This window comes from Schistocerca gregaria, chromosome 11 (genome assembly GCF_023897955.1).
Source record: "Schistocerca gregaria isolate iqSchGreg1 chromosome 11, iqSchGreg1.2, whole genome shotgun sequence".
Lineage (NCBI taxonomy): Eukaryota > Metazoa > Arthropoda > Insecta > Orthoptera > Acrididae > Schistocerca > Schistocerca gregaria.
Window position 1 is genome coordinate 112,603,410 of NC_064930.1, and position 72,089 is coordinate 112,675,498.

A 72,089-nucleotide genomic window follows, 5' to 3' on the forward strand; every position below is an offset into this window, starting at 1 on the left:
CCCACCGATTCCATATTCTGCTAACAGTCATTGGATCTCGGCCAACGCGAGCAGCAATGTCGCGATACGATAAACTGGAATCGCCATGGGCTACAATCCGACCTTTATCAAAGTCGGAAATGTGATGGTACGCATTTCTCCTCCTTACACGAAGCATCACAACAATTTTTCACCTGGCAAGGCCGGTCAACTGCTCTTTGTGTATGAGAAATCTGTTGGAAACTTTCCTCGTGTCAGCACATTGTAGGTGTCGCCACCGGCGCCAACCTTGTGTGAATGCTCTGAAAAGCTAATCTTTTGCACATCACAGCATCTTCTTCCTGTCGGTTAAATTTCGCGTCTGTAGCACGTCATATTCGTGGTGTAGCAATTTTAATGGCCAGTAGTGTAATTTATTAGTGAAGTGCAGCAGCAATGCCTTGTGGCCGTTAACATCCCGCTTACCTACCTGGTCGTTTGCGTAGTTTTGCGGCGGTCTGTTTTCCTCGCCGTGTTGATTGCTGTCCGGCACGGCGTGCAGTTCGACAGCTTGTTGTTGTTCTCCTTTTCCCTTTTGAGTGTTAATTGTGCGTTGGATGTGTTTATACGACGATTATGAAGACATAATCCTGCTGCTATCCTTGTCTTCACTGCTACTTTTGGTTGTCATGCTGTTAGTCGGGTGGAACGGAGTTGAATAGGTGGTTGGTTGGTTTGTGGTTGAATTAAAAATCTTGTTGGTCTGTATTTAGGCCTTCAGCCGCGTTTGTTTCAGAATCTGTGGCTCTAAAATGTATATCCTTCTCCGTAAGCTTTCTGTTTAATTGTCTTGAATTCTTGAAACTGCCATCAGTCATGTTCTGTAAAGGTTTATCTTAAGGTTGTCTTTAATTATTCTTGAGTAATTGTTTGGGCCTTCAGGCGACAAGATACTTCAAGTTTTCTTAAGATGTTTTTCTGTTGTACTGTGTAAAAGCCTATCTTTAAAGTCTCTCTTTTATTATGTAAAGAAAAATTTCTTAAATTGGGCTTTCAGCCGAAGAATTAACTTGAATTTTTCCTTAATATGGCCTTTAACCAGAATTTGTAAATGTTTGCCTTTTCATGAATTTCCTTATCTGATCTGAAACATTATTTCGGCGTTTAGCTGAGAAGATTTTGCAATTTTACTTAAGTAAGGCCTTCAGCTGTAACTCTAAATCTTGGTGTTTTAAAAGCAATCATTTAAACTTATTCTGCAGAAGTTACTTGTGCCCTCAGCCGTGAATTGATCTTTCTTGTTTTAAAGAGAAAACTGTGCTTTGGTCTGAGGACTAAAGTTGTGTGTGTTCTTGTGTAACTAACAGTAACTGACCCTGGCCCCTTTCCACAACCTGATCCGCTCTGTCCTGCGAAACCAGATTTCACCAGCGAAAACATAAAGCTCATACCACCTTCCTGATTAAGCAAAATAAACTGGAAACCATACAACTTCTATTTTATGTTCGTCCCTGTTGAATTTATTCTCCAAACATCAATCTCTTCTGCTCACTTGTCGCCGCATTTTAGGAATATAAAGAGGGAAACCTCTCATACGTTATGAGCTTTACACGGTGTGCTTTTTTTTTGCACTTTAATTACAGAGAACTGACAAGGAATCATTCCCTAACGCCCATGAAAATTTATTTGCCAATATTTCTGAAACTATACTTAATTTTCTATCTAGGGAAATGTTTTTATCGCCTGAAAACAGAACAAACTAGTTATTTGGTAACGTTAATGCTAAAAGCTGATGATATACACAAAAAAGTAACGGCCCCATGAGAGAACCTTGTTGGACACCACACATAATTGGTTCAGGGTTGTATGTTGCTTGATAGCATAAGAAAAAATACTGATTCACTGTGTTTCATATCAGAAAGATACGACATGAACCATTTTGTAGTATTTCCTGTTACACTGTATTACCCTACTTTACTTGACAGGATACTTTGAGTATCTAATGTCTTTAACAGATCACAATATCATATATACCAGTAGCATGCAATATATTTTCTAATAAATAAACTGTGTTGTCGTTACAAGTGTAAATAGGCTTCTCAGTTTAGCAACACTTTATAAATCTGTACTATGTCATTAGCAGTATATCATTTCTATTACGAGAATCATTGCTAAACTTTGACTGCAGTATGAGCTGGTGGCGCTCCCTGGCCAACCCAGACTTCCACATGTCACCACGTTAGACTACACCCTACACTGATGCAGCTGCTATGGGTACCATATAGGAAGAGACATACGACTGAAGACAAAGCCCACTTGTGATGCATGAAATTCTAAACTACAGTGCTCATGTTGTTCTAATGTACTTCACACATCTACACATGTCTAGAGCAACGGGCACTGCAGCAAATAAGAGTCAGATGAGATATGAGAATCATAATTGCATGTCTGAGCCGGCCAGAGTGGCCGAGCGGTTCTGGGCGCTACTGTCTGGAACCGCGCGACCGCTATGGTCGCAGCTTCGAATCCTGCCCCGGGCATGGATGTGTGTGATGTCCTTGTGTCAGTTAGGTTTAAGTAGTTCTAAGTTCTAGGGGACTGATGGCCTCAGAAGTTGAGTCCCATAATGCTCAGAGCCATTTTTCGCATGTCTGAACAGCATTGCAAAGTACATAAGAACAGGACAGGCAATGCAATTTAGTGTATTGCTTGTAGTCGTGTAATTAAGAAGCTTCTGATATATTAACTTCTCCAAAATTTTTGTGGGCACTGCAAAAAGTGAAATTTACAGAAAATTAACAGTATTTTTTTATTTATCTTTTATGAAAATAACTAACTTCTGCATATTTAAACCATTCGGGAAATATTGCGCTGATAAATTGCAGACAACACAAACAATATGTTACCAAACACAAAATCTTGTTGAATTAACTTTTGTTGAATTTTCATTCGGTTTTATCTTAACCATAAATGAACAAAAACCATCTGATGCAATTTGGCAAGGAGAATACGAGTTTTTACTGCTTTTGGATTTCCAAAATACTGATTACCAACGGAGATAGGTAAAACATACTGTCTTTGTTATTCCGCTTCGCATATGGAATTGAGAAATTTGCTGTCGCAGGTACGAGAAATTCACCATTCGCCTGGGAGGCATCTATAGGAATAAGTCAGAGCACACGGCCTGGAGTATAGAAACCAGTTGGGCAGTGGCGCACCCGGACTACAACACTGACAGCTATCGCTCTAATAACGTGGCTATTGTATTTCTGCCACAGAAAGCTCCTATGAACCGTAAGTGGCACAAAACTAACGTTGTGTTGTTGCTTAATAGACGGAGTGAGAGATGCATGGACAGACAAGGACAAAGAAAGGAGAGAGAGAGAGAGAGAGAGAGAGAGAGAGAGAGAGAGATACAGAGAGAGAGAGAGAGAGAGAGAGAGAGAGAGAGACTTCATTTTCAATATACTACATAATTGCTTTTCTTTCAATTCTTTGCTTATTGAATACACACACACACAAACACACACACACACACACACACACACACACACACTGTACAGAGAAAAAAAAAACAGAACACCCTGAATGACCAGAGTTGGGTCGTACATATGCAAGGGATGTGTACACCAGCATGTTCTGCAGAAATGATTAGCACTTAAATCACCTCGGTTCACGATGTGTCCTGTTACCTAGCGGGCACAGGGTCCACCGTGAGCCGTGATAGCTTGTTCCATGTATGATGGCGCTGATACACATAAGACTTGAATGGCGTCCAGCAGTATAACCATCAATGCTGCATCCACCTGGTTCCAAACTTGGTTGGCATTGGGTCAGAGAGTATAGACAACATTCATGTAAATGTTTTATACCTCCAATTTCCTTCCCTGATGCTGACCTATGAAAAAGACAAGTAAGTTATTTAATTAACTCAAATTTAGCTGGTTTATTTGATTAGCTCAAATATCACCAACATCATCATCATGTTATAAATTTTACGGGAAATACACACATCAAAAAAAGTTTAGCATCACCTCGGTTCCGAGAGTTCCGGAAACTGTACAGGAAGTTAGAATAGAGATCAATGTAAACATTATTTCCGCCCTTTTTCTGCCTCACGAAAATCACACATTGTATGTTGTGCCATCATACAGCGAGACCTACAGGGGTGGTGATCCAGATTGCTGTACACACCAGTACCTCTATTACCCAGTAGCATGTCCACTTACACTTATGCATATCTATATTCGTCGTGACATACTATCCACAAGTTCATCAAGGCACTGATGGTCCAGATTGACCCACTCCTGTACGGCGATTTGACGTAGATCTCTCTAAGTGACGTCGTCCATAAACAGCCCTTTTCAGTCTATCCCAGGCATGTTCGATAGTGTTCATATCTGGAGAACCTGCTGGCCACTCTAGTCGAGTGACGTCGTTATCCTGAAGGAAGTCATTCCCAAGATGTGCACAATCGTGGCGCGAATCGTCGTCCTTGAAGATGAATGCCTCTGCAATATGCTGCCGATATGGTTGCACTGTCTGTTGGAGGATGGCACTCATGTATCACACAGCCACGCTGCCTTTCATGACCACCAGCAGCGTACGTGGACCCCACATAATGAAACCCCGAAACAGCAGGGAACCTCCACCTCGCTGCACTCGCTGGACAGTGTGCCTAAGTTGTTCACCCTGGCCGGGTTGCCTCCAAACACTTCTTCGACGACTGTCTCGTTGAAGGCATATGCGACACTCATTGATTAAGAGAACGTGATGCCAAACCTCAGCTGTCCATTCGGCATGTTATTGGGCCCATTTGCACCGCGCTCCATGGTGCTGTGGTTGCAAAGATCGCCATGAACGTCGGGAGTGAAGTTGAGCATCATGCAGCCTATTGCGTACAGATTAAGTCGTAACACGACGTCCTATGGCTGCACGAAAAGCATTATTCAACATGGTGACGTTGCTGCCAACGTTCCTCTGAGCCATAATCCGTAGGTAGCGGTCATCCACTGCAGTAGCAGCCCTTCGGCGGTCTGAGCGAGACATGTTACTGACTGTTACTGTCTCTCTTTATCCCCTCCATGTCCGAACAACATTGCTTAGACCTTCCTCACATAAAGTAACAATGCGGACGTGATGGAACCGCGGTATTGACCGTCTTGGCATGGTTGAACTACAGATAACATGAGCTGCATACCTCCTTCCTGGTGGAATGACTGGAACTGATCGGTTGTTGGATCCCCTCCATATAATAGGCGCTGCTTATACATGATTGTTTATATCTTTGGGCGGGTTTAGTGACATGTCTGAACAGTCAAAGGGACTGTCCTGTGATAAAATATCCACAGTCTATGTCTATCTCCAGGAGTTCAGGAAACTGGGGTGATAAAAAACTTTTTTTTATGTGTATAGTAGGCAACAGAGGCAGAGGAGGTCATTCTAAATATCTGTACCAATTTTTGTGAATTTAACTTCTGTCTTTTGGTAGAAAAGTGTACCTGAATCATGAAAATTCAAGTTTTTGGTAAATCGCAAAAAATGATTTACAGATTTATTGATTTACCACTATGCCCATTTCGAACATTCCAGATTCATACTCCAGCTGTCCTTCTGTTTCCTTATGCTCCACACTCTTCATTCTTGATTCTTTGGTAGTGCCTTCTGCAGCTGTCTCTGCTTCGGTTACCTGCCGCTTATCAATAGCAGTTAGAGCTGAAGCCATATTTCTCCCCTTCTGGATGTCCAATTTCTTCATAACATTGATCCTTGAAATTGCACAGTCATTGAACATTATTATTATATCCATTACACCAATCTTCAACATTGTCAGCCCAACAAATACAGTTTTGATTATTCTCTCCCATATATGCCTGTTGAAGCTTTCATTTGCATCCTGAGAGAGACCATGCATTCATTTCCTAAGTAGATTTTCATTTGCTAGAGCCCTATATATAGGCCTAATTGCCTCCATTACAGCAAGTGGTAAGGAATGCTTGTGAATATATTGTATGCCTGTAACATTGCTCAACCAGTACTTGCACCGCAAATCTTCTCCTTTTGCACACAAACAATGCTGTGGCGTTTCATCTGTTGACACTCTGTGAAACCATGTTCCCCATAAAGCTCATCTCATCTTCTCCAAATCTCCTACATTTCTCGTTATTGCTATTCCATAATATTGAGTCAAAGAATCAATTTCACTTTTTGTAAGATGACCTGGACCACCTGTGTGTTTTCAGTGTGATAGTTTTTTTCCATTGAAGTCTTTAAATAATTTTCTCAATCGAGCTCCCATTCTTTTTAGTTCATGCCCAACACATTCTAACTTTTTATTCCGAGTGTCCCCTTACGGTCTGTCATTAGCAACAGCAGTGTGTCCTTCACAATCTCGAGGTAGCCTACATACCTCACAGAACAACTGACCTCTGATCTTCTAAAAATATTTAGAACTCCTTTAGTTTTCATGTTTCCACTTGCGCCATCAAAGTTCTTTACACAAACATGGGCCCCGATAAATTTACTTTAACAATGCTGGCAGTGCTTTGTTAGACATTCATAATCTACACTCCTGGAAATGGAAAAAAGAACACATTGACACCGGTGTGTCAGACCCACCATACTTGCTCCAGACACTGCGAGAGGGCTGTACAAGCAATGATCACACGCACGGCACAGCGGACACACCAGGAACAGCGGTGTTGGCCGTCGAATGGCGCTAGCTGCGCAGCATTTGTGCACCGCCGCCGTCAGTGTCAGCCAGTTTGCCGTGGCATACGGAGCTCCATCGCAGTCTTTAACACTGGTAGCATGCCGCGACAGCGTGAACGTGAACCGTATGTGCAGTTGACGGACTTTGAGCGAGGGCGTATAGTGGGCATGCGGGAGGCCGGGTGGACGTACCGCCGAATTGCTCAACACGTGGGGCGTGAGGTCTCCACAGTACATCGATGTTGTCGCCAGTGGTCGGCGGAAGGTGCACGTGCCCGTCGACCTGGGACCGGACCGCAGCGACGCACGGATGCACGCCAAGACCGTAGGATCCTACGCAGTGCCGTAGGGGACCGCACCGCCACTTCCCAGCAAATTAGGGACACTGTTGCTCCTGGGGTATCGGCGAGGACCATTCGCAACCGTCTCCATGAAGCTGGGCTACGGTCCCGCACACCGTTAGGCCGGCTTCCACTCACGCCCCAACATCGTGCAGCCCGCCTCCAGTGGTGTCGCGACAGGCGTGAATGGAGGGACGAATGGAGACGTGTCGTCTTCAGCGATGAGAGTCGCTTCTGCCTTGGTGCCAATGATGGTCGTATGCGTGTTTGGCGCCGTGCAGGTGAGCGCCACAATCAGGACTGCATACGACCGAGGCACACAGGGCCAACACCCGGCGTCATGGTGTGGGGAGCGATCTCCTACACTGGCCGTACACCTCTGGTGATCGTCGAGGGGACACTGAATAGTGCACTGTACATCCAAACCGTCATCGAACCCATCGTTCTACCATTCCTAGACCGGCAAGGGAACTTGCTGTTCCAACAGGACAATGCACGTCCGCATGTATCCCGTGCCACCCAACGTGCTCTAGAAGGTGTAAGTCAACTACCCTGGCCAGCAAGATCTCCGGATCTGTCCCCCATTGAGCATGTTTGGGACTGGATGAAGCGTCGTCTCACGCGGTGTGCACGTCCAGCACGAACGCTGGTCCAACTGAGGCGCCAGGTGGAAATGGCATGGCAAGCCGTTCCACAGGACTACATCCAACATCTCTACGATCGTCTCCATGGGAGAATAGCAGCCTGCATTGCTGCGAAAGGTGGATATACACTGTACTAGTGCCGACATTGTGCATGCTCTGTTGCCTGTGTCTATGTGCCTGTGGTTCTGTCAGTGTGATCATGTGATGTATCTGACCCCAGGAATGTGTCAATAAAGTTTCCCCTTCCTGGGACAATGAATTCATGGTGTTCTTATTTCAATTTCCAGGAGTGTATAATCAATAAATGTGGCAGTTACAACTCCACTCAGAGAAGTATGACCTCTCTTCCGCCAAGATCCATCAAATGAAGCTACAGTGTCTGTATTCTCAGACAAGGCTACTGCTTCTTGTGCCGCTCTTTTCATTGAATGTTCACTTACACCAAATAAAGCATTATGTGTTAATTTATTGTATCTGTCAAACCTCACTGGAGTTGGAGGCAAATCCAAGAGTGCACAAAACGTTTGGCCAGTTCTCCTTGCTCTTCCAATACATTGCATTGCATAAGCAAGCTGAATATTTACACTGTATTGTCGACTGTTAGTTACTGGCGATGTCATAGTATCACTGTGCATCTTACACGAGTTACAGGCAATCACCAACGGACCTGAAAGACCCTTCCTTGCTGTAATGTCCTCAGAGACGTCAATACTACCTCCACAATTGCACTACTTATATTTCACAGCACTCTTCAAAAGTCTTGACAGCATATTTATGTTCACAATAACATCTCTGTCGTTACTGCTGCTCACAGCACTACTAGGCTTGTTCTTATTACAGTCAGAATGCGAAAGTTCTGCACCTAGAAGCACTGCCCGTAAACACAGTTTCCGCATGCGGCTTTCGAAGCAACTGATGTGTATCATTCGGCTGTGTTTGGAACTGGTTCTCACGAAACTTTCGTTTGGGGCTAAATTTCTTTACTTGTGGCATCTGTAGCACAGGAAGCACACACACAGAAACAAAACAATACACAGTTATTACAAATCGTATATCTCAGATATTTGTTTACATTCGAACCATATCCTTCTAGACATGCATGTACATGGGTTCTGAGCGTCACTGCCTTCTAGAATACATCTGTGTTAACGATCTGTACCTAACGATGGGAAAACGGAAGAACAAAATAATGCATCATCACGTATTCTGTCGCACTTCAAATTGACAGGTGAGCGAGCCGCTGTACAACATTACGTTCAACCCCAATGTTAGAACGAACGGAAAATGATAATGCCCATAAACTGTGCATTTTTGAAATCAGCATTAAATGCTCTTTTCTACAGACTGAGAATTTTTTTTTTCAAATTTTTGGTTATTTTAACGAGCATGTCCCCTTCAGACACAAAGGAATTACAGATATTGTCACTTTGGTTGTAAGCAACCATTGATTTGAATCAATGTAGAAAACTGAAAATTTGTGCTGGACCAGGAATTGACTCTGCATCTCCTGCTGACTAGGAAAAACACTGACCAATTTTGTTTTTTGTTCATCAACCCGATACCGATTTTATTCCTCTTTAATATAACAATAATTTATTGAGTGGTTGAGATTAGAGTTGATTTACATTGCAATAGAAATCACACATGTGAGTATGGGAAGTGTAGGAAACTGGTCGAATCCCAAAGCCTGGTCAGACTGCCTCCATCCTGTCACTTAGCTACTTCCTCACACAATTTAATTTTTTTTTGTTGATGCGTTTTAAATTGCAAGAAGGACCAGTAAGCTATACACAGAAATTGGCAAAGCCAAATGGTCATCACCTTCACCAGCAACGATAAAACGTAAAAGTGACCAACCATCAAAATTACTGTACTACTCTTTGTCCTCAGAAAAGAAGAAGTAGCTGCCCACAAAATTATATCAGGGGAATATGCAGCTTCAACAGATCTAGTGAGGAAAGCCAATTGCTTCCTGTTTGCTAGGTGACCAGTTTGATAGGTGACCACAACAAGTAAACTGGTGCTGCAGCATATTTAGGGATGCACATCTACACTATTTGTCCACGTCTCTAGTCCCAATACGATACAAACGCTCGTTGGAGGACATCAAATTGTTGACTGCCCTGTACCAGGAGGAGGCTATTGTCATTGACAGAACCAGGAGGCTGACACTGCCCCACACAATTTTCATGGACATTTACGGTGAATGTCCACGAAAATTGGACACTGCAACGCTGGGAAAAGGTTCTCAGCGTGGCAAGTTGGCCCAAATAGCTCACAGCTAAGGGAAACTCTCTAATGTGTCTCAGCTTAAAATTCAGATGACCAACATCAATGGGAGGATAAAGACTCGCTGGACACACTCGGGTGAGCGTCCGAGACGTAAAAGTATAGAACTCCTGAGTGATCGTCAAAATGGTGGGTCAAACATACAGTATAAGACAGACCACTTCCTATTAATGCCAGAAATGCCCAATCCACTGACAGAATGTGGCTTCATCATAATCTCGTATCACAACCTGGAGATATGATGCTTTCAAAAAAGTGACCAGAGAAAAAGACCGTCGTGTGAAACCCAGCTCGCGCTATTCGTCCACGAGACTCAGAGGGCCATAGACACAGGTTCGCAGGTAGATGCCGTGTTTCTTGACTTCCGCAAGGCGTTCCATACAGTTTCCCACGGTCGTTTAATGAACAAAGTAAGAGCATATGGACTATCAGACCAATTGTGTGATTGTATTGAAGAGTTCCTAGATAAAAGAACGCAGAATGTCATTCTCAATGGAGATAAGTCTTCTGAAGTAAGAGTGATTTCAGGTGTGCCGCAGGGGAGTGTCATAGGACCGTTGCTATTCACAATATACATAAATGACCTGGTGGATGACATCAGAAGTTCACTGAGACTTTTTGCAGATGATGCTGTGGTGTATCAAGAGGTTGTAACAATGGAAAATTGTACTGAAATGCAGGAAGATTTGCAGCGAATTGACGCATGGTGCAGGGAATGGCAATTGAATCTCAATGTAGACAAGTGTAATGTGCTGCGAATACATAGAAAGATAGATCCCTTATCATTTAGCTACAAAATAGCAGGTCAGCAACTGGAAGCAGTTAATTCCATAAATTATCTGGGAGTACGCATTAGGAGTGATTTAAAATGGAATGATCATATAAAGTTGATTGTCAGTAAAGCAGATGCCAGACTGAGACTCATTGGAAGAATCCTAAGGAAATGCAATCCGAAAACAAAGTAAGTAGGTTACAGTACGCTTGTTCGCCCACTGCTCGAATACTGCTCACCGGTGTGGGATCCGTAGCAGATAGGGTTGATAGAAGGGATAGAGAAGATCCAATGGAGAGCAGCGCGCTTCGTTGCAGGATCATTTAGTAATCGTGAAAGTGTTACGGAGACGATGGATAAACTCCAGTGGAAGACGGCAGGAGAGACGCTCAGTAGCTCGGTCCGGGCTTTTGTTGAAGTTTCGAGAAGATACCTTCACCGAAGAGTCAAGCAGTATATTGCTCCCTCCTACGTATATCTCGCGAAGAGACCATGAGGATAAAATCAGAGACATTAGAGCCCACACAGAAGCATACCGACAATTCTTCTTTCCACAAACAATACGAGACTGGAGTAGAAGGGAGAACTGATAGAGGTACTCAGGGTACCCTCCGCCACACACCGTCAGGTGGCTTGCGGAGTATGGATGTAGATGTAGATGTAGAAATGCTCACTCTCTCAGGCAAGCTGAGTAAAGAACGCCACGTCCGCTCTCTAGGCAAGTTGGAAATGGAAGACCACTATGGAGACTTCTCCCACTCCGCTCTTCTCCTCGATTTCCCCTCCAGCAAAATCACTTACGCCAATTGCAGCGCAAGTAGCGTTAATTATGCGTCGCTTCTAAGCGCCGACCAATGCCTGCTCTGGGAAGTTAACAAATTCCCACAAAATTTCCCTTCCGCTCAACTTCTGCTACTTAGCTCCTCCCAGGCCGTCCATCAAGGTTAGCGCCTGCACAGAACACCATTTTTTCCGGAATTCTGAGTCCCAGGAGAGTACCTCAAATTCCTCGGTCCTCCGTTCCCATCGGAGGCCGGCGTCTTTCATTCTGTCGCTCTTCTTCTGATTTACTTCAGATTCTGCGGTCCCTGAATTCAGCATGATGTTGCTATAGTCACGAACACGCATATTTTGGCCTCTGTTGTCCGCTCCACCATAGCTTTGCGCGGCTTTCTCGCATGTTTCACTGAAAACGGGACGCCAGACATTTATCAACAGGTGTACAAGTTCTCTGTCTGTTTCCCGGTACACCAGCATGGGGTCAACCACCCATTCACTGTCACTTATCTTAAGGCAGCTGGAGGCCGCGCCCCATTACCGCTTTCTCAGAGCTTGAGCTGCTTTAAGCTGCCTATTGTCACTTCCCTTCGCCGCTCCCGAGCTGGCTACGGTCAACTCTGAAATCTTACCTGGGATAAACTAGCCTCCAGTAAATCGATGCATTTCCTTAAAGTTTTCATCTCGCGTGAATTACTTTAAAACCATCACCCGACATGAACTATTCCAACACGTCCATACAAGATGCATTGTGCCTTGTCAGTCATTTTTGTTTAGCCCTACTGTTCACTCAACGTGAGTTCGGTGATCTTTAACGACTTCACGTAAGGGGCATAGTTCTTGCCATCACATACATATTTTTCGAAAAGTCGCACCTTCTGAAGAAGGGTAAGAGTACGTCGTTCGTGTTCCAGTAGTGCTCTCTGGATATTATCAGCAACCGATTTGTAACTGAGAGTCGCCATTTAGAGCGAACAATGATCAGTAACAACTCCTAGTCCCGTACGTGGCCCACATGATTCCAACGAAACTCCGTAAATTAAGATGTTTACTTTTGCCTTCGTTGATTTCACTCCAGAGACATGGCAATAATGTTTGATGATCGCCTCAGACAGAATAAAACCATCATTCAGTGGCTCGCGAGATAAGATGAACAAAGGGATCAAGAGTGATCTCCCCTGCGGTGCTCGCAAACGGATGGAAATTGGGGCCATCAGTTTCACACCAACTACCGATGTTGTAATGCCTGTAAACATGTTCGATAATAATCTATGAACCTCAACAGTAAAAAAGATCATATCCAAAATGCGAACCAGAAAGTCATGATTTACCCGATATAAGGGGTTATTAAAATCCAAAAATGCAAAGACACAACTGACATAAGTAACAGCTGCAGCTGAAACCACATCACGGTATTTGGTGACATGTGGAAGAATAGAGCAACCATGGAGGCAACTCTGATGCTCGCCAACAAAAGCCGCCAGCAAGACAGTCCTCCAGCGATTAACCCTCCTCGTCACTATCTTATAATCAAAATTCAGAAATGTGACGAGGATGTTTAGGTACCAACACAATTCTTCCCACCTTAGATGGAGCAGGTGCAGCTGACCCCCTGATCACCTCGTTCAATATGGATGTAAATGTGACGTACAAGAGGGGTCAAAAACTTGCATAAAGTTCCTTGGGGAGACCATGGCTACATGGCGATTTGTAGTAACAATACTAAACGTGGCCAAAAGTTTGGTATTCTGCTCAGGCGTGAGTATCCTACCTAGGGTCTCAATAACCAGGTCAAAGGGAAAGACAGTAAACGGGATCCACATCATGAAGATCCACAAGGTACTAACGTAAGGCGTCGAACTTGTCAGCTTGCGCTGTCAGCTGACGGCGCTCAGCGGTGGTAAGAGAAGTAATGCAAGAGCGGCGACGCTGAATTTGATGTCGAAGCAAATAGTATCACGCACCCACAACGCTTCCATCTGGCACCGTTTCAACTGCAACAACTTTGCGTTATTACATCGTACATCTGTAAGCCGCAGGGGGAGCAGTGATCCATACCGTCATACTTTTCATGCAAAACAGAATAATAAAATTCATGGGTTTTCCGAGAATTCCTCACGATAGCAGCACAGTAAATAACCGAAGTTTGACGGAGATACTGGTTTGGCCAGGGCAGTCACCATTCTGGAGCCATAGAGTACCTCACATCGGATCAAAGAGAGTGATCCAACACATTGTTTACCACAGCATCGAGAGAAGGATCCGGCAAGTGAGGGACACTTAACATCAACTGCGAAAGGGATAGTTTCACCGGTTGCTGGTAAAGTTGAAATTGTAAACGGGCGGCCAAGGCACAGCGATCAGGAAAACTAGCAGGGATAACCTCTACTGCCTGAGAGCGAACGCACATCCAATTCAATAAATGGGGTCGGCCAATCCTGCTACTAGACGTCGCAGTAAAGTGCGTACATTTAACAAGCGTCGGATATTTTTGCTCTGAAACATCTTCCAAGTGCATCGAGTGTATCATCTCGTTTAAATCTCGAAATTAATTAAAATGGGGAGACTGAGCAACAGGACGCAGAACAATGGACTCCGAGGACTCGTATATAAAATATGAATAACCTCCTCTTTATAAAAAAAGTGAATGTTTAGTTGTGTGACCAGAAACAGACAGAGCACGTAAGACAACCAAGATGAGCTCAAAAAGTCTGCAGCCTATTCTTCTGCCAGATTGAAGAACCTCTACCTCAGTGATAGGAATACCTTCTTGAAACAATAAGCCAGTTCATGTCGAAACTATGGGCGCCACATTACAAACAGTGCGAAATCCAGGGAGAGCGAAACTGGTAAAGAGAATAATAAAAGGAACACTTTATCTGCCCACGAGTCATATAAAAAACTGACGCGGCGAAGGTATGCGCTTCTCTAATACCACTCTGTTATCATTTAGTGTGACAAACGTATCTGCCTGAGCCATCCGTCAAAAGAGAAAACACAGGAATAACAACAGAGCAGCATAACTACTCTACCAGTCGCCCAGCACAGCCCATTGCGGAGTCTAATAACGAATCCGAGGACGGATCCGTCTGCGAGGCGTAACAGACTGCAGCAGGCGGCGTCGGCCGATCTGACACTTCACCCTCATCAGTCTGTGACTGCCCAGGATCCGAGAGCTGCCCAGCAGGAGACGGCTCTGTGGTGACAGTTTCCACAACGGGAGCCGCAATAAGTGGAAAAACACGATCCCCATCGCCAAGACCTGACATGGGAACAGGGAGGGCATTGCTGTATTACCTGTAGGACTAGTGATGGAGGATGGGAATGAGACGGCTCCAACACAAACTTTGTCTGGGGCAGTTCTATGAGAACCACCCCTGCAGCAGCAGGAACACCAGATAAAGCCTCCCTTATCTCCACCTCGCCAGGGCAATGTGTTAGCACACTACTGGCAGAAGTGACAGACAATCATGCTTCAGGGGACTGCGGGACAGGAGAAGGAACGACTAATTCATCACCATCCTGAGTGTGGCGCCACTTAGTGCGAATCGCGCGCGCCACCATCCCAGCAGTAGCAGGAACGGAATTAGGCTTTGCTTGCAGTAGTGGAAAATCAATGCAGTGAAAGTGAGACTGTCAGATGATCTCCAGAAATGAGGGAAGATGTAGCTGCAATTTGTCTCCATAGTGATAAAGTGAGCATCCATAAACTTACAGCCATGTTCGAAGAAAGGCCATAAAACAAAAACTCTCCACAGGCAAGTTCAGAGATTCTCAGACGCCCATTTCAATTGCATAGAAAGGGGTCCCACCTGTCCATTTTACGTAATATGAATATGACAGCTACAAAGTAGCAAAGGAGATGTAATGTTCTCTTCGATTTGCATTTCCACAGAATATATGCAGCTATAACAGTGTAGCTTTTATTAACTTGACCAACATTCACAGCGAATGCCTCTCATCTCGCCATACTGCGCCAAAACTACCTTAAGATAAATTTCCGCTACCTCCACAGAGAGACTGAATACTCCAATGTTCGTATATTCAATATCTGCATTCACAACAGACCGAGTCATCTCTATACTGGAAGGGAACCTGAGTACCATGCTTTAACAGGAACTTCTCTACTTGTAGGGAACACGAATTTCAGAAGAACACATTAATCTCAGTATCGACATAGGCAGTGGGCACCTGGTCCGAGGTAACATGAGAAATATCAACTAACCAGTCATCTAAAGAAACGAGCAACACGTTATGTGTCGACTTGTCACATGAAAACCCCACATCCCCTTTATGCAGAATACTCTTGGATGTCATGGGACAGAAAGAGTAGTGGACTAGGTCACTGTCAGACACACACAGAAAGGCACAAACACCACTGAAGCGCAGAACTTCAAAACGCGATGCTGCAGCGATCCACATTCAGTGCACAAGGTGGAAGTGATAACCTCTTAGCCATGCTGACACTGCGGTCATAGCATCTAACAAACTGCCTTAGCATGCCTTCTTCACAACTAAATTCTCAACTTATCCACGCATTACTAATGTGGTGGCTCTCACCCATTAACCTCATCTCATTGCGTTAAGCCGATACTCATAAGAATTCGGGCATGGTGTGCATCTGCACTGAAGGGATCATTGGCCGTCCTCGCCTCACTTATACACTGACGGGCCAGGACATTATGGTCACCAATCTACTAGTGATATAAATCCATCCATGTGAAAGCAGCGTCTCCTGGTGAAGAGTGACTGTTAGTCACACACATGCACAGTTCGTGCGGTATGAGTGAGCATGCTGTCTTTGTGTGGAATAGGGAAGGCACGCGATCTATCTGAGTTTTAACGAGGGCAGGTTGTGATGGCCCAGAGGCTTACTAATAGCATTTCACAAACTGCACAACTTGTCGGGTGTTCGGGGAGTGCTGTGTTGAGTGTCTACAACATATGGCGAAACCATGGTGAAACCATGTCCAGATATTGTAGGATTGGGTGGCCACCCCTCATTACAGATGTCAAATGTCGTGTAGAGTGGATGAACTTGTAGAGCAGGACCCACAGCGAACTGTGGCAGAACTAACATCAGACTTTAACGTGGAGCAGAATAAAAGTTTATTTGAACACAAATTGCACACAAAACTCTTAACAATGGGTATCTGTAGGCAATGACCTATGTAATGAAAACGTTAACACCATGTCATCGGGAACTACTTGGTCAGAGGCACTGGATATTCGCTCAGTAGCAGAGCTTTGCACAGCCTGATGAATCCCGAAATCTTCTCCATCATGCTGATTGGAAGGCACAAATCCGTCGTCTTCCAGGGGAACAGCTCCCTGACACTTGTACTGCAGGGCAGAGACAAGATGATGGTGGCGCCATTACGCTCAGGGTAACATTCATATGGACATCTGTGGGTCCAGTGGACCTCATGCAAGGAGTATCATACACAGCTTGCAGACCACGTACACCTCTTTATGTCGATCTTGTTTCTGGTGGCAGTGGCCTTTTCCTTCAACAAAATAATATGGCAAGTCATAAAGCCAGAACTGTGATGGAGTGGTTAGAGTAACAGAGCGGTAAAATCAAATTAATGTGCTGGCCCTGCCCTAACCCATCTGGGCTGTGATTGAATGTCATGTCAGAGCTCATCGCCTCTCTCCCAGGAATTTACAGGAGTTAAGTGACTTACGTGTGCACATGTGGTGCCAACACTCTCCAATGACGTACCAAGAGCTCATTGCTTCCCTATCATGACGAATCGCCAATGTTATCTGTACAAAATGTGGACCTACTGGCCTTTAGGTAATTGAACATAATGTTCTGGCTGATCATTGTGTATGTGGTGTACGTTCTTTTGGACATGTCCATAAGAGCACACTCCTCATATATGCAGTCCACAGTTTTGCTCTGCCACCCACTTAAATGCAGAAAGAAGTGTCAGGAATCAACCTGGGAAACATAACAACTACAGATGGGGCTCTCATCACTCATTTGCTTATTTCATTACACTCACAACTGCCCTCCTCCCCCCACCACCTACCTTAGGGAACTATGGACATCCCCCTCAATAAGCTTTTCCAAGTAAAATTTTAACATGTTGTTCGAAACTGCTCCAGACATTTGATGGCTGCCCTGGGAGACATGTGTACACACCACACGCAAGTACTTAAACTGTCAGGCACACAAATGCTTCCAATTTCATATATTTAGAAGGGGAGTCCAAATTCAGCAGAAAATTTTGGTGACTATTCAGAGTTTTTACATGTGTACTTTGTATAAGCTGGTGTCGCCACTGACACAACATGGAATAATTGACCATGTTTTCCAATACATGGCAAAAAAAATTTTTGTTATGCATTTCATAAACTTTTAGCAATGCACATATTTGATTTAAACATAAACTTTTACTGTCAAATTACCAGATAAATATGGTTCTTTTTTCATTATAAGTTAGACCCAGTGAATCACTGAGTTTAGATGTAATTTCACATTGTACTTTATCATTGCTATCCATATGTTTTCAAATTGCATCATCAGTAACTTTATGCTCTAATATCTCTGGAACACCCTTAGCTTCAAACCAAGGATTATTCTCTTTGTCAATTATCATCAACCCTTCCTTATCATTATAAACAATCCTGTTACTACTCTGAATAAATTAAAAATATTGCTCTGACTCTAAACTGAATTAGCACGAGCTAAAGCAGCCTTAGGACTGTGCCTTAATATGTTTGGGATTGTAACAATTTAATACAAAACTTTTTTGTTAGGGAAATTTTTTATTTATAATTTTAAATTTATTTCATTGAAACTTTCTTTAAATCAACATGTTATCAGCGCTAACATATAGATTTGTTTTATACATAAATATTCTATTATATTTTATATCTGGCCAGGGAATGATTCACTCCAGTAGACATTTTCATATATTTTTTGATATCTTCCACTAACATGATCTCCAATTGCTTTTTGTTGATTATCATAAATTTTTATATATAAATGGCTAAACTATGAATGAGAAAGTTAACACTTCCATTTTTTTCTCTCTGTGGATTATCCTGATCGTGAAGATATGTCAACATTCATAAATCAATTATCTGATGGGAGTATGAATTATTTATTCGATTTAAATGGGAATAAATGTGTATTGTTTATGAATACTTCCACAAACAAACTACTGTTACCTATATATTATGTTTGAGTTAAGTGCTGTTAAAATATTAGGTGACTCATTCCATAAATTCTTATAATTTCTAATAACTGTATAACCTTTAGATTCAAGAAGATCTTCTAACCACATTAATGTTATGTTGATATTCGTTGTAGATTTCATAAATAATGGGAGCTACTTCCTCTCTAGGCAAAGCACCTAAGAGGTTGAATATATTCTGCTAATATTACAATATTGTCATATAAGTTATTTTTAGTTTCATCGTTGTATGGATCATATTTGATTAGTATAAAAATATTTTCATCATCAATAAAGCTATCTAAGTAATATTTTATGTCATCAAATTTCATGTTGTACAGTTCTTTGCCTTCTTCATTTGTGAAACACTTAAAACTAGATATAAACTTTTCCTACATCACCCGGTAGTTGATTCACTCTTTGGTGTACAGGTAAAAAGTTTGTCACCTGGATGTTCTCCTGTGTGGTATGTAGATAATCTAGATTTGATTAACTTTGCTTGTTGTTTCACCAACTTTAAAGAAATGACCTTTCTGTAGTGTGTCTATTGTATATCAGTGGTGATGATGTAGGTAACATCATTCAGTACTATTTTATAGCTTACCTGTGTTTGTTTCTTATTCTTCAATTTTTCTCTTTCTAGCTGTATAGCATATTGTTGTTTTTGTTCTTCTATTTTAAATCCCAACTCTGTAGCTTGTTGTTCAATAATAATTTGAGCTTGAATGATTTTACATTCTGCTATATATTTAAAAAAAATCATTTAATATTTTTTCTATACCCAAATAAAAATTTTCCACTTTCCTGCATTGTTTATTATTCAGTGACATGACTGTTTGCTTGAAATCCTTTCTTTTGAACAAGATTATTTGATGTTAAAGTTTTACTTTAATTTGAATTTGTTTATATTTTGGCGCTAATGGGTTATTATATTCTATGTCTGTGAATGGAATTTCATTATCTTCTCGAAACATAACAGTTAATCTTGTTTTGTAAAAGTTTTGCAAGGATTAAACTTTACTCCCTCAAATTCCATATATAAGATACATAATATCTTTCCTTATCAAGACATTCTACTTTTCCAACACTGGTAACCAAATATTTTTGAACCTAGAACCTAGATTTAAGTGATAGTTGCTATGGTTAATAAATTCAAATAAATTCATTAAAGGTACTTTTGAAGAGCAAACAGCACTAGTGACACCTGAAATAGATGTACTCTAAAATGGTTCCATGTAATTATCAAAATTTTTTATTATATAGATTTTTATTTTTGTGAAATTTACTTTAATTTTTTTCCATTTTTTGTGGTGGATCCTCAGCCACTATGCAGTACCACAATGAAATAAAATATAATAACTCTGGGGGTGAAATATTTCCTATAGTGGCTACAACAACATCAACCATGTACTGATAAATTGTACTGTGCAAGAACTAGGATTACAGGTTTTCCAAACCAAGAAAACAACAACTTAGTTTCCTTATTAACAATAAAATCGACAGCAACACGAACGTCAACAACAAAAATTAGGTGGATGAACTAAAACCTAAAGAATAACTTTCCCAAATGATTCATCTTATGTTTGAAAACTTAAATTTTGGGCATTTAAATCAATTGTATTTAACAAATGAAGCTGAAGATGATATAGTTGTTAATTATATTAAAAGGAAAATCCGTTTGTTGAATTTTATGGAAACATCTAATATCAGGATGTTATCAAATATATGAAAACTAAGTGAGGTAAATAACACTGGGAATATAATTTGTGTGACATGAAATAATCAGAAAATATCATGAGAGAGTATGAAGATAAATTTGATTAGGTGCATGTACTGAGGTACAAAAACTATCTGAAGATTTTATCTGACAGTTTCAGGATAAAATAAATTGGCACTCTTTATCAACGTGTCAAAAATTGTCAACGGATTTTATAAGAGAATTTCAAAACAAAACAGATTGGGTTGTTATATTATATATTATATAATCAAAAATTACCTGAAGATTTTACAAGTGAATTTCAAGATAAAGTAAGTTGTGATTACATATCATTTGACCTGAATCAATCTGAGGATTTTGTGTGGTAGTGTCATGTTAAATTAAACTGGGAGTATATATTAGATGATCACCATTTTGTCTGAAGACTGTAAAGAGAATTTCAAGACAAATGAAGTGGGATATAACACATGAAGAAGAATTCTCTGTAGATTTCATGAGAGAATTTCGAGATAAATTAAATTGGGATGATTTATCATGGATAAAAATGTAGTCTAAAGAACTGAAAGATAAAGTTAATTTGGAAAACAATTTAAAATAATAATGTATTATGAAATAATGGCATATCCTCAAGTAGGTTGCTCTGGATGTTTAACTGATCAAAATCATGAGTTTATGTAAACAAAATGCGACCACTACTTTCATGCCTTGATACATGTTTAACAGATCATTTTTCTCGTTTGATGTGTAGAAATGTTATTAAAATTTTAGAGGTGCAAATAATTCTTATTTGGAATCAATTTTATACTAACTCAATTTCATGAAAACTAATTACAACTTCAAACAACTCTTCTTATGTGTAGTCATCGACAATATTGAAATTTTGTCTCACTTCTGGTACAAGTTTATAGAGTTGGGATCATAATTAGTCCTTAACAGTTCTTCAAAATCTGAATGTATAATTCTAATATTGTTCAGCTGTTCTGTAGGTTTCTTCTTTGTGTTCTGACAACATAATAATTATATATAATAATTATATATAATCATATTCATCTGTGAAGTGTCCAGCTTTTTCCATTTTTTGTTTCCAAATGGGAGAAAATAGACCCAAATCATTAAGGGAAACAGTACTGAGTGGCATATTTGAAGGTCTGGGTTTATCACCTGTCCGTATATTCTTATACTTGATTTTGTGTCTGTCTTGAAGTTTCTTTAATTGCTTTATGTGTATCTTTATATGCTAAAACACCGGCAACTTGATTTGCACAAAACTATGGAGCACTCTTTTCATCATTTATCATATTTGCATGCCCATCACTGTATGATTCACTCCATTTAATAGGAAATTAGTTTGATGGATTTTTTTTGTACATTCATCGATAAACATAATTTATTTCTCACTTTCTTTCAATACCTCCAAAATTGGAGGGATTCAAATTTTCAAATGGAATCCAGACTGATTTATTTTTCATTACTTTTTATCCCGATAATTTGGTGGGGCTGATAAGTTTTCTTTTTTTATAATGTAGTCTGTATCTATTCATTTAGATATTCCTTGCTTTTAATAGATTTGCTGATGTAATATAATTATTTTATAATATTTTATGTTTATGTAAAGGAAGATAATTTTTCTGTTGTTGTTTTTGAAAATAGTAGTTCCAGTGTCAGCTGAACCAGGATGCATTCTAGAGACTGCTACAGCAGTCACTGCCTTAGGCCTGTGGTGAGATGATAAAAATAAAGCAATTAATTATTTTAATAATATTCTGTTATTTGGATACACAACATAATCAAAAACTCAAGTGAGTGATGGTGCATTTAGATAAGCATTACTGTTATTCCAATTAATGCATAGTGTTGATATAAATAGCGAGTTAAGTAAACAGACTTTAAATTTTATGAATAGTCCTTGATGTTGAGTAACAGATGTGAATACTGGTTATAGAACTAGTATGTCTACATGGAATTTAAGCACTATATCATGTCCCTATGAAGGAGCAAATAAAAAAGTATTACAAGTAACAGAGATAGCACTTCGTTTTGTGGCAAATATAAATTGATAATAATTTTTTTCATACTAACAATTCTCTTGGTATTTTAATAACAAGTAAAAGATGAACACATAATTCTAAAATACACAATCATCAGTGTCCAGGAATTAGATGGAAAAGGTAATGGTTAGGTCTTGCATTTTTTCCAGTTATGAATAATGATACAGTAGAGATATTTACAGATAAAGATAGAATGTGGTACTCGGAGACTGATGTAATATGCCAAAATTCCAAGTGAATCTATTTGAAGGATAAAGCATGAGAATGCACATGCATTAGATGTTTATGAAGCAATATTATCTGTACTATAAAGGTTTAAATTTACACTTATTGCAAGGTGATTTTGATGCTATTCAGAGTCAGTATGGCAAAAAAATATAATTATCAGTGACACAGCCATCTATAACAAAATGCTTACTAATTGAACCAGGTGAATCATTATGTCAAATTAAAAAGTTCAGCTATTATTTGTAAATAGAATTTTATATATTTTTATCAGAAGTGGTTATGGATAGATGATACATACAGCTAACATCTAATTACTTAGCATTCTTACCACAAGATTTAAAAAAAGATATGGAGTATATCAATGACCTATTGGTGTAGTTGTATTGCTTGTTTACAAATATTCCAATTAATTCCAGAATACCCAAAGAAAATATCTAGTATAGGATTACCTGAGCATATACCATAGAGCCTTTTTATTCTTTACTGATTTTTTTCTATACATGATTGGATGAATGTAACTTTAAATTTAAGATATGTGTCGTTATTTGAAGAGAATTTTAGGGATTACCTGCTGGAACAATTTTGAGTAGAAGTACATTAAAGGATTGTTGTAAGAAGATAGAGCTGATATGGCTGATCTGTCTTTATTTTGTGTTGATTGCAATAAATCATCATCATTAGTTCCTGACATAATAACTGTGTTAAGAAATACATTGGAAAAGGTAGTAAATTTTACTAGTATATAAGTTTCACTACTCTTTATTAATTTTTTTGCCATATAGATGGATGCAATTGAGCAATTCAGAAGTGATCACCATAACCAATTAACTCGATACTGCGTAAAATATCTGAAGTAGACAAAGCAGTTGATAATTTTGTTTTGCAGAAATACAAAAAGATGGTTGTAGGAGAATGTGTAGATCATGTTTAAATGCATATCATACAACAGTATACAATAGTAAATGGATTCGTTGTGTGTATGAGAAAGCCCTTCTATGTATTATTACAAAAATAATTTATAACGAATTCGGAGAGAATAATATTCGAAGATATTGTTGTATACGAAAAAATGAACAACAAGGTGAGTGTGATGACATAACTTCAAAAAGGTATTGGTTGCCTAGAAATTGGAGATGCAGATTCTTTTTGTTCAAATCTATTTTCGAAAGGTAAACATAAAAGCAGATTAAGAAATGTTTTATACAGTATAATAAAATGAGGAAATTTCCTGCAAATAAGTAGGATACCCATAATATCTGTCCTATTAAAATAGAGCAATTCAAGATTTTTGAATTTCATCATTGAACTCAGGAAACTATTTAGAAACAATTACCTTATTCTATAATAACAACTCTGAAAATGTTCAAAATAATGAACCTAAACGATTAAAAGACATATTTCCCTTGCCCCTAATGTATTTGAGAGATCAAGCGACTGAAGAAGTCAGAAATTAGATACTTAGTAAACAATTTACTGACAGAGTAAGGACCATAAATTCCGAAAATAATTTAAACATGACTGAGTCCAATCGTTTCTTGAGTGAAAATTTTGAAAAAGTACATAAAAATTGGACTGAAATTTATGTTATTTTATTTTGAAAGTATTGAATGCAAAGAAGTATGAAATTTAGGGTTCATACAAAAAATTTATTTCATGAACAGAAACAATTTCCATTTTTGATAAAAGATTTACCTACATTTCTTTTCAATGAAAAAAATTATTTGTGATATACGTTTACTCCACTTCAAGAATAAGGGAAAGTTAGATAGTCACACACCAAATTTGTTAGTTAAAAAATAATGAGAAGTAGAATTACTAAAGAAAGGTTGGTATGCAAGTTTTAAAATTTATGTACAAAGTCCCATATCTCATTTATGCATATCTGAGAATTTGCTATAAGAAATGCCTAAGTATCAACCAAACCCAAAACTACAAACTTATTTAAATTAATTCAAAATATCAAGTGTTAAGAAAGAAAGGTAATCATAATGGTTTGTATTAAAAGATAGATATTACTGAATAACAAATAAAAGTAATAGAATTGAAATAAAATAGCCAATTCTTGTACTATTATGTATGAAAAACATGAACCAAGTGGTTTTTGTTACTGTATGAAGTAGATTAATGGGGATTATAAAAGTTCCAGTTATATATTGAGGACAAGTTGTCAGAAAAATTCTTTTAATATATGAAAAAAAGAGTTTGAATAAATTGGAAGAATTTATTCTAAAATTGAAGAAATTGTACCATTAACGGTGGAAGAACAGACAAGAAGTGCAAGATCTAAAATATGTTAATTATGTAGAAATCTTTATATTAAAAATAATGAAAAATATCGTCACTATTATTATTTCACTGGAAAATGTATAGCTCCATTTTGAAATCAATGTAATTTTCAAGTGAAGCATCCTCATTTTGTGCCATTTACTTACATAATCTCTCAGAATGTAATTCTCATTTGTTTGTAAATCAACATGGGTACGATAAAAATACAATAGATTTTATACCTAACAATGGAGCCTGAAATATTAATTTTGGTAAGAAGACAGAAAATTGAAGATGAGGTGTAAAGATGCATTTAGATTAATGGTTTCAAGCCTTGACAATATTTCATTTGAAAAAGGATAACATGATCAAAATTTAAAAAAAATTTACAGAAAATTTAGTCGATCTAGTAAATAAGAAAGATGTCTATACTTTTGATTATATGAATAGTTGGAGGAATTTTGAAGAAACATATATTCCACTGAGAAAAGAATTTTACAATAAACTGAATGACTGTGAAATAAGTGGTGAAAATGACAACAAAGCAGAATTGCAAAACATTCACTATCAAAACTCTTGGTTAATTTCATGATATGTCTAAAAACTGTAGAACAACTACCAAAAAACCATAAGATTCGGAACCATCTTATCTTAATATATCTAATTTATCTTTTCAATGGATACTAAGAATTATTATTATATGATAGTAATGATTGAAAAAGAAAAAATAGAAACATACAGCTCAATGTTTTAAAAGATATATGAAGCCAAATAATAAGTGTATAGAACCAGAATGAGATTTTCACTCTGCAGCAGAGTGTGCGCTGATATGAAACTTCCTGGCACTTGCCTGCGAAAGGCAAAGGTCCCGAGTTCGAGTCTTGGTCGGGCACACAGTTTTAATCTGCCAGGAAGCTCCAAGTGTATAGAAGATTATGATGCAAAAAGATATGAGTTTGTTTAACATATCTAGACACAATCAGTCTGTATGGTTATGCTTGGAGTCAATAATTACCATATCGGTGGTGGATGTGAATGAGATGATTCAGATTCTTTTGTATCTAAAAAAATAAATAAGTAGTTAGGAGGAACTTCTAGAGTTGGATATATATTTGAAGTACATCTAGAATACCCAAACGAACTGCATGATTTACATAAAGGTACACCACTTGCTCCTCAAAATAAGGAAATAACATTGTTGACTACTGTGGATGATGAAAATAATTATGTAGTTCACTATAGAAATATTAAACAAAACCTACCTATATGAATGAAGATATCAAAAATTCACAGAGTTTAAAAATTTTAAAAAAAACTAATTGGTTGAAGAAATATACAGGTTTGAACACATAAAGAAGTATCCAAGTCAAGAATTATTTTTAGAGAGATTTCTACAAGCTGATGAATTATTCAACAATTGAAAACATTGAAACAAGGTTGATATAAAATCATCTTCTGATGCAGGGAAGTGTCGAATACTTGTGAGAGAGCCATACTTTAAAGAAAGGACAATATTTAACGAAAGTCTTGCTGAAATTCACATGAATAAAACCAAAATTAATTTAAAAAAACAGTTTACATTGAGAAATTGTATTTTAGAAATTTAAAAAGAAAAATGTACGGTTTTCACTCAGAATTATGAAACCAAAATACAGTGAAAATATTGAGCCTTGCTACAGAGATATAGACACATACATATAGATTTAAAAACTGAAGATTTCGATCAAGACATGAAATCAAATATTAATATCTTTGATTAAGCGATTATCCAAAAGATAATACACACAGCATTTCAGAAATAAACAAGAAAGTTTTGGAAAAATGAAAGATGAATGTAATGGCAATATAATGGAAGAATCTTTTGGTGTGAGAGCAAAACTGTATGCTTATAAAGTTGGTACCAAGGAGGAGAAAAAATCAAAAGGTATCAAGAAATGTGTTAAACATGAAATTTATTCAGTTGAGGTAAACAAGAAAGCATTGAATCCTCATTGTGATTAAAACATATTTTGGAAAATAAAATAGACACATTACCAAATGGATATTATGCAGTCTGAGACTGGGCACAGACCAGAGGCTGCTTCAGTTGGCACTGCTTTAGCTGTCTGTCACATTATCAACTGCCTCTGTCATCTTCTTCATCAGAGAAATCAAAATCTAGAATCTTTTCTTCTTCTCCACCTTTAAAAAGTGAATAACGTAATTTCCCTCCGTTTCCCTCCATTTACCCCTGTTTACTCCTATTTCCCTAATTTTTTACTAATTAAAGAAAAATTTTTCGGCTATAACTGCTTATATCTGAATACATATGTAGGTTCTGTGTTATTTATCCAAAAAAAAACCAAGGAAAATCATGGGAGTCTGAGAAAATTTTATGACTGTTTGACAATTTGTGAAAAACGAGCTAGAACTTATACATTTATTGTACTGATGGCCCCTGCCAATATCCAGTGGTAGAATCTAGTGAGCTAAAATACACTGCCTCACAAAAAAGTGAATCATCCAAAAGAGGAAAAAAGGAGGGGAAAACGAAATGCAACTTCTTCAGTTTGAGAAGGTGTGTGGTGTTATATCATGGGTTATAAAGCCCACTTGCTGTGATGTTGCATCCCCTATGGGTTTGGTTTATGCACTGATACAGTTGGAAAGGATTTCTGGAAGATATCATATCCTCTCCTGAGGCAATCTGGCCCATAACTGTTGAAACTAGTCCTCAGTGTCCTGGATAGTGGCTCTGGGTTGGAGTTGACATTTGAGCTGGTCACAAACATGTCCTATCAGAGATAGAACTGGGGACCTCGCTGCTCACTCTCCAAAACATTTGAAGAATGGGACCGCTCACCAGGTGGCCAGCATTATCATCGACAGTGGTCGTCTAAGTTAGCGAAGAACTGTCATTCACTGCTCATCACAATGCAATGCTATTTAGTAGCAGACCATGCGTTGCACTCATGGCAGCACTCCAAACACAGACGCCTCTGTTGGGATGATAACAACAGGCTGTGCATGGGAAGGTAACTCCCCAGTCTGGCTGCTGCTGGTCTCTTACCAGTGGTGTGCTGTGACACAGAACATTGCAAGGAGTCCATTGCTTGTGGTCACATGACAGGTGTACATGTGAAGGGGATATTTTTCGCTTGGTGCACATTTCAGTTGAAATGATTTATGGTGGTCAGTCGTGGCGACTCAAACCTCAGGAAGTATGCTGGCCCCTGCGTTCTAATGTAGCCGAACTTTAGCTCACTATAACATTTGAATACCTCACAGGTCTGGATACTGCAGGAGTCAACCAACCAGCAGATGGAGACCAGCAATTAGGTCCCTTTCGTACTTTGTCATGTGGTGATAACGCTGTGTCACATGTGTATGTGGCATCACTATCATTCATAGTGAACACTCAACATCTACCGCTCCTCCCGCGTATTTTGCACTCTAGTGGCTCAGGTAACAACACTAAACCCGAAACACACAAACGCTAAATACTTTTGGTTATTCTATCCAACACATAGAATAGTACCACCAAACATTTACATGCCTGTTCATGGTGCGACTGCAAATAAACTTAAGTTGACTTCCGGATGTTCACTTTTTTTGTCAGTCAGTGTACTGGATTCCAGAAAATTTCGTTCACAATTTTTCCATGCTGATAAGTAGCTCTCTCTTAACGTCCATATACAGATTTATTATTCTCGCATCCAGAACAAACATAATTTTCCCAATTTTCTGTTTTACAGGCTCAATAGAATTGTTAATCGGACTCTGCAACCGTTCAATGTTACCCCACGATCTCTTTCGGTTCATTTCGGTCTGTATGTTTTCCTTAAGGCTGAAAGTTATCAACTGACACGTTTTATAAAACTGTGCTCCTGTTTTCATCTTTAGTTTACACTAATACCTATTCATGATGCCAGATGTCTTTAATAAAAAGTATGCCTAATCGACACAGTGTTATTCATGATAGGACTCTAACATTTTCTCTTTCGAACAGCTTTTGCATGCATGTGACAGGCGTTAGGACCAAGAAGCAATCTTAAGCAGCAGCCTGCTCAGGTTTTGCTACGTTTAATATGGTGGCGCCGGATTCGAAGCAACTGTAGCGTACCTTTGTAGCACCACCTGCCCTTGTGACGCACTGATGAGCCAAAGCATTATGACCACTGCTCATCGCAGCCACGTGACGCGGTAACAAAAGTGTGTGAGAGCGACAGACACGGATGGCGTTTTCCTCCTAGCGTAGATATAGGCTGCAAATGGACAGGTCCATTGACATACGCTGCTGTTTCCTGCACTCTGCTTCGCCTCACAACCATCATTCATAGAATTCGCCTCGGCTCGCGCTTTTTATGAAGTTATTTCGTGAGGTGACGTAGATTTGTTCTTATTTTCCTTCCTTTACTTCTACGACGGTAAACAATAAGATGGAAGGGAAGAGAAAAAAATTCGTAACCATCAAGAATGTCAGGCAGAAGCTAGACCAGACAAGAAGACGTACTAAGAGGAGGGTAGCGTATCTCAGGATTAGTTACCTAATAATAATCATTTTTCGTATGTAGGTATTCGCAGAAAATTCTTATTGCAGAGCTAACATGCAGATTACAAAGATGTACGATTTCATTCATTGTACCTTTATACCGCATTCCACTATTAGGGAAGCCAAAGACAAAATGTTGTGAATATTATTTCCTGTTTTGTTCTGAAGGTTACATCAAGTTGGTGACATTACCTTCCCCTGAAGACAAGAACATCACCTTGTTGGGAGAAACTACTCTGGTCAGCGGCTGGGGATGGACTTTCAACTGTAAGTGTTCTGACTCAGTTAACTTTGTGATACCTGTCGAAATACAGTAGAGAATTAATTTTGTTTCTGTCGTTCGGATCCTTTGCCCCCACAGCCATAGTGAAATCTGTCATTGTCTCATGCAGGAAGGTATCACACTGCAGGATATTTCTGATTCCCTTTCATGACGATATATAGCTGCCGAACAGAACATGTTCAGTAATGACTATTTGCAAACTAATAAAGAGAGCCGACCTTGTGGCCGAGCGGTTCTAGGCGCTTCACTCCAGAAGCGCGCAGCTGCTACGGTCATAGGTTCGAATCCTGCCTCGGGCATGGATATGTGTGATGTCCTTAGTTAGGTTTAAGTAGTTCTAAGTCTAGGGGACTGATGACTTGAGATGTTAAGCCCATAGTGCTTAGAGACATTTGAACCATTAGTAACTGTAAGTGGTGTGCTTACACTGTGTTATGGTAAGCAAAACTTTATACAAATCGATTGGGCAATGCGACTCACAATAGCAATAACGAAATACAGTCACTGCAAAATACATGCAGTCCCTTAAGCAATGAATCCTAAGGTCCTGTTCACATAACAAATGAATTAAATTCTCTTACCTCCACAGCAGCAATGGAGTAATGTGATATAGTTTGATCTCTCATAAAAAAAAATGAATAAGCTAACTACAGGCTCAGCAGTGTGCAACGCTCGCCATAATACTTGAAATTCTTTTCGCTGATAAAAAAGAACGTTTAAGAAAATTCAACTTCTTTAAAAACTTCTTCAACTGAACTGGGAGGCGGAACTGTTTATGGTGAATCACTAACACTGAGTTTTCTTAGCAAAATTATATTGCAACTAAGTTGGTCTTTTCAAAAGAATCTGACAATTGAAGCCACATTACTCACAATTGATTCACAAACAATGAGATATAGACAGCAAGTATTATCTAACTTCATTAACCAAACATAAATGTAAATCATCAAATTACATACAGCTCTGTTAACAAATCTAAAAGCATTACAAAAATTAAATGTCTAACTACTCTTTTGATCAAAACTGTTTATGTACATTCTGGGGTTATTCAACAACCAAAAATTATCAGCCAACTCATCTATATTGATGCACTGGCGAAAACAGAAATCATAACTATTTAAATCTTTACCTTCTTTGCCTGAAGACTTCTGCTTTCAAGTTTAACAGTATTGTCATACCTACATTAATCTAAGTCTTGGTGGCTTCACACAGCACAACACAGAAACTGCCTACTCCATTGTCATTCCCTCACAGACAGCTACCTGCAACTGTGCACCCACGGCTCTCCTATTCCAACAAGGCAGTACAGTATCTTGGGCTCTGCAGTCACGCACAGTCAGCGATCCACGTTGTCGAGCCTGTCAGAAATATTCATTGTTTATAGTACACTAGTTTCATATTAGTTTATTAGCACTCCTATGTTATTCTGGTGCCACATACAATTGTGCCCCAGTATACTCGTTTCATAACCCTACAGCGGGGTTTAACAAATTTGGCACATATGTGGAGGTACTTTCTACAATAAATGTGTGTTAAATTTATCTAATTGAATGCGCTCGGTTGCACTACTGTAAATCATTATCTGGTTCTAATGTGAGTCAATTGTTTCATAAACAAGGTTGCCGGCAAATAAATCATGTAAAGCAGAATCAGTACACAATCTTAATTGTCAAGATAATGGTATAGGATTGGGCAAGGGGAAGGAAGTCATGGCTGAAGCCTAGGATCATGTTGAAGTGACTGTATCATAAAGTCAATATCTTTTTTTGTGCACATTCACCACCTAATAGTGAGCCACGTGGATTGCATTCAGTGTAGTCCATACTATTTTCCTGACAACAATAAATAGCAACTACCATAATATCAGTAATGGGATGCCCATCATTATCACTGTTCTTCATAGTAGAGATTTTTCTGAGATCCAAACAACATACATAGTCACTTATGTGGGAGTATGAATACCAGTAGTAAATTGCTCCAATACTATGAGCAGAGGTAGGAGACTGAATAATGGAAGGTACAAAAAAGTAACAATGGTAAGGTAGTGGAAAATGACCACTTCAATCTATGTCAACATCAAGTAATTTATCTGATCATAATAAGTTTAGTATCCTAATGAAATTACAGACCCTATGAATCAACAAGGCTTTATATCAGAGGGAAGTGTCAAAAGGGAAAGTGACATTGGAAAAGACAACATCAGTAAGTGTGGCATCAGGCTGCCAATTAATATAAAAAAACCTAACTTTACTCAAAACATCACTGGTTCCTAACGTTGTACTGTGGTTCTCATTGGCCTTCCATATACAACATTGTGCTATAACTACATAAGAAACATGACAATACAATCAAGAATTGAATGGCTCTAGGTGGACTTGTACTTAGAATACATGCAAATCTCAATAACTAAAACAACTGAATATAAAATATCAATCAGAGGCTCCAAGTGGCCTTTCTACATACATCAATACTAATCTAAATAGCTATAAAATGTTGCAGATATCATATTTGTGGCTCAAAGTGGCCAAGTTTTATAAAGAAATAATTGTTGACCTTAATAACTAAAAAATGTGAAGACTCTTCTTTGAGGCTCACAGTGGCCTGGTTTTACATGAAATATTTGATGATGTTAATAGGAAATATATGACAGAAAATAAGTTTGTGGCTCAAGGTGGCCTAGTTTTAAATAGCACAAACATCAAAGCTGAAAAAGTATCATAAAATATCAGTTACCCATAACTTTACATGGCACTCAGAAGCCAATGCATAATTCATAATGAGTATACTTAACATGGCATAGCTGTATTATATAACAGTACAGCTCTGTATGGCCTGTATTAATACCTATTAGACAAATAGAATCATGGAATCAAAGTATGGTACCATATGAGTAAAGACACAATCTTTACCCTCAGGGCATCATAAAACTATCTAATAAATGAGCTATATCTCTAACAATGTGCATGTCTACAGGAAAGGGTTTGGGAATGATTGATAAAGGCAGCATACTTTATGTGTAAAGAAAATGATAACAGTCAATTGCCATGTGTCATGAGTCAAAAACAGCTATGGCCAAAGCAAAGAAAAAATGTGATTATAGTACATGCAAACATAAAGACAGGAGTACTAAGCGCACTGTAGCTTACTGACTGGATAAGTGTAACACACCAGAGTAAATAAGGAGATAAAAAATGCAAGTATAAGATTGAATTGCATCAATAGTGAAGGTGTAAATGTGATTAGTAACCTGGAAAAGAAAGAAGTCATGCATGCTAACATGAAAAGGCAGTATCATAACCAATCTCATTAGAAATGGTGAAAAAAATGTTTTTATGTGTAAAGCTTCAGTGAAAGTCTCCCACAGACAGCTCCAGTTATATGGCGTAAGGCAAGACAGATTTTCCTAGAAGGACACAACTTACACAAAGTATATATTAATCATAGAATATCATTGTAGAGAAATCATCAATATATCAATATGATCCTCATTATTGAAGTGCAGCTCATGGCATGTACACTTACTGAACATCAATATTCCAAAAATCGGTGCAGCTCAGGGCATGAACACTCATTAACTATCCCAATAATACTCTTATATCTAACACAAAATGTAGAGAAAAGAATATCCATAATCCTACATCTTTAAAGGCAATCTATTTAATTTTCCTAATACACTAAGGGGAAAATGTTTATAAAAGGCGCGCGAGGAAACAGTGTGAGAAGTGTCAACAGTGTTTAGGTTTCCGTGTAAGTTGCTTGTGTCATGCTTTCTATGTACTATATTTCCTGCAGGTTCATGTGCTTCTATTTATGAGCATAATGTCTTGTTTGAATACAATGAGACTTTGGTACACTGGTTCTGCAAAATACAGAAAATGGATGAGTGTATGTAATGGAAATGAGTGACAGGGTACATTGATTTCTTAATCTACATAGGTGAAAGCAAGTAAACTAGTGACATCATGAGGTACAAGATATAGCAAATTAGAGCATAAGGCTGGACATGAATGAAACATGGCAACATTATAAGGTACAAACAGTGAGTAACCTAAAAAAATGTAATGGTAATTCATCAGACAATAGCATCTTGCAGCAGTTAGACTAACCAAGGGATGTGATCCGCTGGACACATGTCAAAATAAATGGTGTCTCTTTCAGTTATTGTTGTCATGCAAAAGTATATGAAAACAGAAAAATGTGCAAGGCCAAAACTTACGGTAAGAGAGCCGGCCTGCAAGATTCTCCCTGCCAGGCCCACCACCACCTAATGAAATGCCGAATAATCAAGGAATTGTGTAAACAAGGTACGAGTAGCAATGGTATAAACATGGCAAACGCATCAGGTAAAAATATCTGTGTTGCGTCATATTATTGTGTACACTCATATGTAAATCAGAATAAGCATATATAATAGCAGGCAATATAAATAAGCACATCTGTAAAAAAAATTGGAAATTAGCACAGTTCCTGAAAAATAGGAAAAAAATGTATACGAAGCTTAAAGGTGAAACAATAAATAGTTGTGGTATGTAATCTTCAAAATTCTATCTATTTACATGAAAATTTATTCTATAAAATGCTTGATGTTGCTAATGTGATGATCGCCTCACGATTTTCTCGCTTGTGAAGTTTCGATGTGAACCGCATTGGGATGGGGAATATAACGTATCCTAAAAGGTCCAGAATATAAAAGCTCAAATTTACTGCAACGACGTTTTCATCTGTTGGATAGGTAGTGGGTGTGTACCAACACTTTCTGTTCTATGCGAAATTCCTGGAGACTACTCACCTGTTTTTGTTGCCATTTGCGGCGCTATTCTGCACGCTTTATATTATGATGTACCATGTCTATAATTTCATGGTGACATAATCTTCTTGTAGTAGGAAAAAAAACAATTTCACGAATTTTATTAGGTGGATCTATCTATAGTTTTCAACACAAGATGTGGTGAAAGCATATATATATATATATATATATATATATATATATATATATATATATATATATATATGCGTGTGTGTGTGTGTTGTAGATGCGACAAAGTTTTCCAGTCTCTTTCATGTTGCGCACTGATGGGTTGGAGGACCCATGATATTTTGAAATAAAAATGGGTGTAATATTTCTAGCTTGTCATGTGGGTTTCCATATTACTGGTGGAAATTGCGAGTCATTGTCTGAGATTACCTTCTGAACATGTCCAACATGAGGCAAAAAATGTTTAATAAAAGCGTTAGAAACAGTTCTAGCAGTGGCTTTTCGTAACGGAGTGAAAGATACAAATTTCGAAGGTTTTTCTACAGCAACGAAAATATAACAGGAACGTTTATTAGTTCGTGGAATGGGCCCAAATAGATCAACAGCTGCCGTATGTCTTAATTTCATGGGTACAATAAGGTACAGAGGGGCAATGTGATATATCGTAGAAGATTTAGCTGTTTGACAAATTTTGCATGTCGCCAAGACTCGTCGAGTACGCTTTTCCATGTTTGTGAAATAACAATTCTGCCGTAATATCAAAAAGCATCTGCGCGCACTGTAGTGGACCTATCTCTAGTGTTTATACCAGATTAACTTATTGACAAGTTCTTCAGGTATGCAGAGAGCCCAATTATCGGCGTCAGGGCGGGCACGGCGAAACAGAATATTACTGTGCACGGTGTAGTAATTTCTGATTGTTGTCTGGCTCGTTTCACGCCACAGAAATTCGATCTCTTTCCAGATGTCATCTTTGCTCTGTCCTCTGACGATCTTCTTTAACGATGCCGAACTAAAATTTTCAAAAGTTACCTGTTTAATACAGAGTAGGCTGAAATTTGTTTGACAAATATTGGCGGAGATTTCTTGCTGGTTACTGCACAGTGAGAGAGAAAGCGCATCTGCTGCAGTATTCCGGGTTGCTGCGATGTGGACAATCGGAAAATCAAATTCCTGTAAAAACAGTTTCCCAACGACTGAGTCTGTCATGTGTGAATTTAGCTGATAAAAGAATAGCTCTGTGATCCGTGTAAACTGTTGTGTGCCTGCCGAGAGACGGTCACGAAATTTCGTGCAAGCCCAAACAACACAAAATGTTTCGAGTTCGGTGATAGAATAATTTATTTCAGCCGATGTGAGGATGCAACTAGCAAACGCGACGTTCTTCTTAACAGTTGTACCATTTTCCTCTATTTCCTAAAATACATGGACACCAAGAGTAGTCTTGTAAATTGTCTGTAGCAATCTAAAAATTCTTTGTCGGATCAGGATGTGATAAAAGTGGAGCGTTTAGCAAAGCCCTTTTCAGATTGAGGAACTCGGCGTGTGCTTGGTCATCCCAAGACCAGACAGTATTTTTACCAGTAAGATGACACAATCTAGGGCTATCTAATGCACAGTTCTATGAAACGAATAAAAAATTTACCAAACCGAGGAAACTGCCAAGTTGTTTTTTGGTAGACGGAATTGTAATGTCACGGATGACTTATAGTTTGTCGGAGTCGGGCGTAATGCAGTCAGCCGTAATTACGTGACCTAGAAATTTAATGGAAATCTAGCCAAAATGAGATTTACTGAGGTTCACGGTAACACCTTCTGTAAGAAAAGTCTGCAATAGCATACGAAGGATAAATTTATGTTTCGACCAAGAATGTCGTCAATGTATGTGGTGATTGTGTCTTTTAACTCATTTGGAAGAATAGCACGAATGAAGGCAGCGGAGGTAATTGTTAAACATAAGGCAATTTACGAAATTGGTAGCAGTTTCCGAAACAAAGGAAAGCAATGTAATTTCTGCAGTTAGGATGCAGTTGAATTTGTCAGAATCCAGATTTTAGGTCCAGAGTAGAATAGACTAACGTTCACCTGAAATTTTTGTAAGAGCTCTTCCAGCGTTTGTGGACGATCGGTTTCAGTAATGATGGCCGGCCGCGATGGCCGTGCGGTTCTGGCGCCGCAGTCCGGAACCGCGGGACTGCTATGGTCCCAGGTTCGAATCCTGCCTCGGGCATGGGTGTGTGTGATGTCATTAGGTTAGTTAGGTTTAAGTAGTTCTATGTTCTAGGGGACTTTTGACGTAAGATGTTGAGTCCTATAGTGCTCAGAGGCATTTGAACCATTTTTCAGTAATGATGATTTCGTTGATCTGGCGTGAATCCTGCGCAAGACGAAGTGAGACATCTTTCTTGTTAACAACGTGAAGAGAGTTAATACATTGACTAATGGCTGGTTCAGTGATACCTTGGTCTAACATAGCCAGAAGTTCTTGCTTGATCTCGATAGATTAACGGAACAGAATAATGTTTTGCCTTGAACGTATCATGCGGTTTTACTTGAAATTCGTAAACAAAACTGGACATCGTTCCAGGTGCTGTAAAGGAAGGGTTCAGAGTGCTGTAAAGGAAAATCCTGCAACTGTTGTCGCTCTTCTTCGGTTGGAGCTTTACATTCATTCACCTTACTGTTGATCGTCTGTACAATGTCATAATCGGCTTCCACAGGGATATTGTTACTACGGAAATACGTGCCTGTAAAGAATGTCGTATGCCAATTAGTAGTCTTAGATGCTGAAATGACCTCTGCTAATGTCTTGCTGCTCAGCTGAAAAAGTACTCTGAAAAGTGACATAGTTGTTGCGTATCGGATTTCAGTATAAGCAACTACTTCTTAAAGTTGATAACAGCGTTATGTTCGACAAGGAAATCCATACCAAGGATGACGTCGGTTGTTAAGAGAGGAACGATCCAGAAATTAGCATGAAATGTGTGATCAGCAAGTATAAAACATAGGTGGGTTTGCAGTTTCACATCTACTCCCTTGTTGGAGACTGTGCCTCGAACTTTCGTCGTAGTAAGTGGAAAGGTGGGACAGGTGTTGTAAGCATTACATTTCTGATATGCTGTTTCATTTATCACCGTTACTGGTGCACCAGAGTCGATCACTACAGAAAATAAATACCAACCAATTTTAATTTCAACTACGGAATGGGAAATATTGAGTTTGGTGTCTCTCTCGTAACAATGTGTCCCCAATATTGTCGAAGGTTATGACGTTTTGCTGGACGGTATTATGAGTAGGAAAATTGGAGTGCACGTTTTGCGGTTGAACAGCGTCGGTAGTTTCTAGTCAGGCGTTAGTAATGGGCTGATTGGTGGCAGAAGATTACTGTGTTGGTTCTATTATATGTACTGTACGGTTGCTTTTGTCTGCAGAATATCGTGGCGGATGGAAACGAACATGAGATTCTTTAAGAATGAACTGAGACAGCTGGGGCTGATTGTGATGGAAGTTGCTGTCCCCAAAATTCGCTTAAATTCTCGATTATTCCCTTCATGCTTGTAGTGAAAATTTCTTTAATGTTGATCGTTTTGAGGTGACTATTGCGGTTGCGTAAAATTACTAGACTGTGCTGTACTGGCAAATCTTGGCGGTGGCACACTGACCCTATTGTTGTTGATTATTTCCGGGCTGCTGCGGCAAGAACTACGGCTGGAAACTGTGATTGTTGGTGTAGAAATTCTGATATAGTTGCTGCTGCTGAATATACTGGCTGTCAAAATGTCTCTTACTAAAATGTTCATGAAAATCGTTATCGAAACCAGACTTTTTATTTCTCTTGTTATGGAATGGGCTGGATTTCTCGTCGTAACCGAGACGCATCTTGGCTACTGTTATTAAAGTTTTGTCAAATGAGTGGTCCGATTGCTGAATTTCTAATAATTGTAGAATCCCTGAAAGCTGAGATGCTTTCCGTTTGCTGTCCGGTGAGAAGGGAAACTCGTAATGAGTGCGGAAGTTTTGAGATGCGTAATTGTATGAGCGCAGATTGGCTATACGGTTCGGTCAGGTACTGGTGTTGTTGGACCATATACTTAAAAAAACTGGGTGATAGTGGGTAAAATGAAGTGTTCAAAATTGGGTAAATTGATTAGTTGGTCTTTAATGCCTCGGTGAGTCGTTTCCGACCAATACGCAGATAGAAATGCATTTTGAAGCTCTTCGGCGGAGTGACATTGCCTTGCTATGGGTCTCATACCCACCAGAGGTTCTCTCTCTAAAACGCTGCAGATAAATTGGAGGTTGTGTGTCACTGGTCAGTTTGGTGGCAGTGAAAATGAAAATTGCTGTACTCAATCAAGTGGATGCAGATCTGTGCGGTTATTTCAAAATACCTTGAATTGCTTTACAGATAAGAAATGGTTCAAATGGCTCTGAGCACTATGAGACTTAACATCTGACGTCATCAGTCCCCTAGAACTCAGAACTACTAAAACCTAACAACCTAAGGACATCACACAAATCCATGCCCGAGGCAAGATTCGAACTTGCGACTGTAGCAGCAGCGCGGTTCCGGACTGAAGCATCTAGAGTCGTTCGGTCACAGCGGCCGGCAGATAGGAAATTTTTATAGTCGAATCCTTCGTGTTGTAGATTTTGAGGAGGGTTTGGCAGCTTGAAAAAACTGATTGCGAGATGACTGCTTTGTATCAAAGTCACGCACTCTTTGTAGCCTGCTCATATTATTGTGAGGCTGAAAAGTAGGTGATTGTTGCTGTTGCGCGTTAGTTTCAAACTGTTTACGTGGAGAGAATTTTCTGATATTGTCCACTTCCTGATGTAAACTGTTGACTTTCCTGTGTAGTGAACTGCGTGGTGGTGTCAACTTGTGTTTCTCATATGATGGAAAATTGGTCATAATTTTTATTAAACCGTTCACTGAACTGATTATTATGTTTAACCATCATTTCGTCAGTCTTATTAAATCGGTCGTTGAATATGTGGATGGGATTTTGAATCATTGCTTCCATATTACTTGGAATTGATGTGGTGGGTGTCACCTGTGTTGTGCTCTGTGATGTGGAGACATCATCTACATCCATGGACGTTTCGTTTGTTGCATTATCTGCACAGTTACCGCTAATAAAATCCGACGGATCTCCAAGAACAGACTGAGCACTTTGCATTATTTTTTCCTCTGAGACATTATTGGCGATCAGGCCAATTGTGTGAGAAGTAGGCAAATCACCGACCCCACTTGGTAAACAGTCACGTTTTGAATAGTGCACATCAGCCATGCACAGATCAGCAGTGTCTGCAATACCGGAATCTACTGTCTGATAACTAGGCAAATTAGTGGGTGAAATTACAGTGTCAGGAATTAGTTCATTATCTTTTGAAACGGAAGTCACGTTTTCTGTTGTGCTTTGTGACTGTTGCACCACAGATTGGTCACTATCATTCTCACCATTTTGTTAATAATCGGAAAGTCGTCCATTTCGGTATCTTTAACTGTAAGATTACGCGCCAGAACCTCAACAGTTGTGCGCGACATCTTAAATCACATACACGGTGCAAATCCAAGGACAAAATTTAAACGCTCAGCTCAATGAAAAAAACAAGGCGGAGCATAAGAATGTCGATGAACTGTGGAAGAATTTTTATACAAGTTAGTCAACTGCATTGGGGTACACTTGTATGTGGCACCAGAATAACATAAGAGTGCTAACAAATTAATATGAAACTAGTGTACTATAAACAATGAATGTCTCTGACAGGCTCGACAACGTGGATCGCTGACTGTGCGCGACTGCAGAGCCCAAGATACTGTACTGCCTTGTTGGAATAGGAGAGCCGTGGGTGCACAGTTGTAGGAAGCTGTCTGTGAGGGAAAGACAATGGAGTAGGCAGTTTCTGTGTTGTGCTGTGTGAAGCCACCAAGAGTTAGATTAATGTAGGTATGACAATATTGTTGAACCTGAAAGCAGAAGTCTTCAGGCAAAGAAGGTAAAGATTTAAATAGTTATGATTTCTGTTTTCGCCAGTGCATCAATATAGATGAGTTGGCTGATAATTTTTGGTTGTTGAATAACCCCAGAATGTACATAAACAGTTTTGATCAAAAGACTAGTTAGATATTTAATTTTTGTAATGCTTTTAGATTTGTTAACAGAACTGTATGTAATTTGATTATTTACATTTATGTGTGGTTAATGAAGTTAGATAATACTTGCTGTCTATATCTCATTGTTTGTGAATCAATTGTGAGTAATGTGGCTTCAATTGTCAGATTCTTTTGAAAAGACCAACTTAGTTGCAATATAATTTTGCTAAGAAAACTCAGTGTTAGTGATTCACCATAAACAGTTCCGCCTCCCAGTTCAGTTGAAGAAGTTTTTAAAGAAGTTGAATTTTCTTAAATGTCCTTGTTTATCAGCGAAAAGAATTTCAAGTATTATGGTGAGCGTTGCACACTGCTGAGCCTGTAGTTAGCTTATTTATTTTTTTTATGAGAGACCAAACTATATCGCATTACTCCATTGCTGCTGTAGAGGTAAGAGAATTTAATTCATTTGTTATGTGAACAGGGCCATAGGATTCATTGATTAAGGGGCTGCATGTATTTTGCAGTGACTGTATTTCGTTATTGCTATTTTGAGTTGCATTGCTCCATCGGTTCGTGTAAAGTTTTGCTAACAGTAACACAGAGTAAGAACACCACTTGCAGTTACAACACACAACACGACAATTCGAGTTCTGTATGTATTCCATAGTTCAGACATTCGTTCAGCGCAATCATAAAGTAATTATTTCAAGTAATTTTTAAAGAACGTTACAAGTGCATAGTGTTTATTTTCTTTCCACAAGACCTTATTAGATGCCTGCTTGCGATACTCAATAATTTTATGTGACTGTATTAATGAATTCATTGTTAATGAAACTGTTGATTTTAAAACAGAAAGAAGGTCAGCATCGATTGTACCATCATCTGTCTTTTCTAATGCAAACGTAGATTTCAGCTGACAGTGCAGTTGTCATCAGTGGGTTAAAAGTGCTCGTGTGGGCTTAACAAGATTATAACGACTCATCTTCCTATCTAACTTAGGTACATAGAAGCATTACTCCAATTTACTGTGTGCTAACACCTGTCTAAAGGAAGCACATTCTCGAATATTCATTGCTGCAGCATGTGTCTTGAATTTCACTGCAATTCTGCAGTTCAAGCTCACCTTACCTCTCTGAAAATTTTGCATAGAAAGTTATATGTCTGCTGAAGGTGGTTTCTCGAACAATTAATCCCGCTGAAAATAGTTCATTTAAATTACCTTCTACTTGTACATGGTGTTTGAATGAAATATGCTTAAAGCTACTATAATCGCTTCGTAGTAGAAAGGCATGAAGTCGAGATGAGATGACTATAAGACTCTACAAAGATTATGCGAAACAATTTTCTCCCTTTCTAGTAGGAGCTCGCCATAGTTCACGTGAGCAATGAAGGGCACTTAGAGACTGGAAAAAAGTGCAGATCATTTCCGTCTTCAAGATGGGTCATAGGGCAGATGCACATTATTACAGTGTTACAACGACCCTGGTTTCAAAACAACATCTCACAGTTCATGCATCTCTGATACAGAAGTCTTCAAATCACAGTGGTGTTGAGCAGATGACCACCTTCCCTTTCCACCCACTGTCCAGTTCTGAAGCTGAGTGCATACTCACGACAAGGAAATTACAAAAGCGATAGACAGTTGCGACAGATGACTTCAGGGGAATACTGTCGCAACCTACCACACAGTCCACACAAGTATGTGTAGTCCAGCAGAAATTTTAGTCGGCCACAGACCCCAGACCCTTTCGCATCTGCTGCGCCCAACATGTACTCCAACCATACTTAGGTTTGTACAAGCATTACTTTGAATAATGTTTGTACATGCCTAAGTTAGATTCGAATATGTGCGTTATAATTTCGTTCAGTCCACAGGACCACTTATAGCACACTGACGAAAGTTAGATCTGAATAAAAAAGACAGATAACAGTACAACAGATGCTGGCCTTCTTCTTTCTGTGGATTACACCATTGCCATGGTGTACATTTATTCTCATAGAATCGAACATGATGAATATAGCTTTCTATATGTATAAGATTATCTGTACCAATGTAGTAGGACACGTTTTAATATCTGCAATGGAACAGCCATTCTGTTATACCATGTATCCAAAACGACATATATCACAACATGTCATATCTGACAGATTAGTGAATCTAAGCAGTACCTTCAAATGTCTGTTTTGTCACTATGAAGTATGTGTGTTCCTGCCTTCCAGTTAATCATAGATAGATTTCATGTCTGCAAAACTGATACCTGATCATTATTATTGCACTTAATCACCAATGTACATATAAGTAAAAGCATTTAATATGTTTGGCACTAAATAATTCAGAAAATTGTGAGTAAAAGTAAGATGCTCCTAGTTTGTTGTAAGCAATGAGACATAACTAAAACAATCTAGAAAAGGAACCCAGTAAGCAGCTTTCTACCCTGAATTGATCTATGAAACATGGCAGACAACAGGTATTTGGTAACATGTCACATAAGAGTACTTAGTCTGAGCAGCAATAGATGCCCCATAAGGTACTGCTCTTCTATGCACAATGAAAAAATAACCAGGAAGTCGACCATAGAGGGATGTAATGACCTATACACCGAAATCATATTATTCAACAAGCAAACTCACACAATTGAGAAATCAGTAATCAGAGTAGGGCAGTACTATTTGTTGAATGTTTCTTGGTGTCTGAGTAGACCTGCTCATTCTTCATATGGAACTAGTGTAAAACATGTCAATTATGCCCCATATCACGGATGTACACAAACAGAACTCATAACAGAATTAACGAATGACCAAACATTCCAAAAAATGAGAAATAGGGTACAATGTGCGAGATAAATCTTGAATTCCTTTGTGTGTTATAAGGAACGTAATGGCAACACAACAGGATTTTGCTAGGTAATGGCTACTATGCTGTAGAACTTAGTTGTTAGAAATGTAAGGTGGAACGAAGTACTGATCGCAAGAAATCTTCCAAATTTTGCTGATTCAAAACTAGGAACGCCAATGGTCAGGAAATCTTTGACAGGTAGTAGAATTCCCATAATTTTTTTGTGACTCTTCTGCAGTGTATTGACATTGGTTTTTGTTTTCCCACCAATGTATAACATAGTGACATTATCTGTTTTTTTTCTATATGGTTTAATATCTCAATAAATGTTTTTTTCCACTGCTGATTACGAAACAAAATGTTTGGAGCACAATTTCCAATTTTTGAAACTAACCATCATCCTCAAAACTTCGAAAGTAGGCAGCCCTGGCTCGCAAAAGTGAAAGAAAACACGTTAGCATTTAATGTTCATTGATGAGGTGCTCTAATTACAGGCAAAAACTCCCACAGTTTTTGACCATTACAGTCAGTCAGGTCAGAAGCTGGCGTTGTGGAACTGGTGACCAATCTATAGTTTCTGGGCTCTGGAAGTAGTCCAGTTGGGGTGAATGGTTCTCTCTCCTGAGTCCCAGAACATATTCCAGGTTATGGTGAAGGGGATTGTGGCATTGTCGACTGTCTGAAGTTTCAGTGGTTGGAAGTGCATACATCCCAATAGCTCCCATTGCTGGTTGTTGTTGACCCACTGTTAGTACTTAAAGTGATGACAGAGGTTATAGTGGTTGCAGAAAGGCTGATTAGAAGCCCTGAATTGGACATGAGTCATGCACAGTTGGCTGCTGAGGGGAAAGGGGGAACATATCGTTATGCTTGGAGCTGATTTACACTCCTTTCCATGCACCTCTGGGTGCTTGAAATCCCTAACATTTGCTGCCCCTGTCGATAACAAAGACGAATTTGGTCCACCTAGAGTTCTACTCGATAGTGCGAGCCCATATGTGGGAGACCACACGATAATATGGATGTGTGAATTGGCCAAGGGCTCAATGAGTCAGGCACAGCAGGTGGCAAAATGCCTGGTGTCTGTGACAGACTAAAATTTCGCCTAGTTGAGGCAATGGCGTTGTAGGCTGCGACAGAGCTGGTTAGTGGTCCCCTACTGTGAACTGTCGTCATTATCTATGGCTTCTGTGTTTTCCTTGCCATATCCGCTCAGGTTCCGAATTGGACACTGGTTGGAAAGAGGTGGTGGTCATCTTCTCAACACCATTGTGTTTTGAAGAATTCTGAATGAGAGATTCATGACTTTTGAGATGTTGTCGTAAAGCAGGCTCAAGGAAGCCCTCTAACAACGTGTATCTCTCCCATGACCTACCTTCAAAACGAGAATGATCTGTGAATTTTTCCAGTCACTAGCCACCTATCGTTTCTCCAGAAAACTACGATTAACTGCTGCTAGGAGGGGAGGAAGTTTGTTCTCATAATCTTTGTAGAACCATGAAGATATCTCGTCAGGTGCTGATGCCTTTCCACTACAGAGCGATTGTAGTTACCTTAAGCTAATTTCATTCAAACACTATGTACAAGATAATTTAAATCTATTGTTTTCAGTGGTGTTTGTTCGAGAAACTACCTTCAGCGGTCACATATCTTTATATGCACAATTTTCCGCCAGTTGAAACAAGTGGGAGCTGCAGAATTGCAGTGAACTTCAACAGCTGTGCTACAGCAATGGATATTTTTGACTTTACTTTCAAATGAATCGTTTTTCTTCCAATAGGCGTTATAACACAATGTCTGCAGCTACATCTGTATTGCACGTGTTTTTCCTACATGAATGAAAGCTTGTATGAGGTTAGTTGAATACCCTGGTTAGAATTTATTTTCGTTTACTGCATGTTAGGGGCCTGTCGGGTATTTATTTCCCTATGAAAATAAGCTCTCTACCTCATATTTCGAAAGAGCACTTAGGTGGTATTGTTGTTCACCCATGGGTAAAATTTTATACAAAGGGGAAAATTTTCAGGGCACTGTTATTGGCGTTTGTCTTGGTATGCACTGATAGGTAGTGGCAGCTTTCAGTGTTAAGTATAGGGCAGTAAAGAAGTGATTAGGAAGGGGACAGTCCTGCTGTTAAATGGTAGCCAAAGCAATGGTTTAGACATGATGAACTGACTAAGGGGAAGTTCCCATGTCACAAGCATTGTGAAACAAAGAGTTAGCCTTAGCCAGGAGACATAGGACTTGAGGAAGTTGTGAAACGATTTTTACAGGAAGAATGAGGTTACAATAATTGAAGAAGCAGGAAAAAGTCTGAGTAAAGATAGTTCCTGACTCACACCAGGACTGACCCAAGTTACCCAAGACCGATACATTTTCTCTACTATAATTCCAATTCTAAATCAAGATTCTTGTATCTTCATTTAAAAACGAGTAACTTATATTAAATTACTTAGAAAAATTAATAAAAATGAATATTCTTTATTTTTATAGACAAACAGTTTAAATAAGTAAAATAAATTTAATATGTTTGTATAAAAGGTGCATGTATGAAATTAAATAAAATGAATTATGCTGAAAGTATAAAGTAAACAAATGAATTTGCTATCGAAAAGTCCTAAAACCTTTGGCTCCGTATGATGGAAACCCTCAGAGGGATTTTTTAACTTCTCTATTTTTCTCATCTTCTCATCCTCCAAGAGTCCTTTTCAGCACCTCCCTAACAGCTGCTCTTCTTCTGTATCTGTTATCTGTCATCTTTAATTGAGGAGGTAGAGCTTCTTGACAATTGTCTTGATGTCTGATGACCCCCATTGCATGGGAGCCCAGCCTACTCCAGGCCTGGAGCATTCTGGGAGCAAATGTATTCAATATAGAGTTGGTATTCGAGTGACAAAGTACATTCTAAAAATGCTGTTTTCATTAGTTTATTTTGGATGAGACTAAGTTACTTTCTTCACATTTTCGTATTTTATTTGAAGTGATGAAATGTAAATGACATGTAATGTTCCTTTACATCACTCAGAATAGGAATTAGAAAGTATATTATATGTTAAAATCAAAGTATGTTAATGTACTGCCATCTCTGAATGAAGTTATGAATTGCTTAGTTAATGGTGTGAGAGAATGTGTAAGTGAGACAAAGCAGAGTCCATCAGTGTGTAGCCTTATCTCTGAAGCCAGCACTGACGGAAGTGTTGAGCTGAGTCAATATTATCTTATCTAGAAGCCACACACTGCCGGATAAATATGAACTATAAGCTTTCAGTGCTATCAGTTACCTGAGAAGGCTTACACACGGCAATATCTATGTTGTATTGTATGGTTATGTGGTGGAACAAGCATCGATCGCACACAGATATTTAACGATTTCAAAAATTCAAAAGGCTAACAAATTCTGACATACGAAGTTTTTTATTTTTTATTTACTTTCTGTAAAGACTTCAAAATGAAATTCAAACGTAAATTAAAGATTCTTATAACTTTTTCTAATTGTTTATTTTATTTATATAGTTAAAGATTTTCAGTAAATATTCTGTGCTGTGTATTGTAAGTTAAATTTCTCTTACCATACGTTGTTACATATGCTAAAGTATCTGAAGGAATTATTTCGCCAAAAGTTATGCAAGGTTTTATAGTCGTTTTCTATTACAACATTCTTTCTACATGTCATATTAATTACATAGATTGGATAATTTGAAATAAAGGTATGTGGAATTATCTCAGTGTCTGATTTGAGTAGTGTAACTCATTTAAAATCCAGACATGCATTGTATGTTTTGAGAAAATTATTTGGAAGTTTGATATTCCACATCTCCTATGGGAAAATTTTGTCTCTTCCATTTTTCAAGTATATTATATTCAGTAGATCAACATAGTCGAGTAATGAAGAGTGAAGTAACTCATTATTTTTATAATTTCTCTAATATATAATACAGGGTGTTTCAAAAATGACCGGTATATTTGAAACGGCAATAAAAACTAAACGAGCAGCGATAGAAATACACCGTTTGTTGCAATATGCTTGGGACAACAGTACATTTTCAGGCGGACAAACTTTCGAAATTACAGTAGTTACAATTTTCTACAACAGATGGCGCTGAAAGTGATTTGAAAGATATAGAAGACAACACAGTCTGTGGGTGCGCCATTGTGTATGTTGTCTTTCTGCTGTAAGCGTGTGCTGTTCACAATGTCCAAGTGTGCTGTGGACAACATGGTTTATTCCTTAGAACAGAGGATTTTTCTGGTGTTTGAATTCCACCGCCTAGAACACAGTGTTGTTGCAACAAGACGAAGTTTTCAACGGAGGTTTAATGTAACCAAAGGACCGAAAAGCGATACAATAAAGGATCTGTTTGAAAAATTTCAACGGACTGGGAATGTGACAGATGAACGTGCTGGAAAGGTAGGGCGACCACGTACGGCAACCACAGAGGGCAACACGCAGCTAGTGCAGCAGGTGATCCGACAGCAACCTCGGGTTTCCGTTCGCCGTGTTGCAGCTGCGGTCCAAATGACGCCAACGTCCACGTATCGTCTCATGCGCCAGAGTTTACACATCTATCCATACAAAATTCAAACACTGCAACCTCTCAGCGCCACTACCATTGCTGCACGAGAGATATTCGCTAACGATATAGCGCACAGGATCATTGGCCCATTTTTCAGATCCGAAATGATTACTGCATCACGCTATCTGGACATTCTTCGTGAATTTGTGGGGGTACAAACTGCCTTAGACGACACTGCAAACACCTCGTGGTTTATGCAAGATGGTGCCCGGCCACATCGCACGGCCGACGTCTTTAATTTCCTGAATGAATATTTCGATGATCGTGTGATTGCTTTGGCCTATCCGAAACATACAGGAGGTGGCGTGGATTGGCCTCCCTATTCGCCAGACATGAACCCCTGTGACTTCTTTCTGTGGGGACACTTGAAAGACCAGGTGTACCGCCAGAATCCAGAAACAATTGAACAGCTGAAGCAGTACATCTCATCTGCATGTGAAGCCATTCCGCCAGACACGTTGTCAAAGGTTTCGGGTAATTTCATTCAGGGACTACGCCATATTATTGCTACGCATGGTGGATATTTGGAAAATATCTTACTATAGAGTTTCCCAGACCGCAGCGCCATCTGTTGTTGACAATTGTAACTACTGTAATTTCGAAAGTTTGTCTGCCTGAAAATGTACTCTTGTCCCAAGCATATTGCAACAAACGGTGTATTTCTATCGCTGCTTGTTTAGTTTGTATTGCCATCTCAAATATAGCGGTCATTTTTGAAACGCCCTGTAAATACAATATATGGGATAAAAAATACTGCAGAACTAAAGTAATTTTTTATATCGAGTTAAAAACTTTTCCTACCACTCTACCCTGATACTTCTATAGTTTGTAGTTCATAAAAAGATTTCAGAACATTTGGATGTTTCATAATATTTTCTCAATGTTTTGACTTGTAACTTGGTTTAATATTAAACAATTGGTACTTGAATTTCCACTGATTCTATTAAAATTATTCTGTCCTTAGTAAGTGTATCTGTAATTTAAATTCCAACAATGAGACCATCTAAGAACTGCATCTCCAGAACTAGAAGACCTAGGAAAAATTACTGTTAAATCTACTGCCCACCTAATTTCTTTAGCCTTTAAAAAATCAGCCAAGTAGTCCAAGTGGGTAGAATACCTTGGTTTTCTTACTGCTTACTTTTCCATTACTGAGAATATGTCGTTCTAAGCTTATTTTATGAACAAGACATGAAGTCAAATATAACATAGCTGTTGACGAAAGAAAAGGATTTTCGATTCCAGATAAAATATTATATGGTCACAAAATCAGTTTACCACATAACTTGGAGTTAAAAAGAGGTATAAAAACCAACTAAAGTAACATTTTTATAAGTTTCCCTTATTGGAAGAGTTAATCATTTTTTAAGAATAGATGACTTACCACTCAATTGAAATAATTTACCCATTTATACTAATAACACTTTATTTGAATAAATGACAGATTAGGAATCAAAAGTAAGAATTCCATTAAAAAAATCAAAAAGTAAACTTGGTGAACTTTTACCAAATTCTGTTCGACATGAAATCATAGGACGAAATGTTTATGGAAAAACTATATTATTCATCTAGAATTATGATCTAGTTCCAGAGTGCTTGAATTGAAATAAAATTAATCATTTGTTTGTTTATTCAAAAAGTTTAGATCAAACCAATATCAGGAATATATAAAAATATGTAAAAAAATTGAAGGTAAGCATAATGAAAAAATTGCTACTTTTATTGAGAACAATGGAATAATTGTTCCATTAGGTCAATGTCTAGATTATTCAGTAGTAATATTTCATAACTTTATTCTTGAAAATCAAGATATACAGAGTTGGAGAATATTTTACTAGAGGAAGACAAGTACAGGATTAGATTGTTTTCATTTAGATTAAACTTATTCAAGGATACGAAAAAGTTAGTCAGAGATAACCTTATTTTTTTAAATATTTTCAGACAGAAATTTAAATAATATTTATCATGCATTTGTTGGATGTGATTTAAAATATGTGATTATGTGTAGTATATGTTGGGATGATCAATTTGAATGTTTTCTATAGACTTGACTAGAAAACAAAATTAAGATAAGTACAGAAATAAAACACAGAATTTCATACCAACATAATCATCAAATATAAATGTTACACAAAAATGTTAAATATTAGATATTAAAAATGGTTAATAATTTTTTTCATTTCTAATAAATGTTTGAAAAATACGATTAAGAAGTTGTTAAAAGAGGTAAATGGAATAAAAAAAAGCTTATGCATTGAAAGAAAAATTCAAGCTGTGGAAAAAACAAACATGAACAGAATATGAAAAATATATAAAAAAGATCAACCAGTTATCAATGATATTGAACAAGTATAACAAGGAATCGAAGGATTGGATGATAATGTATTAAAAGCTATTGGAGAAAACTGAGAATTTGAAAAACTAATGATTCTCTATTGTCATTATACAGAAGATTTTGGAGATATACCAGAAAGTAAATATTATGGAAGTCCACAATGTGATTATACATTGACAAAATCAGAAATACAGGATATGTCGAAAAAGTATGAAGAAGGGACTAAAAGTAAGAACAAGCCAGGCACTGTTAAAAAAATAATCGATTGTAATGCTAAAAACATAAATGTTAGTGAAAAAATGTTAAAGTATATTAATCATAGTAAAGATGATGTTTTTGGATTGAAACATATTGGTATATTTAAATATGTTGGTAAATTAGCAGTTGAACCCAATGGAGATAAATTAGTTATTGGTGAAAAGACATATGAAGGAATAGATGGATTAATGAATCTTTGAACTGAAAAACAGGTTACTACTGATTTGGGTGAAAAATTGCATGGTGTTGATTTATCTAATTATGCAGTTGCATTATATAACTCAGGAGCATTATTTCTGAGATTAAAACAAATAAAATAAAATCGAGTACAGGTAATAAATATAAATTTTTGATGAAAATATTATTGGTAAGTATTTCTCAAACAACTATAGATTCTTCAGAATATTCAGAATAACTTCACTTGAGAATAAAGGTAAAGGTTTAATGAAGAAATATTCAGAACAAACCATCGAATATTTTTGGGCAAATGATAGTAGAGATTTAATGGATAGGTCAATGTTTTGTTGTGGTGAAGAATTAGCTGGAAATAAGAATAATTTCGAATAACACAGATGTTAGTTAATAAACATGAGGATTTTACTATCGATAATCGTAAAGCAATTCCATATTTACTTAGATTTTATAATGATTTTACTCACACATACTAAAAAAGTGGAAATATGGTAAAGGATTTGTAAAAACTTTAATTTAAAAACTCCCATTTGAACTGCATCCATCTGGTTATAATTACTGTGGTCCTGGGACCAAATTAGATGAACAAACAGCTAGGGTGATCCAAAGATTCATCCATTAGATGAAGCTTGTAAGAAACATAATATTTCCTGTACAGATAATATAGATTTTGAAAAAGACACGTAGCAGGTAAGGAAATTCAGTTAGCTGTGGTAGAAAGAATGCATGCAAGTGATGATTCATTAGGAGAAAAAATAGCTGCAATTGCGGTTAGAGGAATATCAGAGGGAAAACAGAAATGAGGAATGGGTGTAGATGTTGACAAAAATTGTTGGGGATTGTAAAATTATTAACCCCTACAAATTTTTTATCTATATAAATGAATAACTTTAGTATTGATTATACTTTGCTAACAAGTGGCTAAAGTAAACCAAAGTCAAATAAAATTAAATTAAATAATGAATAATTATATAGTATTGATGAATTTTTCACTGATGCACAAAAAAGAAACAGAGATAAAAAAACTGGTGGAGATTTACTTGTTATATTAGGTATTCCTGTTTAAAATTGAATACCAAATATCTAAAAAAGATAGAAGTTTCCGGGTTAACAAAACATGAACATGGATTTTTACCATTACTATTAGCTGCATTACCATGTCTAGTAACTATTGCTTTACTAACTGGTGGTTCTGCAGCTTTCGCAAATGCAGTAATAAACAAGAAAAAAGAAGCTGATACAGAATTAGAAGAACAAAATGGACATGATTTAAAAATAGAAAAGAGAGGTATTAGATTTAGAAAAAAATTTCCTAAAAGTAATACAAAAATCAAATAATCCTTTTTTATAATTTTGATGTTGAAACGCATACTAAGGAACTAAAAATTTAATATTTTGCAAGTGTTTTTATGATTAATGAATTACCTAAATAACCAAACAATAATGAATGTGGAATAGTTAACTTATGTTCATCAGATCATCCTTGTACTCACTGAACTTATGATTAAAAAAATAAAGATACCAAATTTGTTTTTGATTCATTTGGAGGAAATATACCCAAACAACTAGTTAACTATTTGGAAAAAATGATCTATACTACAATAAGGAGGGAATACGAAACTTGGATGATGTAATTTGTGGTTAGTTGTGTCATATTGTGTTAAAACTGTTATAGTGTAATTATAAATATTATAAGATTTGGAAATCTAATAAATGGACATTTTTCGAAATTAGCTGCAGCTTATAGGTCACACATTAGCGCCTATATAAATTTAGAAGATATGCAAATGTATTAGAAGCAAAAAATTGATTCATAAATACAAAGTTTAATTAAATAGTTTCATAAATAATTATGTACCACTTTAAGGCAACTTAAGGATATATTGATTTTAAGGTGCAAGAACAGTAAATACAAAAGATTCAGTAATATTGATGAGATTATTGGCTGTATGGATGTGTATTGCTTCCTTAACAACGCAATCTCAGAATGATGATGTCGGGGATAAAACTTCCATCTTTTCATAAATCATACGATAATGTCCAGTATTCAGGCAGTGTTCTGCAATTGCGACTTTTCCATACAGCGGACAATCTCATAAACAAGGATACGGGATTTCAACTGAGCACAGACTGGAACCCTGCATTGGCTGCTATTAAATCACGATGCGAAGATCCAGATCCTTCAATAACAATCCCGTCATAACATTGGACTTGTACGGCCGTTGGTGTGTAAAGGCTGGCCACACTGTTGACAAACGCAGTGTACAGCGCACGCGCGGGACAGCCGCTCTGCAATTTTCGGCAGAGGGAGTTTGAATGTGGCAAATCAGTGTGCATGCGCAATATCTGCGGCTGAGCGCCCTTCTCTTGCGTGTCCTATAAACAGGGCGTCGACTTGTGGATACCGTCAGTCCTTCCCAGCCACCAGCAAGATTGAACCAACAGAAGATGTCGAAAGTTACTCTGAGGAAATATTGTGGCATTTGCACAACGTGATTCGCCGGCAAACCCATGAAGACTATTTACAACACATCCGCTGGGAAAGCTTCAAGAGTCTCATCTGCCACATTTACAGGAAGGAGATGGCGAAAAACATATGTGAGTTTGACAAGTTATGTCGCAAGAGAGCGAAACACCCCCGTTTAAATTCCTTTACTGGATTTTGTATAACTTATCGTAGCCGCCAAACAGTTAATTATTATGATTATATGACTGTGTGCTTAATGGATGAAAGGCTTTTGTTTTTTCTGCTGTGGTTTTGGGAGTATTTCAACCGAGTGCGGCTGTTTTGCAACTGAATAGTGGAATGATTGAAAGTTTGTCTATTACTAAGGGTCACAAAGGTTGTGATGTACAAACTGTATTATATTTCCTACTAACACACAAATACTGAGGCAGTTGCTACCTTCGTCTTACACATCTAATTACGATTATATCTCTTGTTGGTTGCTGATTTTAGGTATTTCGTCACATGCAATGATAATGGTTAACATCCACAACAATTCTCACTGCAATCCATTTTTGTCGGTGGCCGATGCGGTTGACGCGAAACACGAAATTCGGCACTTGTCACTTTTGGTGTCATATCACTCGCGAATCGGTATCGATGAGGGTCCACCCCACGACGATTAGGGGGACGCACTCACTCGTCATACTCCGGTGAATCCACTCGACCACCATTCTTGCCTGTCTCTCCAGCACCACTTGTCACTCGACACACTCCAGTACTACTCTGCACTCGACACTCGTCCCACTGCCTCCTGCAGCGTTCGATAATCAACTCCTGTCTACTATCGACCTGGGCGTTGGATACTAGCATCTACGTTCGTGGGATCATGGATCCCTTACAAGAGGTAGATTGTTAAGCAGCCTTGCATTTTTACTGAGATGCAGCGACAGGCAAACCATCCCTATGTTTGCTAAATTTAAACATTTTATAAATTCTGTGGCTGCCATTAGAATTAAATGACGTGCGAGTGCGGCACTTGTTAGAGAAAGGGTGTATTACATGCGTCAGGAATTGTGATTGATGTCGGACAATTACTATCACTCCACCTGAAGATTTCAGCGAACCTTTCAGCGGTATTCTGGAACTCAGTAGACAGTGCCACTTGGGCACTGGCTAACTGGACTGAACGACAAGCTAAGGTTCGTCAACTGACTAAATACGATCGACTCGAAGCCCGAACGCAAGAACACATGCCAAAAAGACGTACCGTGTTTAGTCTCACAGAAAATAATTTGGGCGACGCTGCAATTTTGGTGCTAGAGAAGGGTCTGAATTTTCCACCTACACCATGGACCATTCCAATCCGAGATGTGATTAGTAAAATAGAGCAGGCTGTTTCGAAACTTCCTAAGGATGCTATCGAAGAGATTAGGTTTGACACATGCTGCATTTTGACTCAAGCTTCATCAAAGAGGTCAAACTTTAACATCACCTCCGCTGAAAGAAATGCTCTATGAGAATTGAGAGAAGACCAAGACATTGTCATCTTACCTGCTGACAAAGGAAAGGCTACTGTGCTTCTGTCACACACAGAATATAACAGCAAGATATACAAACTGCTGTACGATCCTGCACATAGTAAATTAAAAAGTGATCTGACATGTAGGATCCAGAGAAAAACCATGGAACTCCTCCGGAGGAGCTCAATTCCAGCTAAAGTCGCTAAGGGTTTATGTCAACAGGCTGCAGTTCGTCCTAGACTCAACGCCTCCCCAAGATCCATAAGAATTAGGTGCCTCTCCATCCCATTGTAAGTAACATAGGAGCCACTACTTATTTGTGGCAAAATACCTGACATCACTATTGGGACCTCTCGTAGGCAAGTGCCACCATCACATTCGAAATTCTGAAGATTTCATAGGTCGCCTGAAAACTGTTGGATTGTAATCATCGGATCTGTTAGTAAGTTTCTATGTTGTGTCTTACAAAGGTCCCCTTGCAAGACTCTTTGGAGCTCATTAGCAACAAGTTTGAGGAGTACATAGTAGCATTATTTAAACATGTGATTACTTCAATTTTGAACAAGTGGACGGTGTCGCCATGGGAAGCCCTCTGTCTGTGGTGGCCAATTCTTTTATGGAGGACTTTGAAGAAAAGCACTAAAGTCAGCCACTCTCAAACCCTCTTGTTTTCTGTGGAATGTGGATGATACATATGTGGTGTGGGCATATGGACTTGATACTCTACCTACATCACAATGGAAGTAAAAAAAGATGGTGCTTTACCTTTTCTTGATGTCTTGGTATGAAGGAAAGCAGATGGAACCTTGGGACACAGCGTCTATCTCAAGCCAATACATACAGTGCCATATCTGCAGGCCACAAGCTGCTTTCATCCTGCACAATGCTGTAGTGCATGATGTACGTTAGTTCACAGAGCACATGTGCTACCAGATCCTGAGAACCTGTCGAGTGAAATACAGCATTGGAAGACAGTGTTCTGACAAAACGGTTATTCTGAGAGACAGATATGTAATACACTCAGTCCCAGGCGAGTTCAATCTATGGAGAAGAATGAAGATATGAAGAAACTCACCACTTTGGCGTTTTTGCCATATTTTGTTGACATGTTGTCATGAATCGGAAGAGTCCTCAGAAGATATGGAATTAAGTGTGTTTTTCGACCATCTACTTAAGGATGAGCTTGGCCTCAGGAAAGGTGGTGTGTACAAGATTCCTTGTCAGTGTGGGGCAGCGTATGTAGGCCAGCCATGCCGCACAGTACAAGAAAGCTGTGTTGAACATCAGCGTCATACACGCCTTCGTAAACCGGAAAAGTCGGCAATTGCGGAACACTGTCTGAATACTGAACTTCGTATGATTTATGAAAAGACGGAAGTTTTATCCCTGGCGTCATCTTTCTGCTATTGCATCATTAAGGAAGCAGTACATACCCATACAACTGATAATATCATCAATAAGGATACAGGATTTCAACTGAGCACACCCTGGAACCATGCATTGACTGCTATTAGATCACGACATGAAGATCAAGAGAACAGGCCCGTCATAACATTGTCTTAGTATGGCCATTGGCGAGTAATGTCTGGCTGCACTGTTGACAAATGCTGCGTACAATGCACGCGCAAGACAGCCTATCTGCGATTTTCGACAGAGGGAGTTTGAATATGGCAAATTATTGCGCATGTGCTATATCCGCAGCTGGGCATTCTTCATGTGTGCTCTATAGACAGGGAATCGGCGTGTGGATATCGTCTGATGTATCTTGTCACCATCAACATTGAACCACCTGAAGATGTTGGACAGTTGCTCTGAGGAAATATTGTGCTATTTACACAATGTGATTCAGTGGCAAACCAGTGAAGACTGTTTACAACACATCCACTGGGAAAGCTTGAAGAGTCGAACATGAAGTACATTGAAATAAAGATTAACAAATATGATTTAATGTCAGAATCATTTAAGGATTTTAAATTTCAGATGATGGTACCTGATGGTCTTTAAACGTTTTGTGTATTAGATGGATATAAAGTTTAATCATGAAAAAGTAATTGTAAATTTACTCATTTTGAGGAAAAATAAATTTGCATGTTCGTAGTTTATGTTTTATTTGTTATGCTATTGCCACTCTAGGTGTTGGAGTATTGATCCCTGAATTAAAGCAGATATGAATACTTTAAAAACGAATTGAAACTTATTTACTATGCTACTTAAAATTTATTCCTGAATTTTGATTAGATTTGTTTATAAAATTATTTGACTCTTTCCATATGTATTTTTTACATTAATTTTGCATCTTCTTGATTTAAGAACATTTTCTAGCGTTTGTCTATCATTTTCATCAGATATTCTTCAATAAATTTCCTAAATAATTGTAGTTTGTTCCTCTCTACTCAGTTCATCTACAATAATTTTGTCAATTATTTCGTTGTTTAGTTAGCTGTGAGTTTTTCAGAAACTTTTAACAGTTGTATTTCTTGAGAAAATTATGTTTTGTTAAATATTTTATCTTTAACTACATAATCATTTAATTTTAGTTAAGTCAACAATAAATCACTTTATCTATCAATAAAAACATCTAAGTAATATTTTATATCTCTAAAGTTCATGTTGTACAGTTCCTTACCTTCTTTTCTATGTGATTTCAAAGCAGATTTAAACAACACTTCGATAGTATGGTGATTAACACTTTAATATATTAGTATTCGAATTTATCAACTGAATGTTCATAATTATTGTATATAGATAAGCTAGATTTGATTAACTTAATTGTTGTTCCACCAACTTTATAGAAATCATCTTTTATGGTTTTTTTGTAGTCACTAAATAGATGACAACATTCTTTTTCTAATTTAGAAATTTTTCTATTTATTTGTTTTAACTTCATATTTTGAGATTTTTCTCCTAATTGTATTGCAAGTTGTTGCTTCGTTCTTTTTCTACTTTTAATTTATTTTAAAATTCGACTGCAGCTTTTTCTTTTTTTATCCTTTTCAATGTATGCTGTATATTTTAGATAATAAAGATAATATTTTTAAGCTAATATAATATTTTCTAACAGATTTTCTATTCTGTTTGTTCATCATCATTGTTTCTTTAACATTTTCAATTACCAATTTTAAATTCATTTTTTGTATTAAAGCATATTGATTACAAGATTTTAATTAATCTTGCAGAAGTGAATAATCATCTAAAATAGTAGCAAAATACTTTACTACTTCAAGGAAAAATCCCTCTTTCAGTCGAAAACTTCTGTCTTTCATGATGGCGAAAAATCTCTATTATCGTAAGAGGACAAATTTATGCCCCTTGAAAATCTCCATAAATAAAATACAAAATAGGTATTCTAAAGAAAAATGTCTCTCTTCAAATAGGAGAATCCAGGTACCTTTATACCAAGAACCTAAATTTAGTTGATAATTGTTTGGAGTAATAACTTTTAATATACTCATCATACGTATTTCTGAACTAGTGACAACTGCATTTGATGTATGTCAAAAAGCTGCCATATATTAAAAGTAATTTTTATTAATTTATATATTTTAATAAAAATTGTGGTTTTTCTTATTTTTATTTAAGTGTTAATTATATTCTAATGCTGACTTTTCGCTACTAAAATTGTTAATTGGTATTTTTTATATGTTGTCAAAAATTTTATACCTTCAAAACATTTGTTGTTGCAAGTGGCTAAGGTTTTAGCGCCTTAAAAACCTTAAATGAAATGTAAAATCTCATTAGTGACTAATATTCTTTTGTTTAAGTTTTCCAGATATTAAACTTCTAATCTCCAGATTTCGATATATAAAAGAGTGTATGAAATTAGCTTAATATTTTCTTCAATTTCCTAGGACCTGCCATCACAGATCCTGAAATACCATACTTCCCAAAATACTAAATTTCCACAGGCATAATTGGATTCCTCTGTAAAAATAATAGCTTTTAATTTATTTAAATTTTTCAAATGTGTTACTTTACAATTCTAGACTTAATATCCTTTAATGTTCCAGTAAGTGGGATGCCACTAGCTGAAATTCCATAATGAACAGTGTTTAAAATATCATTTGTGAACAACATATTTTTATAACATTCCACTGGTCAATAATTTGACTATTGAAAATTAAAAAAAACTATATATTGGAGTTATGGGTGTGGCATTTTCCCACATTTGAATTGTTATTAATCTAGATCAATGCAGATGATTAAAAATGTACATCCTTTTATACATATTTCATAAAAGTTATTTCTTAATAAATGGTGAGTATTAAGAGCCTAAAATGAATTGAAATCTAGAGAAAAACAACTAGGATTTGAAGGCTATTCGAAACTGAGAAAACATCACTTTATTGAACTTATTAAGAATAATATTAACAATGAAAGGAATAATAACAATAGTGAAGTGAAAATTATACTATAAAGCAATTAAAAATTAAATCAAAAGAATTTTAACGTTTAAGAGATAAAAGCATGGTGTTGCTAAAATGTTAAAAACACTTTCTTGAAATATTTTGTGAGCTTACATTACTCATCTTTTCCACTATTTCGCACATATTTTCCGCATTTGGCTTACGAAATTCATAACCTAACATTAAAACCTTTTTGTGACAGAGTACAAATAAAGCATGCATTAAGACGAATTACACCTGAAGATGCACCCACAGGTTCCGAAATGCATCGTGTACTGAATAAAACACGAAAAGTTGTGAGTTGAAGGCGTTTTTACCTCGAGTGAATGCCATAACATCTAAACCCATCAAAAATTAATGCAAAGTATATCTAGTTACAAAAGGAGATAAAAATTCGCTTCATGTCTTTCTAAGAGAAAGTCTCCAGTCTTTCCCATCCTATATGTAAGCGTAGACCAGATGTGGTTTAAGTTTAAAAAATAGTATCGACAGCAAATGAGAAGTATATACCACATAATTGCCTATAGTACACAAAATGGTTGAGACCACTGTTGCAGAAGCGACGAAAGAACCTTACCAAATATAAAAGGCCGCAAATTCCCCAAGATTTGCGAAGCTTTACACAAGCTCGAAATTTAGTTCGAGCTTCAAAGCTAAATTTTTTTAATAGTTTTCGCAACGAAAGTGAGTCTCGGAATCTAGTAGGAAACCCAGAGAGATTCTGGTCGCACGTAAAGCATGTGAGCGGCAAGAGATAATTAATAGCTTTACTGTACAATAACAACGCTGATGTTATTGGCAACAGTGCTACTAAAAACACGATTCCCGAAATTGCTCCCAAAAGAAGACGAAGTAAATACTCCAGTATGGAATCTAGATTAACCACCAACATGAGAACCTTGGAAGTAGATATCCTCGGTGTAGCGAAGCGGCTTAAATCACTGAGTGAAGACAAGGCCTCCTGCCCACACTGTTCACTTGTCAGGCCCCTTCCAGAGTGTGCTGATACAACAGCTTCACACATCGCAATCACATACAACGGCTCGCTCGTCGATAGATCTGTTCAAATTTCTACGAGTCACACCAATATCCAAGAAAACAAATAAGAGTAATCCGCTGAATTACAGGCTCATATCATAAACGCGAATTGCGGTAAGGTTTTGGAACATATACTGTTTTCGAATATTATGAATGGCCTCGAATAAAACGATTTATTGAAAAATAGCCAGCAGGGATTCAGAAAGTAGTTTTCTTGTGATGCACAACTAGCTCTTAATTCTCATGAAGTGATGAGTGCTGTCAACAAAGAACGCTAAATTGATTCCATATTTTTAGATTTCCAAATGGCTTTTGACACCGTTCCTCACAAGCGACTTCTCATGAAGCTGCATGCCTAAGGAGTATCGTCCCAGTTCTATGACTGAGTTGATGATTTCCTGTCAGAAAGGTGACAGCTCGTAATAACTGACTAAAAGTCATAGAATAAAACAGAACTCTGTCGTCGGCCAAGGAAGTGTTACAGGCCATCTGTTGTTCCTGATTTACATAAACGTTTTACAAGCCAATCTGAGCAGACCTCATACATTGTTGTGGATGATACAGACATTTACCATCCTGTAATGCCATCAGATAATCAAAACAAATTGTAAAATGATTTAGTGAAGATAACTATATGGTGTAAAAATCTGCAGTTTACTCAAAGTAATGAACCATGGACCTTGCCGTTGGTGGGGAGGCTTGCATGCCTCAGTGATACAGATGGCCATCCTAGGTACAACCACAATGGAGGGGTATCTGTTGAGAGGCCAGACAAACTTGTGGTTCCTGAAGAGGGGCAGCAGCCTTTTCAGTAGTTGCAGGGGCAACAGTCTGGATGATTGACTGACCTGGCCTTGTAACACAAACAAAAACGACCTTGCTGTGCTGGTACTGTGAATGGCTGAAAACAAGGGGGAAACTACAGCCGTAATTTTTCCCGAGGGCATTAAGTTTTACTGTATGGTTAAATGATGGAGTCCTCTTGGGTAAAACAGTCTCCCATTCGGACCTCCAGGCGGGGACTGCTCAAGAGGACATTGTTATCAGGAGAAAGGAAACTGATGTTCTACAGATCGGAGTGTGGAATGTCAGATCCCGTAATTGGGCAGGTAGGTTAGAAAATTTAAAAAGGGAAATGGATAGGTTAAAGTTAGATATAGAAGTAGATATAGATACAGAAGTACGTGTAAGCTACTATAAACAGCATACTGAACGCATTATTGTGGCCAAGATAGACACGAAGCCCATGCCTACTCCAATAGTACAAGTTTATATACCAACTATCTCTGGAGATGATGAAGAAATTGATGAAATGTATGATGAGATAAAAGAAATTATCCAGGAAGTGAAGGGAGACGAAAATCTAATAGTCATGGGTGATTGGAATGTGAGAGTAGGAAAAGGGTGAGAAGGAAACATAGTAGGTGAATATAGATTGGGGCTAAGAAGTGAAAGAGGAAGCCGCCTGGTAGAATTTTGAGCAGAACATAACTTAATCATAGCTAACACTTGGTTTAAGAATCATGATAGAAGGTTGTATACATGGAAGAACCCTGGAGATACTAAAAGGTATCAGATAGATTATATAACGGTAAGACAGAGATTTAGGAACCAGGTTTTAAATTGTAAGACATTACCAGGGGTAGACGTGGACTCTGACCACGATCTATTGGTTATGAACTGTAGATTAAAACTGAAGAAACTGCAAAAAGGTGGGAATTTAAGGAGATGGGACCTGGATAAACTGAAAGAACCAGAGGTTGTACAGACTTTCAGGGAGACCATAAGGGAACAATCGACAGGAATGAGGCAAAGAAATATGGTAGAAGAAGAATGGGTAGCATTGAGTGATGAAATAGTGAAGGCCACAGAGGATCAAATAGGTAAAAAGACGAGGGCTAGTAGAAACCCTTGAGTAACAGAAGAAGTATTGAGTTTAATTGACGAAAGGAGAAAATATAAGAATGCAGTAAATGAAACAGGCAAAAAGGAATACAAACGTCTCAAAAATGATATCGACAGGAAGTGCAAAATGGCTAAGCAGGGATGGCTAGAGGACAAATGTAAGGATGTAGAGGCTTATCTCACTAGCGGTAAGATAGATACTGCCTACAGGAAAATTAAAGAGACCTTTGGAGAAAGGAGAACCACTTGCATGAATATCAAGAGCTTTGACAGAAACCCAGTTCTAAGCAAAGAAAGGAAAGCAGAAAGGTGGAAGGAGTATATATAGAGGGTCTATACAAGGGCGATGTACTTGAGGACAATATTATGGAAATGGAAGAGGACGCAGATGAAGATGAAATGGGAGATATGATACTGCATGAAGAGTTTGACAGAGCAGTGAAGGACCTGAGTCGAAACAAGGCCCCCAGAGTAGACAACATTCCATTAGAACTATTGACAGCCTTGGGAGAGCCAGTCCTGACAGAACTCTACCATCTAGTGAGCAAGATTTATGAAGCAGGCGAAATACCCTCAGACTTCAAGAAGAATATAATAATTCCAATCCAAAAGAAAGTAGGTGTTGACAGATGTGAAAATTACCGAACTATCAGTTTAATAAGTCACAGCTGCAAAATACTAATTCTTTACAGACGAATGGAAAAACTGATAGAAGCCGACCTCGGCGAAGATCAGTTTGGATTCCGTAGAAATGTTGGAACACATGAGGCAATACTGACCCTACGACTTATCTTAGAAGAAAGATTAAGGAAAGGCAAACCTACGTTTCTAGCATTTGTAGACTTAGAGAAAGCTTTGACAATGTTGAGTGGAGTACTCCCTTTCAAATTCTGAAGGTGGCAGGGGTAAAATACAGGGAGTGAAAGGCTATTTGCAATATGTACAGAAAGGAGATGGCAGTTATTAGAGTCAAGGGGTATGAAAGGGAAGCAGTGGTTGGGACGTTGAGTGAGACAGGGTTGTAGCCTATCCCTGATGTTATTCAATCTGTATATTGAGCAGGCAATAAAAGAAACAAAAGAAAAGTTCGGCGTAGGTATTAAAATCCATGGAGAAGAAATAAAAACAGTGAGGTTCGCCGATGACACTGTAATTCTGTCAGAGACAGCAAAGGACTTGGGAGAGCAGTTGAACGGAATGGACAGTGTCTTGAAAAGAGGGTATGTGATGCTGAGGGAATTAGATTAGGAAATGAGGCACTTAAAGTAGTAAAGGAGTTTTGCTTTTCGGGGAGCAAAATAACTGCTGATGGTCGAAGTAGAGAGGATATAAAAGTAGACCAGCAATGACAAGGAAAGCGTTTCTGAGGAAGAAAAATTTGTTAACATCGAGTATAGATTTAAATGTCAGGAAGTCGTTTCTGGAAGTATTTATATGGAGTGTAGCCATGTATGGAAGTGAAACGTGGACCATAAGTAGTTTAGACAAAAAGAGAAAAGAAACTTTTGAAATGTGGTGCTACAGAAGAATGCTGAAGATTAAATGGATAGATCACATAACTAACGAGGAGGTATTGAACAGAACTGGGAAGAAGAGGAGCTTGTGGCACAACTTGAGTAGAAGAATGGATCGGTTGGTAGGACATTTTCTGAGACATCGAGACATTACCAATTTAGTATTGGAGGGTAGTGTGGAGGATAAAAATCGTAGAGGGAGACTAAGACACGAAATTACTAAGCAGATTCAGAAAGATGTAGGCTGCAGTAGGTACTGGGAGATGAAGAAGCTCGCACAGGATAGAGTAGCATGGAGAGCTGCATCAAACCAGTCTCAGGACTGAAGACAACAACAACAAGAACAACAATGAAAAGTGTGAAGTCATCCGCAATAGAACTAAAACGAATGTGCTAAAGTTCAGTTACACAATAAATGACACTAAGCTAAAGGATGTAAATTCAATTAAATGCATAGTAATTACAATCACGAAATACGTCAGTTGCAGTGATCACATAGATAATGTTTTGAGGGTAACAAATCAAAAACTGTGATTTATTGCAGACCATTTAGAAAATGTAATAGATCTACTAATGAGACTGCTTACACTATGCTTGTCCGCTCTCTTCTGGAGCATTGGTGTGCAGTGTGATGTAGGACAACAAATAAGTTCAGAGAAGGGCAACACCCTTCTGCATTACCGTCAAATGATGGAGAGGGTGCCACAGGTATGACATACCAATTGGGGTGGCAGTCGTTAAAACAAAGGTGGTTTTCGCTGTGGCAGGACAATGTCATGGAATTTCAATCACCTACTTTCCGCTCCGATTGCAAAAATATTGTGTTGGCACCGACCTACATAGGGAGGAGTGATCACGATGAAACGAGAGAAATGAGAGCTCGCACAGAAGGATTTTTTGCGCGCGCGCGCTGTGTGGAGTGGAATGTTAGAGTAGTAGCTTGAGGGTAGTTTGATGAACCCTCTGCCAGGCATTCGAGTACTTCCATACACAATGCGTCACCATTCTACATTCTACATTCCCACAAGGATCACTTACGTTTACGACCACTAGAAACGTATACAGCATATGAGAGACAGTTTAAGAAGTTCATTGAAGTAAATTGACCTACATACATTTTACTGGTGATTTCTTGACATTATCAATTATTAAATACTAAGCGAAGTATTGACTTACTACGAACCTTTCCATTCATTTTTTAAAAGTGCAGACATCTTTGAGTACTACTTGCAAAATACGTACTTGAAACTACAGCGGCTTTGTAACTACAGTAGTTAACATGCTACATAATCATCCTCATTAAGTCTGTTTTTTTAATACTTGTACACTTCATCTTCATCACTAATCATCTCCATGCTAAAAGAACCACTTTTATCTGTTTCGCTGCTGTCCACTTGAGATAGCAGTGGCATATCAATACAATACAAGTAAGCTTAGTAGCATTATTGCACTAAGGTTACAAAAGTCATGGGACACCGAAGTGCACAATAAAGATGGTGGTAGCATCAGTACACATGGTTCAAAACGGCAGTCCATTGAGAGAGATCTCGTTTCTGCTCAGGCGATTCACGTGATAAGGTTTCAGACGTGATTATAGCCCCACGGCGAGAATTAACAGACCTGAATGCGGAATAGTAGTTGGGGCTAAATGCATGAGACATTCCGTTTCGGAAATCCTTAGGTAATTCAAAATTCTGAGATCCACAGTGTCAAGAGTGTGCTGAGAATACCAAATTTCAAGCATTACCTCTCACCATGGACAATTCAGTGGCCGACAGCATTCACGTAACGACCGAGAGCCGCGGCGTTCATAAACGGCCGTCTGTGCTAACAGACAAGCATGACTGCAGAAGTCGATGTGGGGACGTACGAAGATCGTATTCGTTAGGGCAGTGCACCGAAATGTGGTGTTAATGAGCTACAGCAGCAGATGAGATGTGGACTGGCTTTGCTAACAGCACGACATTGCCTGCACCTAGGCTTGTGACTATATCAGTTGCATCCTAGACGACTGCAGAAACTGTGCCATGTCAGATGAGTTCCAATTTTCATTGGTAAGAACTGATGGTAGGGGTCTAGTGAGATGCACATCCCTTGAAGCTGTGGACCCAAGTTTAAACCAGGCACTTTGCAAGCTGGTTGTTACTCCATATTGGTGTGGGCTGTGTTTATGTGGAATGTACTGGATCCTCTAGTCCAACTGAACAGATCATTGATCCAAAATGGTTATGTTCTGCCACTTGGAGATCATTTACAGCCATTCATGGACTGTATTCTCCCAAACAACGATGGAATGCTTTGGATGACAATGCACAATGTCACTGACCTACAAGTGTTTGGCATTGGTTTTGCGAACACACTGGACGATTCATGTGAATGAGTTGGCCACGCAGACCACCCACCATGAATCCCATCGAACCTTATGGGGTATAATCGAGAGCTCAGTCGGTGCATAAAATCCTGCATCAGCAACCCTTTCACATACAAGGGCTGTGCTGGCGTAAGCACGCAGCAAAGAGGTGGCGAGAGCATAAATACAGCCCAAAGACAGACTCACAAGTAAAACGCCACCAACGTCCTCTCAGCCGCCAGTATAGAGAACACCGCCATGGATCGGAGCGCCCAGCCAGTCAGTTCCAGTCAGTTATCCAGGGAGTCAATGAGTCGAGTCATCGGTCTCATTGGACTAATGCTTATTAGGCAAATGTGCTAACCATTACACCTCCAAGACATTGTGGCAAAAACAACTGCATGGACTACCGTAGTCCTGTGCTGTCCCTAACACAAACTTCAATTCACGCCTGTAGCCTATTTCCCCCTTCTTAAATCGTCAGTGTTGCCAAGGTCCTGTGACATCAGAACAGCAACCCAGCTTTGTAGGTAAAGAGGAAATCCTGCCAGCACCTGAAGGTGTGATCTATTGATATGAGTTAATCTGAAGGCATGAATCGAAGTTTCTGTTAGGGAGGGCAATGAACTATGTAGTCTATGCAGTTGTTTTAGCCACAGTGCTGCGTTGCTGCTGTGGTTAGCACATATGCTTAGTAAACTGCAGCAATGGGTTGAAATACTGGTCTTGGCACAAATTTTGAGTCATTTCTTCAGCTTCTGTCATTGTCGAAGACAAAGTTGAGACTCATATCCCTCCAGAAAATATAATTCCTTCAGAAGAATTTATTACGTTTCTCTGCGGTGTTCACTCATCTGTTAACAGTCATTATGTAACTATGTACTTAAATATGTGATTTGTTGATCACACAGAAACTGATTCAATGATGAAAAGAACTGGAAAAGTAATGTTCAGGAAATAATGTAACAACATTATCTAATTATAACGAAAACCATTCTTGTGACTTTAATGGTTCATATTGCGAGGCTGTTGGAACTGAGAGTGTTTATTTATATTACGTTACTACATCCAGCAACTGTCTGTTTCTTTTGATAAAGAAACACGAAAATGAGATGAATAATAATGTTGGTTTCAGGCACGACAAATCAAGACATTCTTCGCTGGGTTGAGGTGAAGATTGTCCCCAATTCTTATTGTGAAGAGCACTATGAACCAAAGCGCATTACTTCAAGTATCTTGTGTGCCACAAACAATTCTTCTGGAATTTGCCATGTGAGTAGAAAGTGTGGTGCATATTGACCACTTACTACTTAGCTACTGTTTATTCTGTGGTTTTTCAAACCCTGTATTACACGTGAAAACGTTCATTCTCTTTACGAAGCAAACTTAACTTGTACCTAGATAACATCCTAACAAATCATTTTTTCGAATTAAGAAGATAGATAAAAAATGAAATTTCTTTCCTAATTAATCACTTGGTCTTAAATTTTACACATACAATTTCTGCACATTGCTAAGCATAATTACAAAGCTATAAATCGATCAATCCAACAGTTTGTGAGATATTATTATTGTATTTTGCAGGGTTTTTTGAAAGACTTCTTTATTATATAAATTTAGTTTAATATGTTTGAAACATTGACGACTCTATTCAATAATATAGAAGGTTTGGTGCAAGTCTATTTGGATTCTTTTACAGTGAGCTTAAAATTAGTTTTCAAAGTTCTGTGTCGTTGAAACAATCTTGCATATCAGTTTTTTCTTATATAAATATTCTTTGCAATTGTACTCAACAATATTAGTAGTGATATTAAGAGTTTTCTCTAAAAATATCTTCCAGTTTGGGGAATATGAAAAACCTATGTTTGAATGTTCGATTTCACATATTAGAGATAAGCACAGCCGACGTTACACAACGTGAACAACCCCCAGTCCATGCTTTAAAATCCACCAGGGCTGTAAGTTGTTCTTTCCGGTCTCTACTGAGCTTCTTCACCCTGTATGGCCGTCATTCTGGATGCAAATTCTTGGCACCCGTCGGCCTCTTGCTTCCTCCTCACTCATCTGTAACTTTGCACTTTCACGTCCTTATTGATGACGGGGAATGGTTTCTGCTGTTCATGTTGCTTCTGTCAGACAGCACCCTCGACTGAAGTGTGAAACAGCTTCTGTCACCACTAGTTCTGCTTTTATTTTGTATAGAAATGCGTCCTTTGGCTACTTTAATCGAATTATACTATGTGGATACTCACTTGCATTCAGAAGCTTTCCAGCAGTACATTTGGAGAGAACTGTATCAGAGGCCAGCGTCTGATAAACAGACATCATTCTAACAACAACAGATAGGCTCAGAGTGGTATGGATAGTGGTTTTAAGTGATTCTGCTTGTTCTCTTTTGGCAAGGGCACACGTAAAGAAATACCAAGAATCCTCATATTTTGGACACTTCATGTGTTGCGGTTTTTTATCAATGCTCATGCAGTGGTATACTGTTGCATAGATTGCACTCTTCATTGACATAGTATTACAGGGCGGTCGGTTGATTAACATATTAATAATCATAAGTCATAGTGGGAAACTGTAATTGTTGTAAATATTGTTCACTGACTTTTACGAGGGCCTGGCAACTATTTCTGTTGTCAGCCAGAAAGCGATGGAGAACGTACTGACTATGGTTCCCAGACTCTAAGTGCATAGTCTTGTCCAGCCTACTGAAAGAAAAGTTTCTATTCGCTATTTGCTCAGTGGGATCAGAACTATGATTACAGATGACGATTCTGAGTTCTAATTGATACACATATTTGGTAAAGTCTCACATGCACAACATTTTAATATTCAATATGTTTATACTGACAGGAAATATTCCTATCCTAAACAGCACTACGAGCAGTTCACAGGCAGTCTGTACAGTACGTTCCTATTGAATTGTCTTTCACCCTGACTACTGATAATCAAAATAAATGCTCGCCACAAAAGTGAAAAACAATTGCCATCACTTGCCACCTACATTTGTTATCGTTTCAGGCGGCACGCTAATAGCTACTTTTGCGAAATCTAAGCGATCCAGAACGGTGTACAGTCCTAGTGAGTTCACTTTCTTATTACTATTGGAAATAAGCGTTTTGTAACAGCCTGTCTCTGACATCATCCGAGGCAGCGCGCACTCCAGCGTTTGGCTGACGGGGATCTTATGGTGGCTGAGTGTGAAGTGAAGTCTACTCTTGCCTCTCGGGCTGAATTTATATACGTGGCGCAGCAGACGCCGGCAGCGGACGCCCAAAGGAACACCTGCTGTCATCCGCCCAATGCCACAGTAGCAGTCCCTTGTCAGACACACAATACTTAATAACAATGTTATAAATCAAGTTAGAATCTTTGTAATTTTGTATGAATGTAGGTAAGCAGGTTAAAACCACAGAAAAAGTTTTTGCTTGCCTGCCTTAAAACTTTGCCTTCTAGAGCTTTTACAAATGAACTGACAGCAGATCATGACCTCTGAACTACAACTTCAAGAACCTTGTATTGGTTATTAACATCAAGGTCCTGAAACTTGTTATAGCTGTATTATTTAAGAGATTTTTTCACATGCTGTAACCAAAACTTTCTAGCATTAATAGCACAGATACTTAATCTACTACATATCACGACGTTTGGTTTTCCTTAAATTACACGAAAACTATTTGAGGTAGCTTAATGGTGTCACGTAGTTATTAATTTTATGTTCAATGGAAGTATCATACAAATTTTCACATTTCTAAGTCTAATATTTAGCGCCTTCAATTGTTCTTAAAAACATGGATTCTGACCTAAATATTGCTTCAATCACGTTGAGACTTCTGCCAGTCAATTTTGACATACATCTGCATATTATGACCAATTTCTGGCTTCCTACCTTAATATTTATTGCCACTTATTTTTTTCTTAAAACGATGTATTTGGGTGAAATATTGACCTAATCAATCTGATACTTGCCAATTTAAACATTATTACACTAAAGTATATGTTGACAAGGTATGAAAAAACAACTTAAACTTTTAATCTCAGTCTTAATTGAATGGGTGAAAACCAAAACTGTATAAGTGACATTTTTTGCCAAACTGAGTGAAGTGGACTTTAGACCGCAAAACAGGGGACACTTGTCAATGGCACAAAGATTAGAGCCTACTGTTAACGTCTGCCATCTATCGGCATGTGGTATAACTACATTTATTGAATCACAATCGATAGACAGTGTCAGGATGGTAAAAGCAGCAACATGGTGGACGCTCTAAGGAATCGCGAGTTAAGCTCTCAATTACTGTTGAAATCTCGATTAGAAATAAGTAGTTCTACCTTTCAAGGTATTCAGTGAAGTTCAAAAACGACGGATGAAGATTTATCAGATGATGATTCAGTCAGAGTCGATGATTATGTTCCTGTTCAAGGTAACTAAAGTTCAAGCATTTTGTGTAACATTTTAGTGACTACATAAGGTTCTGTTTTGAAATTTTTAATGACTGTTGTGGCTTTTAGAAATGTCTTCAACTATTTTTTAGTATATAAGCACACATCAAAGTAGCATAACAACTTCTCCTTACTCTCAATAAAAATTATGTGCAGAAATACTGTCACAAAAATATTGTTGCTTGTACTGGTATGTCATTGAAATGCTTAACATGTTTGAGGTACGTTAGCATTCCTTTGACACAATTACATTCACTAAAATGATGAGATTATTTTGGGAATTTTATGTATGAAACTGATTTTTATATAGATATTTGCTTATATCGATGCTTCAATGGCATATTTCCTTTTCTATCCAGATGCATCAATTCCAATGAAAATGAATATCGTAGCAAGCCAGAAAAAACCCTAACAATAAAAAAATCCATGACACAGTTGAAAAGTTGTACATAGAAGCCTTTCATGAAGAAATTCGAGAAAACATTGTTTAAAAAACAGTAAAAGGAATGTGGAGTCATGGAAAGTCAATCAAAGAACATGCCTAAGAAATCTGGGACAAGAATATACATCTACAACAGGAAAAATTATGCATGCAAGAGCCATCCAGCCATTTGAACATAATGAATGCACGACTTTCACATAAGAAAGGCGAAGAACTATCCATGCAGAGTTTTGGAAAACTGGTTCTTGTCATCAACAAACGTTCTTCATAGTAACATGTGTTTCAACTGAGAAACCAAGACGTTTTATACAAAACTGTAAGAAGTCAAAAACACAAAGTACTGTCATTGTCCTGGATGGTAATCATGCGTATAAGGAATTCTTCCTGAACGCATTAACTATAAAAAAATCGTTGGGTTACCACAGCTACATTATCCAACCAAGAGTGGAAGGCCTATCTCCGGTTGATCAACGAGGTAAGCATGTTGCTGGAAGTAAAGTACCAGAAGTTCGCCTCAATACCGTAAGGAACCACATAAAAGCTTTCCTCATTACACAACACACTATTCTTGTAAACATAATCCTCACAGGAAATACCTTTCGCCAGAGTAATGTGTCTCAAAAATGTAAATTCTTTACACTAAGAAGTGTGAGGCAGAAAACATTTTGCCAGTGAAGGCCTGCATTTACCGTAAAATGTTCAATTCAGAATGTTATCTACCATTTTATAAGCTAAGAAGTGACACGTGCAATACTTGTGACCGATTAGAAAATTTAATCAAACCAGAGATAGATACCAGTAGAATTAACAATCTAAAGCTGGAAAAAGAGCTTGTTTATCTAAGGAAAGTTGAGCAAGCAGGAGCCACTCAGAAAGGAGATATGCCGAAGTCAAAAGAAGGCTCAACACACGTACTTACTTTCGACCTTGAAAAAACATTGCCCACTCCAATGTTATTTACTACAAGAGAGAGATTTGGACATTTAATCTTGGAATACATGACTGTAGGACAAATTGTGCTTTCATATATATGAGCCGTAAAAATACTGCCTCACTTGGAACTTCAGTATTTGGCTCCTGCATACTGAAGTATGTAAAATCATTGCCATCCGATTGGTGGACAAAACAGAAATCAAATAATCGCCTGATTTTGGCTATATATTGTTGATCATGCTTCTATTGAAACTGTTGATCGTAAGTTCCTCGTGCCTGGACATAGA